General features: G+C 44.2%; 3 protein-coding genes across 4 annotated transcripts in view; all 3 read right to left on the bottom strand.

The window, feature by feature from the left end:
- The window catches only part of nfatc2a (nuclear factor of activated T cells 2a), an 18,261-nt gene extending 8,531 nt beyond the window's left edge, over nt 1–9,730 (bottom strand). For both annotated transcript variants that reach the window (XM_069141844.1, XM_069141843.1), the window contains exons 1-9: nt 9,432–9,730; nt 8,094–9,033; nt 7,820–7,988; nt 5,787–5,989; nt 4,942–5,114; nt 3,018–3,158; nt 897–952; nt 348–480; nt 1–247 (exon numbers count right to left, since the gene is read on the bottom strand). The exon at nt 1–247 is cut by the window's left edge. In XM_069141844.1, coding sequence (XP_068997945.1) covers nt 1–247; nt 348–480; nt 897–952; nt 3,018–3,158; nt 4,942–5,114; nt 5,787–5,989; nt 7,820–7,988; nt 8,094–9,033; nt 9,432–9,564 — 2,195 coding nt within the window. In that variant the 5' untranslated portion in view covers nt 9,565–9,730. The remainder of the gene's footprint in view (nt 248–347; nt 481–896; nt 953–3,017; nt 3,159–4,941; nt 5,115–5,786; nt 5,990–7,819; nt 7,989–8,093; nt 9,034–9,431) is intronic.
- Nucleotides 9,731–17,630: 7,900 nt separating this feature from the next.
- Nucleotides 17,631–49,520, bottom strand: LOC138193672 (probable phospholipid-transporting ATPase IIA). Its single transcript, XM_069141842.1, has 28 exons — nt 49,368–49,520; nt 47,353–47,497; nt 44,996–45,109; nt 44,689–44,797; nt 43,583–43,641; nt 42,667–42,718; nt 41,034–41,128; nt 40,402–40,482; nt 39,082–39,157; nt 38,590–38,666; nt 38,135–38,295; nt 37,896–38,038; nt 37,062–37,174; nt 35,876–36,085; nt 32,822–32,983; nt 32,201–32,293; nt 31,990–32,073; nt 29,926–30,096; nt 28,673–28,771; nt 26,914–27,003; nt 26,534–26,678; nt 25,504–25,568; nt 23,716–23,871; nt 22,229–22,293; nt 21,929–22,037; nt 21,786–21,843; nt 21,190–21,393; nt 17,631–19,350 (listed from the first exon to the last, which is right to left on the bottom strand). The coding sequence occupies exons 1-28, from the start codon at nt 49,433–49,435 to the stop codon at nt 19,214–19,216; spliced, it is 3,141 nt and encodes a 1,046-aa protein (XP_068997943.1). The 5' UTR covers nt 49,436–49,520; the 3' UTR covers nt 17,631–19,213.
- A 3,911-nt stretch (nt 49,521–53,431) lies between these two features.
- sall4 (spalt-like transcription factor 4) lies at nt 53,432–59,443 on the bottom strand. The gene is made up of 4 exons (XM_069141806.1): nt 59,377–59,443; nt 54,451–56,910; nt 54,051–54,355; nt 53,432–53,968 (listed from the first exon to the last, which is right to left on the bottom strand). Exons 1-4 carry the CDS (start codon nt 59,441–59,443, stop codon nt 53,528–53,530), a joined length of 3,273 nt encoding a protein of 1,090 aa, XP_068997907.1. The 3' UTR covers nt 53,432–53,527.
- Between the last annotated feature and the right edge of the window lie 11,680 nt (nt 59,444–71,123).

Raw genomic sequence — 71,123 nt, forward strand, 5'->3', positions numbered from 1 at the left:
AGGCTCTTGCCCCCGCGCGAGTACACGATGGCCGGGCTCTGCTGCTGGAAACGAGTGTCCTGGCCGGGGAGGCTGGAGCTCAGGCGCTGGCAGGAGGCCAAGCCGGGGAGCAGGCCGTTGTCTGGGTGGAGGACGCCGCGGGGGCTGTGATAGTAGGAGTGAGGGGACAAGCCCAGGATCTGGGGCACGGCGAAGCCCATGTGGTCGGCTTCGTACTCGTCCGCGGGCTCGGTCTTAATGGACGGGGCTGCGAGGAAAGAAAAAGTCAGAGATGAGTCCATCGTTCTCGTCCTTCATCTCATCGTCTTTACGAGGTGGCGCGATACGAGGCCGAGCAGCGCTCTTACATGCCAGCGGCGTGAAGGTGAAATGCTGAGGCTGGCTGCGCTTCCTCTTGCCGTTGATGACGTAGAAGTTGACTTTGACCGGTTGGCAGATGGACGCGTCCCGGTAGGACGGCACCTCCATGAACAGCATGCTCTGCGAGACGGTCGAGATGAAGAGATCGGGTTAGCGTCAACGTTTTGGCTCGCCGAGGCGGGAAAAGTTTTGCGCCTTTTAGGTTTAGGCTTTAAAAAGCACACGGTTGGTCCAGGAAGGGGTCATGTGACACGGTCGCAGTTCGGTTAGGGGCGGGGTACAGTTTTTTTTTAGTTTTTAAAAAAAAAATAAATCACGGTTTGGGTTAAAAGAAGTCATCTTGACGAAGGCTAGCGTGCATTTCGTAAGTCAAATACGTTACGCAAATAAATCCACGTTGACTTTTTCGCCCTCTTCCAAACTCTGGTCTCACAGGGGAAAGTGACCTCTGACCTCTGACCCCTTCATCACTCTTTGTAAAAGGCTTCTCATACATGCGTGACACTGACACGTTAAATCTGACGTGCAACACGTACCGGCTGGCTCTTGTCTTTGTCCACCGTTGCTTCCATCTCCCAGATTTGCTGCCCATCTGGAAATAGGTTACAAAAAAAACAAACAACAACAACAACAACAAAAAAAAGAGAAAGTTAAAAGACTTCATCTCAAATCGAACAACGTGGTGAATTAACTCCGCAAAATGAGCGGAGGCTCATTGTTTCAAGATGTACGAGAACCTGGCGGTTTTCTTTCTTTCTTTTTTTTTTTTTTTTTTACTGTTTAATTCACTGATTCAGATGCAGTTGCATGAAGTAACCAGATAAACTCTTCAAACCACTTCCTCTCACACCGCCAAGTGCACTAAAAATAGAGACGATCCATAGGCTTACCCCCCCACCACACACACACACACACACACACACACACACACACACACACACACACACATTATTCAGGAAGACGTGCGGCTGACGAGATGAGAGCTGCAGGTGTTTGTTTGTTTTTTTTCTTCAGCGCTCCACGTTCCACTTTTTGTTTTTTACGTAACATCGGGTTACATTCGAGCCATTAAGAGTGCAAAAGTTGAAAACAAACTGGATCTGACCCCCCGCCCCCCCCTCCCCCTCACTATCCATCCACCCACCCAACACATGATAGGACATGTGCTGCTCTGTTTGGATGTCAGTGTAAGTGGGAAACCCTCTGTCAAAGTTGCAAATTAAAAACACATGGCTGAAATGAGTCAGCAGGAGGAAAAGGGGGGGATTCCACTCGCGTGGCCAAATCTGTTGGGTTTTTTTTTTTTTTTTTTTTTTCTAAACTTGACTTTTATGATCGGCTCTCTCCGCTTCTTCCTGCAAAAAAACAAAGCAAAAAAAAAACTGACGACTGCTGCTTTCTTGGCGCTCGCGCTTTGTTTGCGTTTTCTTGCAACTCTACACCGAAGGATACCCACCGACTTGTTCTTCCCCCGCTGGAGATAATTGGGAGTGGAGGTGGAAAAGGTGGATGGAGGAGCTTGGCGCTCGGCCCCCCTTTGGGAAGCTTTCCTTATCCCCCCCCCCCCCCACACACACACACACACACGCCTCCTCCACCCGCCTCCCCCCCCTTCGTGCAGCTCGTCCCCGGTCCGGGGAGCGGGCGGCCAGAGGCGAAGCTGCCTCTCATTCGGAGGGATTTCACGGTCGCACGCCGGTCCAGAACTTTGTGTCATCCAGAAAAACGCTCCAAAACACACGGCAAGCCCTCGCTGGAAGATTTATTTTTTCCGTCTCATGTCCATTACTGCTCTGTGTTTGTGTCGTAACACGACAGCAGGGAACCCCGCAAAAAAAAAAATAAAAAAAAAATAAAAGCCAGGGCGTGAAGGTCCAAGTTATTTCAGCCTTCAGTTCTTGGCTTTTGCTTTTTTTTGTTGTTTTTGTGGAGTCGGTGACTCACAATATCAGACGAACGCAAGTATGTTGACAACTTATGCACAGCAGCGTTACTTCTGCAGCTTTTTGTTATCAATTCAATGCAGAAATGCAGCCAAATAATCACCGAGAGAGGTTTTCATTAGTTGTGTAGTTGCAGGAGTAAAAAAACTGTTTTTGAAATATTTTACTGAACCGTCCGTTACCGTCCGAGCCTTCCCTTCTTCAGGAAAGTGGCCTTGTGGGTAACTTTAAATTAAGTAAATTGACATCGTCAACTATTTGCTTGATCTGACGAAGACTTAACGGACGAGGAGGATCTTTTAAATCCGCGGTGACGCGTGAGAGTAAGGTGAATGACCTTTGACCTCAAACAAGAAACATAAGGACATCCAACCGCGGTTAGCATCACTTCATTTTGGAGTCTAAATAGTAGATTAGAAGATGAGAAAAAGGTGGCATCGCTTCAATTACTCACTAAATAACAGACTGCAATGAAAGGAAAACGTTTGAGCGATAAGTCATGATGGAAGTCAGAGAGGAAGAAGAAAAAAGGGCAGAAGGAAGTCGTTATCTTTCGGATCATGCAAATATGTCACGTGGCAGCGTCGATGCAAAAAAAAAAAAAAAAAAGAAGAAAAAAAAGAAATGCAACAGTTAAGGGCCTCGACGGTGAGACATCAGTTTTTACGAGCGTTGCCGTATCGTCAAGAGATCCACGTCGGTTCGGTCACTCACCCGGGGTTTTCTCCAGGAAGATGACTTTGGAGTCGGAGCTGAAGTTCTGCCCGGTCAGGATCATCTGCTGGCCGCCCAGGACGGAGCAGCCGTCCATGTCCTGCTTCTCCACCATGGGAAGCTCGTGGGCCGAACGCTGGGCTGCAGGGACGCACAGATTTCAGATATTCACGGATATAATTTGGACATTTCATAGATGAAATTAATAAGCAATTTATCAAAAACTCTTTTTTTTTCTCTCTCTCTCTCTCTCTCTCTTTTGGTTTCACTTCAGTGAGAAAACATTTCATGAAAAGCTCTCCCGTTGATTTCTCACAAGCGCTCACCTACTCATCAACCGAGAAGGTGACGGCGCTTTACAATAAACGATCACAGGCATCGCTTTCGCTTTTCAAAAGGCGGTAATTGTATTAGTCAGATCAGAACTTACTGAGGGAGGCTGCCTATGTCTACAGGAAGTGGACAAAATAACAGGAACGCCTGGCAGCCTAATGCTGCATGATAAAACCATAAATACAACCGACTATAGAAATCTACAACTATAAAATCCAAAAGTGTCACTCCGCATTTGGACATTTAAAAGGCTCCTCATCTTGAAGCTCGTTATCATTAGTTCAGCTGAAACTCCACACTATACAACCTCACTGCATCCAAGGCCTGTCAATCAAACAGACACGCCCCTTCACACAGCTCTCCTTGACGCTATCATTTCTTAATTGAACGCTTTTTCAATAGGATGTTGTTGTTTTTTGCCAGCCTCTTGTGGCCTTCGGTGGTATTGCACCTTAACATCGGCTTCACTTTTTTTTTTGACCCGAAGGTTACGTCGATTTTTTTTTTTAATACGCAGTCTAAAGTCGAGGATTGAGGGTGATTTTTTTTTTTTTTTTTAACTACTGGAAACGGTCTTTAACCAATCAGAATTGACCACAACACATCGTCAAATTCCTCTGATATTTGCTGGCGTCGCCGCAACTGTTCGTATCTTTTCATCTCCGCCATTGTTGGAACTTCAATTTAGACTCGACTTCAACTTTCGTCGCCCTCACCGGTCTCCGATTGGTCGCGGCCTTCAGGCCCGCCCGGCAAAACCTTTAATGCCGACGTAGTTTCCAGACTCCAATCGTAGCAAACAAGTCGTGGGGCGGAGCCGGGCTAACAGCTGTTCGTCCATCCGACTACACCGCAGATGGATAAAAACATAAACAAAAAAAAAAGACAACGACAGCAGCTCCTCGTCCAAGCGAGCCGGACAGACGTCACTTCACGCTCCATCGGTTTTTCACCAAGGACGATATTTTCTGAAGCTCGTCGGTGCGTCAGCGACCATCGTTAAAGCAGCCGGGAAACAACGACTATAAAACGATATAATATTCTGCGTCCTGACTTTTTTTTTATTATTATTTTGTTTTACAACGAGCATATTGCAGGCGAAACCCGCGTAACACTCGAACCGAGGCGTTGATCAAAGCGCCGGATAAAAGGCCCTCTTGTTTGAGTTTTGATTCCACCAGGTGTTTTAATAACGCTGTGCACACACACACACACACACACACACACACACACACACACACACACAAGCAGGTACACACTGCCGGCAGCGGCCACCTACTGGATGGAAGCCCCGGCCGCATAAAGAGCTCTTTGTGCGGCGGCCATCTGGACTATCAGCCCGGCTCCAAACTCATTTGAATGTGGGTTAATTTACTTTTTTTTTTTATTTTAAAAAGGTTTTGTTTACTTTGTATAAAGTTTTGTTAACTGTTGAAAAGCCAGTTTTGACCTCAACGGGAAGCATAAAGCCTCGCACTGGACTCGAAAACCTTAATTTTTTTTTTTTTCTTAAGAGGAGTTAAAATAGCATATCGTGAAGGTGTTTGTTTTTTTGTTGTTGTTGTTTTTTTTTAAACGTGCGGCCGCTTACAGCACTCGATGGGATGCGAGGCCACTTGGAGAGAGACGTGCTGTCCTCCGGGCTGCGGTATGTGGACGCGAAACACCAGGCGGACTCGGGTGTTTTTGCGACCGACGTCCGTCTCGCCCTTCCTCAGCTCGATGTCGGCGTTTCGGAGCTTCAGGATCCCGGCGCAGTCGATTCTACGAGAAAAAAAACAGTCAAACAAAAACAACAACATAAAAGTAAAACTGCCTGATTTTATATTCATCCAGTCCCTCCACGCTTGATGGTTGCGATCTTTAAAACGCTTCATTTTTGCAGCGGATTTTCTTTCATTTCTTTTTAGTTTCAAGTGAGTTTTTTGGGGGAAAATTGCTGGAAAAGAATTTTTTTTTTTTGTAAGCGCTACTTGATAAAAGAAAACATTTGAATCACTTCCTCTGATGATAATCGTGCTGCACATAAAAATAAATAAAAAAAAACTAGATAAAAACTGTGGGGATAAATAAAATGTAATACAGGAACAACGACTACATCGGCTGTCAAAATAAGAGCTTTAGATGATGTTTAATTAACATTAATTCAACACATAGGCCTTCTGTATGCACAGAAACAAAGAGCAGTCTCTTATAACTTGACATGTGTGTAAATTATTTCCGCATTCAGTGTTACGTAATCACTTCCATTGATAATAAATAAATGAGAACATTTTATTGTGAAGGCCCAAATTTTCAGGGTTTCCTGCTTGTCCGTTTTTTGTCGGAGTTTGCTCGAACTTGGCGTTAATTATCGCGATTGCAATTTCCTGGAGGGACCGCTGAGTGCGTTTCGATGTTTTCATTTGGGAACTCGATTCGGCGTCTTTCTCTCACATCGCTTTCATGTTGTTCTTCGGCTCCAGCGGCATCTCGAGGACTTTGGTGCCGTTGACGATCTTCTCGTAGCTGGTGGTCGTGACCGTCTTGCCGGTGATGCGGTGGACCTGGTAGAAGGCGTGAGGCTTCAGGATGCGCTCGTCCGCCGTGCCGATGAAAATCTGCAGGCCGAGCGGCTCCTTCCCCCTGTAGCCGTGCAGCTGCAGAGGAAAATAAACAAATAAATAAATAAATACAAAAAAATACAATAAAATGAAACGGGAGCTTATTTTGAAACGTAAAGCTTCCGCGGTAAGTCGAAGAAACGGAGACGCTCGAGTCACGTTAAGCCCGTGTTGTGCTCCTCCGCTGCTTCTCGTTCCAGCTCTGTATTTCCAGATGTTGCCCCCCTCCCCCCCTCTCCTCCCCCCCCGTCCCGGAGATGGGTAATCAGTGTCAGACCCACGTGCAAAAGCAGGACTTTTTTTTCTCCCCTCCGTTTGACCTCGAGCAGGAGCCAGCGGAGAGCTCACATCCCTTCAGCCTCGCAACCGGCAACCGTTTCTAACCGGACGAAGGATTTAGCAGAAACGAAACCGCCCGCGTACGTCCAGCCCGACGTTACGCATGGTTTGTTTTTTGTTTTTTGATGTTCTGCTGCAGAAGTGTAAAGTGGTAGAGACAGAGGTGCTACTTTAAACCTGAGAGGTGCCTACTGAGGAAACCTGCAAAAAAACAAAAAAAAAAAAAAAAAAAAAAACCCACAGAAGCATCAACTCTGCATATAAATGCTGCATAACCTTTTATCACAGAACGCCGGCGTGAATGACGAAAAGAAAAACAAAAAAAACAAACGCGGGGGAACTTTCCGAGCTGCGGAAAACGGCAAAAAGCGCGTTTCGTAGCCGAAATACGGGGTTGTACTTCAAGTTGTTTTGGCTGCACGGTTTCCTCTCAGCCCCGGTCACAAAAAAAAAAAAAAACCCCAACAACTGGTTTGTGGAAACCGGTTAAAAAAAAAACAAAAAAAAACGACCGTCCGACTTCACGGCAGCTGTCGGCCCGTGAGCGGAAACTATGGCAACGTGGAGGAGCAGCCGCTCGCCGTCCGCAACCAGGTAGGACGACGCGAGGCGGAGGAAGCCGACCGCAAAAACACTCGACGGGGGCACCGTGCGAGCGGCCGGCCCCGGTCGCCATGGCAGCGGCCGGAGCGGTGAGTCATGACGGGAGAGCAGCGTTAGGAAAAGTAGAGTGGAGGGTGTGAAGCTCGGGGAGAGAGGGAGGGAGAGAAAGGGGGAGAGAAAAAAAAAAAAAAAAAAGCTCAAGAGGGTGAAGGGAAGAGACGAGGTGAAGGAGTGCAGCCGTGGCGAGCCAGGCCCGACCGCCTGATTGGCCGGTCAGACCCGACCGTCTGATTGGCCGGTCAGGACCGACCTCGGGGGTTCAGGCCTTTCGGGGATGGGCATAAAAATGGAAAAGAAGCAGGGCGAGCTTTTATTTCCACAAAGTCTCCACTATCGGCGGCCCAAAAAAAACAAGCATTTAAATGGTTGCCGGGGTAACGCCGAGACGAGGAAGTTGCGCCTTTTTAAAAAAGGACGGCAGCCTCGCAAAGTGAGTCAAAAGCTCATTTTCGAAACCCACGTCCCGACTGAAATATTAGCAAAACTCTGCCTCCTGACCTGTATTTATCTTCACAGTTGAGCTCAGTTCATCGCTGAGTCAGCGGTCTGGTACGAGAGCCGCAGAGTCAACAAGCCCGGCGCGTAAAGAGGAAGTGACACCAAACGTGGGTCCGCGTTTGTGGTTACACGAAAAAGAAAAAAAAGAAAAAAAAAAAACTTGACCCGGGTTCAGTTGTGAGGTTTGTCCCGAGACTCGCAGGGCGGTTTCAGTCTGTCATGTGTCCGCGGTCGTCTGTCGTGGTTTTGTTTTAGAAAGTGAGAAACGGGAACGGTGCCCTCTCGCCGCCGCCGCCGTCGGGGGCCGATTCGTGACATTATTCGATTTTTTTTTTTTTGCTTTTGCTTTTTTGCTTTGGGTCGTACCTGCACGACGGGATGTCCCCCCGTGGGGGCTTTGACGGCCCCCCTGCTGCCCTCGGTCTCGTAGTGCGCTCGGTGGTGCGGTTTGGGCTGCACCTCGATGTGGAGCTCGTACTGGTCGGTGCGCCTCGGGATCGGCCACTCCAGCGGGGGGAGGGACGCCACGGGGATGCTGCGAGGACAGAAAGTTACACGGGGTCAGACGTTTTGGTTTTTTTAAACGACTGAAGACGCTCGCCGAAAGGTCCGAAGTTCGTGGACGAGGCTCTCGGCTCACCTGCGGATGCTGGAAACCAGCGGTTTGGGCCAGATCGGAGGGATGACGAAGAACGGCTCCGCGGCGGGTTTGGTTTTTACGTCCTGGTCGCAGGACACCAGGTAGTTCCCGTCCCCGTGGTTCTCCGGGTACAGGGTGTAAATCTGGTTGGACGTCTTGACTATTTTGGTGGGCACCATGCCCGGCTGACCGGCGCCGAACCCGTTCACGCCATCGGCGAGGCCGCTGTGCGCGTAGTGGACGCCGACGGCGACGCCGTGGTCCTCGTGGACGCTGAGGGGCGACGGGCTGCGGGAGCGGTGGCCGGGCATCAGCCCCGGGTTCCGGTACATGTCGTAGGTGCGTTTCCCCTGCGGGGAGGCGGAGCGGGAGCCGGGGCGGGGCGAGGGCGAGCGGGGCCCGAGGCAGCCGTCCTCGGCTAGGCCCGTGCGGGGCGAGGTGCCCGGCGAGGTGCGCGGGGAGCCAGTGTGGATGCTCTGCAGCCGCGGGCAGAGGTCGCCGTGGTTCTGGACGCTGCTGGGGGACACGCAGGGGGACGCCCAGGGGGAGTAGCTCTCCGAGTGCCAGCTGGTGGAGGAGTTGCTGCTGGCCGGGCTCAGGCACTGCGGCTCGCGGTAGGCCAGGCTGTCGTGGCCCGGCACGGTGAGGGTGGGTCGGGGGCTAATGTTCAGGTGCTGGTTCTGCAGGGAGTCCCGGCCGTGGCTGTAGTGCTCACGGGACGGGGTGATCTCGATGCGGGGGCTCAGGGCGAGGCCCGCGGGCCGGCCGCCGTCCAGGTAGATCCGGGCCTCCTGGTGGTCGTACCCCGACAGAAGCTCGGCGTTGTGCTCGGCGTAGGACGGGCTGCAGGACTTGATGGCGTACGGGGACGCCTCCTGCAGAGGGAACGCCTGCTCCGACTCCGGACCGAGGACTTTGTGAGACGCGAGGTTGGGGTCATCTGCCGGGAGGGAAAGATCCAACACTTTAATCACTATCGACCAACGTAAATACCGTTCAGACATTTTACATCACGACAAACAAACGTGTCCTTCAAAACTCCAACCGAGCACAAAACCCAACGCGTCACCAATCGAGTCCCTCCTCAACAAAGATCTCAACCTTTTCAATTCACTTTTATCCGAACACTCATCAGCAGCGTCACAAAACCTCATCAAGAAACCTGTCAAACTGACTTCCTGTTTTCTTTTTTTTGTATTATTATTCACAAGACTAAACTTTACAGGCCACGTGTTAATTATGAATCAACAAACAAACAAAGACAGAGAGAGTCGCTGGAGTCCATCAGGGCGCCGAAAAAAAAAAAAAAAAAAAAAGAACCCATCCTCGGACACAAACCTTGATCTCCCCCAGAGAAGTCGCTGCTCGGCGGCTCATATTCAAACAAGTACTCAAACTCCAAATCGTCCTCGGGGCAGCCGATACGACTGAGCTCTTCCTCCAAGTCGTTTTCGTCGTAAAAGGAGCTCATCTGTCTAAAAAAAAAAAATGTTTTTTTTTTTTTTCTCCAGAGGACAAACGAGACACGAGACGTGGCCGCGGAGTGGATTTGAAGGAGATCAACGCATCGGTGAGCGGGTTTCCTGGTTCAGGTTTGCTCTCAGACAGAAGGCGGGTCTATTTACACGCTTTGCATGGGATGCAGAAGTTTTTTTCCGTTTTTTTTTTTTTTTTTTTGGGGGGGGGGGGGTTTCAGGGCTGAAACCGTCGATGCGTCGAGCGACAACCAACAAAAAAAAAAAGAAGAAAAAAAAAAAAAAAAAGGTGCAGCTCGGATGTAGATGAATTCAAGAGCTCCGATCAAAACGGAGATGTGTGTGTGTGTGTTGTTTTTTTTTTTGTGTGTGTTTTTTTTTTTTGACAGACATGTGCAGCCTGCTGCTGCCCCCGGGTGTTTGACACGTCGCAGTGACACAGCAGGGAGCTCCGTACGTGTTCGTTATCCAGATGACTGACAAGTCATCCGGCAAAAAAAAAAAAAAAAAAAACAAGCTCGTTAACGGCGTCGTTTCACTGTTTATGTGGACGGAAACATGTGTTGGCTCTGCTGCTGCTGCTGCGTCCTCGTCTCGGATTGAATTCCTTGAGTGATGATACTGTCAGGTTCTCCTGAGGGGTATCCCCACTTTTACGCAAGACGCAGACGCGAAACACACACACACACACACACACACACACACACACACACACACACACACACACACACACAACAGGGCGTTCCTCCCAGTTGTAACTTTACACGCAGTAGTATGTGCTTTGTCAGCAAAAAAAAAAAAAAAATGAAGGGTCCGCAGTCAACTTTTAATAATCCTCATCTTTTTGGAGGCGTGGTGTGCAAATCCAAACTTTATATTAAAGCTTTATTTTTTTGTTGTCGTTTCTTAACACGCAGAGATATGACACACAAAACCAAAGATAACTTTTTTTTAAAGTTAAAAGCAAAAACAAATCCTTGGATACAGATGTAATGCTTGCTGGAGCTTATAATAACACGTGCGCCCTACAGAGACAGGAAGCTTCGCGTAACTTAAAAAAAAAATATATATATATATACGAACCGCTCTTGTTGTTCTTAATCAGGTCAAGAAACGTAGTAAATGTTAAAGCCTCATTACCTTTGATGTGTTGTCAACTTATTGAATTCATCCAATCCGTCTGACGTGTCTAACAGGTTTCCTATTGATACCAAATGCACGCGCAGCAGCACGTTTCTACCCAAACATCAACATCCCAAACGAAACGTTACGCGGACAGATGACAGATGACATTTGTTTTTAAAGTCACGAAACACTCCGGTGTTAAATCAATCAAAGATCAAATGGGTTGATTACCAGATAAATCACAACACTTCAGCAGTACCTTGATCCATCGACCTCATCGCGTGGTACTGTGCCAGCCTCCAAGTCTCTCTAAACATCTGGAGAGATTTAAAAAAAAAAAAAAAAAAAAAATGGAAATAAGAAAAAAAAAAAAAAAGGTAAAAAGTTAAAAACTCCTTCTAAAAAATCATAGCAGAAGAAACTTTTCAGTTAAAACAGGGAAAAGAGAAAAAAAAAGAAAAAGAAAAGCTGCGATGTACGGCAGCGCGCGCGCAAACTCTTCTCTCTCTCGTCTATCTTTTTTAGAAAACATGCAGCCGCGTGAAGCTCCAGCAGCGGTTCTGGTATGAAGTCCCCCTTCCTCGAGCTCTATAAGGATTACTTGAGTATCAAGGAGCGGGCTTCCTTCCCCCGCTCTGGGTGTTTATAATGGTCCAACGCTGTAAAATAACGGGATTCCCTCAGTGTTTCCTCCTGTTTGTGCGCCTTTGCCATGGAAACCTGGAGCCGGTCCATGTCGGAGACTCAGGGCTTTCCTGCAAAAGCCCCACACTCAGGAATCCATGACGTCTCTCCGGCTCCTGCGCCAAGGCATTTCTGCGGCTTCTCTCAGACAGTAGCGCACAAGAACTTCATTGTGGGGGGATGAAGAAAATTACTGTAGGGACACTGTAGGAGAGAGAGAGAGAGAGAGAGAGAGAGAAAAAAAAGCTGGGAGGTTTTGATTACATGAAATTGACCCAACATGGTTTTACTGGATTTTTTTTTTTTTTTTTCTTCTTCTGTCTGGCAAGTTGCATTTGTAAAAATAAATAAATATATATACATATATAAAAAAAGACCAGAGAGGACCAGAAAATTCTTCTTCTTTTCGAGTCAAATGGTTAATTTAGAACATGGAATATAGAGAATTCCTTTGTTTCCACTGTGGGAAGAGGTTACCGGCCGTTTCCATGCCGTAATGGGAATCTGCAGCATCTTCCGATGGAAACACACACACAAAAAAAAAAAAAAAAAAAAAAAAAAAAAAAGGCTGAACAAGACTTTCACTCCATAATGTGACCCCAGTCAGGAGGACACGTTCTTGAATTACAGCGGGAGTTATATAACTTAACGTCGGAGGGGGATATTTGGGATTTAAACTCGAGTTTTCTTGACAGATGCAAGAATCAAATAAGTCGATTGATGGAGGGAGAGTACCTGAGGTCGTAGAAGTCAACGCGGTCGGGTTTCTTTTGCTCCCAGACTTGATCTTCCTGGAATAAATCCCATAAAAATTAGTTAAAAAAAAAAAAAAGAACAACTGAATTTCTTGCGGCGCAGTTTTTTTCCCTCGCGAACCGTCTCGTAACACTTTGAACGATCCGTCAGCAGATCCTCCGTCAGCAGATCCTCCGTCAGCAGGTCCTCCGTCTTTTTATTTGCTGTTAATACGAACGGACATGTTGAAGGTGTCCAGCAGATCCTTTGAAGTCCTCGTGAACTTTGGGGCCTCCGCGGATTTGAAACCGTTTTTTTGTTTTGTTTTTCCATACCGCCTGAAACGGCGCCCTCTTGTGGTATTCACGACGTCGGGACTCCAAATGTTCCACGAGCCTCGAGGTCCACGAGCAAGCTCTTTTTTTTTGGGTGGGGTTGGAGGTGGAGGTGGAGGAGGGATGTTGAGCTAATATATTGTAAATTTTAGTCACGTAGAGTTCGTCTTTGTAACTTAGATAAGATTTTTTTCACAAGTTAACTGCTTGAACTTGCACACGACATCCAGTGAGTGGCAGTCATTTATTTTTTTATCAACCCCCCCCCCCCCCCTAAAAAAACACAACCATATAAAGATGTGAAAACAACTTAATTTGATTAAAATAAAATAAAATAAAAAGAAGCTTTTTATTTTTTTGTCTCCGTAGTTCAGGTGCTGAACCTCGGCGTAACCCCGGCGACCGATCACATGCTGTCAGCCCCGAGGCCATTCGTAGGAAAATGTGTGTACTTGAGAGAGAGGAGGGGGGGGGGGGGGAGGAGGAGGGAGGAAGAAGGGGGAGGCGGGGGGGTGGAGTGTGTGTGTGTGGGGGGGGGGGGTAATCAGAGGATCTGTTTTGGATTGAGACATGGATTAGTCTTTTTGAGGGGGTGATGGAGGTGGGATCGGGGGAGGTGGAGGGGGAGAGGGAGGCGGAGGGGGGGCATCCAGCAGCAGCCTCGTCTACCAGATGTAAATTCCTCCGCTGTTACTGAGCTGTTATGCAACTGGAATCATGAATGAGTGAACGAACACGCTTTCAGAAAGGGAAACCTTCGTCCAGACAGCCGAGTTTACACTTCCGCTCCTTTTATTTATTTATTTTTTTTTTTTTTTAAGGTCTCACTTTTTTCCTAAAACTTCACGCAGTATTTTCCATCACTGTAAAACAGCTCATCGAGGTAAGAGAGTCGTCTGGGTCCCGCTCGACTTTTTCCAAGTGTAACGTGTGTGACCGAGCTTTTAAAAATCCGCAGCAGTGGAAATTCGATGTGGAAATGGCGCATTGTTTGGTGTCTCATGGAAAACTTTCTAAAGGAAATTTCGGGGAGGGGGGGCAGGGGGGGGGAAGGAAAGGTGGGAGGGTGGGTGGGGTTGTGTGGGGGGGGCGACGAGAGCCGTGGACTCTTGACTCCATGCGGGTCTTTTGAATTCGCCCCCTTAAGATCTCTCTTTTCCTTTTGCATCACCGAGTCTGAAAGGACTTAAACCGATGTCTCGGATTATCAACGCGTTAATGGGAGGTGTTACTTTTAGCAGACGCTAGTATCCCGCGTCGTAACTCTTTTTAAAACACGGGTTAGGGTTTAAAAACCCCACCTTACGGGATTTTGGGAAATACACTTGCAGACAATATCGAATGCGACGCTACGTCCGGCGGGCGGCTAATTTAGCTTAGCACAAAGACTGGAAACGAGGGGAAACGGACCCGCTGTGTCCGAAGGGGACAAAATCTAACGACCGGCGCCTGTCGGTCTCGGGACAGCTCCGAGGGTTTCTTACTGCGTAAAAAAACAAAAGAAAGAAAAAAACAAAAGGCTTGGACAGGTGGGCGTGGCCTCTGACATGAGTTTGTGACATCACAAACTTCAGGAAGTCCAAACTGCACCGTTGTGCGCTTTCGTTAAAAAAAAAAAAAAAAAAAAAAAAATTGTAAACACCACGTGCGGACCTTTAATACTTCCACCGGTCTTCAGAGCAGGACTGCAAGCACATTAACTCAAGAATTTGCGGATCGGCCTTTATAATGATGTAAAAGCCTTTAGAAGAAGAAGAGGAAAGAAAAATGGCGGTCGTGTTTAATAATTATCAGTAGATGTGAGGCAAGCGGTGCGGTGGCCGCCGTGACCACTACTGACAACGCTGGCATGTCACATTGTGCAAACGAAGAATCTTTATTTCCCTCCTCGCCCACAACTCCAGATCCCTGGAAAAGAAAATCAAAAAACGCCCCCCCTCCCCCCCCTCCACCTCTCCCCTCGCCCCCCCCCCCCCCCCCCCCCCTGAATCGTGTAAAATGAAGTAATACGTTCCATCAACATGGAAACTACATACGTCAAAAAAAAAAAAAAACTAAAAAAAAAAAAACTGAAAACCACATCGTTATGTAATCTGATCGATACTCGAATGTTTGTAGAAAGAACTTTGAGTTGTCTTAAAATGTCCGGTGGAAAAAGCGGCAGACGAAGCTCGTGGTTTTTTTTTTGTTTTTTTTTCCCCTCCCCGTCTCTGTTCGGCACCGCATTATGAAATCCTAAAAAACAATATCACACACACACACACACACACACACACACTCACTCACTCACACACACACACACACACACACACACACACACACACACACACACACACACTCGTCGACACAACTTTTTCCTCTCTCTCTCTTATACTTCGAACTCTGCAGGATTTCATTCGGCGCGTTGGACGTCAAGAACGAAAGAGGAATCAACTTATTTCAAACAATTAATTAATCGCTCGTCTTTTCTCTCTGAAGGTGAAACAAAAGTCGGATCAAAATCCGATTAAAGTGATTCGGAGCGCTTTTTTGGGGGGGCGGGGGGGGTGGAGGATGGGGGGGTGGGTGGAGGATGGGGGGTGAGGGGTCGTTTCGACACTCTTATGTGTGCATTTCAAGGCCGTAGCTATAAATAGAGGAGTTGTGGTTTTTTTTAGCCAATCAGATGCGACCCAGAAGCCCAGCTGACCTCGTGAGGTCACGGCCCTGCTCTTCTGAATCACGTACTATTTCTATTTTTTTTTTAATTTTTAATTTATTTTTTTTACTTTTCACTACGTAGCGCAGCAACCCTTAAAAAAAAGAAAAAAGTTCGTACTGTTGCGTGTAGCGTGTGTACGATTGGGGACGTGCGACCTTGAACTTTGACCCCTGCTCGGGCCGTATCCCGTGGCGACCCCCCCCCCCCCCGTGGAAAAAAAAAAGTGGAAAGCGTCCAACGTTTCGACGCCGTTTTGAGCGCGTCTTGTCGTTCAACGCGTTTTTATTTTTGTGTTTTTTTTTGCACTCGACAGCGTGAACGCGATTTAACGCACTCAAAACAGCGACGAGTGCAAAACGAGCACACGAGCAGAACATCTGGAAAACGGCATAAATCTTCTCCTGGCGTACCGCGCGGTCGTACGGGCGGAGGTCCGTGTAGGAAACCGTTGCGGGTTTGAAGCCCGCTCGGCGGTGGATCCTGAAAAGCAGATCGGCGAGCAGATCTCTCTCGTCTCGTCTCCGCCGGGAGCCTCGCGGAGGAAGATGTTTTCCAAGCTGGAAACCAAACTCCCGTCTCCGAGTGCCAAAGATAAAACGCAGCGACCATGTGATAATCACCCTGGAAATGTTACGCAACAGCTGCAAGCTACCAGCTTTTTTTATTTTTTTTATCTTTTTATTTTTTTTGAATTTTTAAGCCTTAAAATCCAAAAGTAAATTCGCTTAATGTACTTTTGATTGCATTGCAAATTTGGCTGTGAACCAACGTGTGTGTGTGTGTGTGTGTTTGTGTGTGTGCGTGTGTGTGTGTGTGTGTTTGTGTGTGTGTGTGTGTGTGTGTGTGTGTGTGTGTGTGTTGAGGTTAGCAGGCAGCGTCTCCCTTTAACTCCCGGAGTGGAATTTCACTTTTCATGGGATTGATTAAGTTCAACGGTTTCTTTATAAACGGTTTAACTTACGCATTCAGGCAGCGGGACCAGAAAGAAAGAAAGAAAGAAAGAAAGAAAGAAAGAAAGAAAGAAAGATAGAAAGAAAGAAAGAAAGTTGGACGCAGCGTTTAGTTTTAATCTGAACATGCAGCACTGAGCTTTCAAACTGCACGTTGAAAAAAAAAAAAAAAAAAGGAAGAAGGGAAAAAGTTTTATGACTTGAGAAGTCGAGTCCAACTTCGAAACCTCCTCTGGCCTGAAATGCCATGTAAGCGTTTTATAGCTTCGTAAACCGAATGCACGATAAATAAAATCTGAGCAGATTTAAAAGAAAGATGTTCCTTTTTTAATTTATTTATTTATTTATTTATTTCTTCTTCTTCTTCTTCTTTCCCCTTTTTGATTTAAAGTTTGAGACTATATGGATATTTTGTTTGGAAACATGGAAGGAAGTGAGCGTGATCAGGGACTCCCTCCTCTGGTGAGAGAGCATGCAGCCTGTGTGTGTGTGTGTGCGTGTGTGTGTGTGCCTGTGTGTGTGTGTGTGCGTGTGTGTGTGTGTGTGCGTGTGTGTGTGTGTGTGTGTGTGTGTCCTGTGTAAACTCTCACCTCATCAGGACTCGTAGTGGAAACGCAGCCAGAAGAACTCACTGATTGATTTTACATACAAACTGCGGATCAGTTGGTTTCGGTCCAAACTGGAGTAACGAGAAAATGAAAGTTAGGAGTTTCATTCACAAATAAAGTGTTTTGTATTCGTATAGCAGCGCGAGTCCACGAAGCCGTATTAGGCAAACTTCTTATTAAAGAAAAAAAAAAAAAGATACTATTAAATAAATAATTCGTTAGTGACGAAGATGACGAATGCGGAACAGGAAGTTCACCGACACATTAAAAAAAAACGACCCCCGCCAAAATAAAACGACGGAGAACAGATTGTTTTTGTTTTGTTTTGTTACATTTGAAGAAACAAAACAAACATATTCCAAATCAAGTCTCATTTTAGGCCTGAACCTTATGATACGGAGAAAGTATCAAGAGGTCAAAGGTCATGAGCTGCAAACCCATTGAAGAGTGACGTGTTGAGACCAAACCGCAGTTTATTGTCCTTATTAAGCAAATCAATGAGGAATATTGATGATAAATGAAATGTCTGCAGTTTAGTTTTAATACTTGTAAGTCGGCAACCTTCGTTTCTAAATCTTAAAAAGACAACAACCTCAAGATAAGGTTCATTTCTTAAGAATAACTCGAAATTTGTTGCGCTCTGGAGCTTTATTGTGATTATATAATAAAACAAAACAGCAACTGCAGCTGTAAACACTTATTAGAACAAACAAAGGTGTGTTAATCCGCCGCTGAAAATAGTTCCCGACAAGCTTACTGCTTGAAATACGTTTACTCAGCGGTTTTTAGCGCATCATTGGGTCACTAAAAAAAATTACAAATTAAATATGCTCGTTAAGATTTCAGAGCTACGACGTGGGAGGAAAAGTATTGAAGAGAAGGAAAAAAATATAGAATATAAATCAGAAAACTATAAAACCAACCTTGAAAACATGATATTTATTAATCACCATCACCATCATCATCATCACAACATTGACATCAGCACAATTCTCCCTTTTTTTTGTTCTGCTCGCAATTGACATCATTTAAATAAAAACATGTTAATAAATAAAAATAAAAATAAACAGTTATTTTTACAAAAGCGAGCGGAATCATTTTTTAGTGTTTTAGCATCATTTTAATTACAACATAAAAATGTACAAAACAAACAAACACAAAAAAAACGTGTGCAAACAGCTGGCTCGGGGAGGTGGGGGGGGGGGGGGGTTAAAAGGGCAGTGTCGTAAATACTAAAGAAATGCTGAGTCGTGGCATCCTCTGTTTTGACACATCAGGTTAGAAAAGTCACCTTTTTTTTTTTTTTTTTTTTTTTAAATAACTAAAAGAAGTGACGCCGTGGTCGTGTTGTTATTTACAGTTCGTCGTTACGCCAGCGGTGACGTGAAATATGAGGCGTGTAGCTTCCACTTATGGACAATATTCACATTGTATTAGCGAGTCGTGTTTTTTATTTTTTATTTTTTTTTAAAGTCACAGCTGGAGGTTAGTAGCAGTGAGACGTTAGGGCGCCCCCGACAGGCCCGGGAGGGCAGAGCGGGTCACCGGTGTTTACTCTCAGTTATGGCTTTTAGGTCACTGTTACAGTGAGTCATCATGCAATGCTGAAAAAAGCGTGGCCGCCGCCACATCAAGGGGCTCCGAGCGTTCCCCGCCCGGCTGAAATGTCCGTCTACAAATAACCGAGCGCTCCTCCCGCGGCCGGGTTCGGCGACCGCGCTCCGGCAAACACTGACGACTCCCGTACGGAGAGAAGAAGAGAAGACGAGAGGACGGATTTAACATCGCGGGGTCATCATGCGAAAATACAAGTAACCGCCACCTCCGCCATGTCGGGGGAGGACGGTGGAGAGGGGAGGGGGGGGGGAGGGGAGGGGGGGGGAGGTTGACGCACAAACAAACACAAAACCTGCAGACGTGTGTCTTTATGCAAAGTCTAGCCAGTAAACTTTTTTTTTTCCTCTCTTTCCTAAACCGTATAATTTTCAAACTCCCATTTTTAGAAATCCCCGTTTGAGGACGATGTGAACAAAGTCCTCGGCGAGGTCGCCACGGCAACATTTCTCACGACAAAAAACAGATCTGACCCGTTTTCTGGATGTTGGCGCCGACACATCTTCGAGGTTATAAAACAAAATATATATATTTTTTTTTACCGAACTGATTCTGTTTTGTTTTTTTTCAATTCATTAACATTCAGCTTTATTTTATTTATTTTTCTTTATGCTAACAGGGCTGCTCACAAATAAATAAAACCAGGTGAGTCTGGTCAATTCCCACAATGCACTGCAGGTCCACGCACGCACACACACACACACACACACACACACACACACACTCTCTCTCGGTACAGTCTGTCTCCGTCACATCGGACCGTCACGACAACTTAAAAGGGGGGAAAGAATCCATGTTTGACTCTCTGGCGACGACCTTTACCGTTTCGTTTTTTTTTTTTTTTTTTTTTCTCCCACAAGGAAACGAGGCCGCAGGATTTTTTTTTTTTTTTTTTAGGACGTCAGCTTGGAGTAGTTGGGCGGAGAGAAGCGTCGGCGCAGGTACTTGAGGATGTAGAGCGGCAGGCAGCTCACCAGCGTGATGACGGTCACCTTCCACAGGAACGACACCGTGGCGATGAAGTAGACGTCTGGCGGAGGAAGAGGAGGAGGAGGAGGAGGAGGAAGGGTCAGAGGTCAGAGGTCAGGACACGGATATACGTTTTTTTTTTGTTTTGTTTTTTAAACGTCTTTTAACGGTTCGAAGTAGAAAAAGTTGAATCGTAACTGTTGTTCAACCAATTTTATCGTAAAAATATTTTTGGAAAAGCACTCGGAGAGTTAAAGCTGCAGTTCGGACGGTTTGTCTCCCCCTACTGTCAGCGAGAGGAAATTACAAAAACCTTGTTCTCCAACCTTTTTTTTTCCCCCTCTGAGAGCTACGTTGACAAAATAAATGTGTTCGGTAAACTTATATATATATATCTATATATATCTATATATAGATATATATAGATATATATAGATTTATATAGCTGGAACTTCAACCTGCTCCGAATTTAGGAAAAAAAAAAAGAAACGTTTCAAAAAATGTCCATTTTTAGTGTGAACTACTCGTACGACACAAGAATAGCCTTTAAAATCTATTCCAGTGACTCGAAGAGGGAAGAAAAGTGTCCAAAAAAAATAAAAATAAAATAAAAGGCTCACTTGACCGCATCCCAGTCATGATCCTCAGCGGTCCAGATCGTAGGCTGGAAATGAAACTCCACACCCCACATAAAGCTGAAAATAAAAACTTGAAGGGCTCTCGGTCGGAGGATTGTATACGTCACGAGTCTGAATACGGCTCGGCTAAAAGTGGCTCGGGTAAACAAATGCCCGACGCGTAACGGATTGAGATTAACGCCGACAAAATACGCTTTTCTCCTGCCGTCAGGGCTGTTTTCCTTTCTTCCGATGGCTAGCCTGGTTTTTTTTGTGTGTGTTTTTTTTTACCGCCGGTCTGACTAATTGATGACGTGTTTCGGAGCCACCAAAAAGGCTAATTTACCGACCCGTGTTATTTTTGTCAGGTTGGATTTGTTATTGAAGACGATCACGCGTGTCAGATAAAACTCCACGTTGAGGAACGTTAACCGGGCGTATGTACGGCATCATATTTATGACTACTATAATAAATTACTACTGTACTTTTATCATAGCGTAAGAAAAGCTATCTTGTAGCCTCGATTTAGTATTTCATGGCCTCGATTTATTTTGTATTTTGTGGCCTCGATTTAGTATTTCTTGCCCACGATCCCATTTTTTCCTCTCTCTCTATGGGCTCTCCCGGACTCTGTTGTTTTCTGTAATGTTCCCCACCAAACTCCCCCCCCCCCCCCCATCCCCTCCCTCCTCCTCCCCCCGATAAACACGTGAACCTCGGTTGTTAACAGGAAAGTAAGCCGACCGTTGGCATTTCCTCTCTGACACCGCGGCGTGCCGGAGCCTCGTCCACCCCAGAACAACTTGTCAATACACTCACCTCTGAACTTCCTAATATCCAGCATACCGCCGGCTTATTGTACACCGGAGACCGCTGAACGCTGACGCACTATTTCAAGGTCAGCCTGAGCACAACAACATCAGTGCGCGGTGAAACGAAAAGCCGAGGCTGCATTTGATTTCTCGTCTCTGTGACGCCGCGACAGGCGGCGTTTGCGTTTCAGGGCCCCGGGGCGATACGGACCGAAAATCACATCTACTATCTGTCTAATCGCGCCTCGGCTGAGCAGAGCTACGCGTGCACTTTAATTAACACAAGAGTGTGATCGAAATAAAAAAAAAATACAAAAAAAAAAAATACAAAAGGCGTTAAAAGAAGCGGGTCGGTTGTTTTCAACATCTAAACAGCCGGACGCGTTCGGGCAGGAAGCGTGTCGTGCGTCTCCCATTTCCGGCTCACGGCACCGGTTGTGTTATTTCTGCCGGCCGCCGGGTCGACTCACCGATGAACTCGTGCAGGAAGACGAGCGAGGCGACGTAGCACGCCAGGCTCAGCAGCTCGCCGACGATCATGAGCCAGTGCCACGTCTGGATGGTCAGCGCCACCATCAGCAGCTCGGTCAGGATCAGCGACGTGAACGAGATGGCGACGATGTGCACGAACTCCGACTCGAAGAGCAGCAGCGCGCCGTACATGATGATGCTCCCTGTGGAGGGGAGGAGAAATAAATAGATAAATAAATAAATAATAATAAAAATGTAAAAAAAAAAAAAAAAAAAACAGGCCACAGACACAAACGACGACTCAGCAGAGCTTCTATTGAAAACATTTAGTGCAAAAATCCACGGGAATTTTTTTTTTGCAAAATTTAATCAAACAGGTTGATTGAATTTCGATCAAATATCGCAGTTATTTTTTTTTTAGCTTGCGATTCAAGCGTCTGATTTGATATCTTCTATACCGACAAAACAACCCGTACGAGTCTGAAATCCATTTCCCGGCGCAGCTGTGTCTTTTGCACTGGACATCAATGATTCACTGCGTTCCCATTTATCATCCCCCGAATCATCAGCGGGGTTCGTATGAACTCCCTCTTACCTTGATAGATGCTGATCAGGACCCATATTAGAAACGTCTTGAAAGACAGCGGCCGTCCCTGCGGACAGAAAATATGACTCATGAGTCTCCGTGGCTGCACGGCAACGAGTGCGGCGTGCGAGTGCGCGCCGTCCGTCGGATACCTTCAGCAGATCTTTATACAACTCCGGGTACAGCATGGCCACCTCGGACTTCACGTCTTTGTCCAGCACCAGAGAGAAGACGGGGAACATGGTGTACATGGTGGAGTAGCTGAAACGCACAACAAAACCCAGTGTGATCAATTTGTCCCAGATTAAAATGGCACGGGATGTTTTGGTGCATATTTTCATCCCCCCCCCTCCCGCCCGCCCCCCACCACACTTCGACGGGCGCTTTAACACAAGAGGGAATTCCAGCGAGACGAGGGGCGGCCAAGATGCTCTGCCGATAAGTCGTCTCACCCGATGATCAGGAATCCTTGGTAGAGCGGCACCGAGGCGAAGTAGAAGACCGAGGAGAAAACGGCCTGAAGGGTGAGACGAACAAAACAAAACAAAAAAAAACAAATAAAGAACAGACACGATACGTTATTTATTCTTCTTTTTCCACGTCGACGCTCTCAAAAGGCCCGACCTCTCCGAGCGCTGCAGATGGAAACGGCTTCAAAAGGAGAATATCGCTACCACGTGCAAAATTGAAAGGATGACCTCGCTGACTCATCACTTCGTTAAATCCCACACACATACACCAAAAAAAAAAAAAAAGAAAGAAAGAAAGAAAGAAAAGAAGCTATAACCCCCCCCCTCCCTCCCCCTCTCGCCCCCCTCCGTTGTACCGCATGCCAAGTATTGAGCTGTCAACTAGTCAGGCCCCCCCCTCCTCCCCCCGCCCACCTCCACCCCCCCAACAAAAAGGAAGAAACAAACAGCTGCAGCTGCGGTCGGTGATAATGTTTGACATGTGGAGGAGGGCCTCCCTGAAAACCCCAAAAGGTCCACGACGCAGTGAGTCATGGGCCCGTCCCTCTGCAAGCGAGCGCCGAGGTTGGACCGGGACATGGGAATTGGACGGGGAAGGTGGTGGGGGGGCGGGGACGCTGGATGAGCGGTGGTGGTGTGTGTGTGGGGGGGGGGGTTGATGAGGCTCAGAAGGGCACCACGGGCTGCCTCCTCTTGAGTCATGGTTTGCACCCCACCCGTCCATGACCGCCCCTGAAAAACATCTGCCCGCCTGCCTACAACTCCCTCCCTCCCTCCCCCCCGGTGGTCATTAGCCGTTCGCGTCCTCACTCCTTAAAGTAGGCCTACATACAAGTAGGGTGCGTTTAAATAGTGTTGAAAAAAAAAAAGATATCGGTTGACTTTGATTATTTTGCCCAAGAAGTGAAAGTAGTTTTTCTGTTTAACGCTCACAATAAACACGCCGAGCAGCTTCTGTCCGGCGGCGCTCGGTGAAAAATAAACACTTCTGTGTGGACGTGTACAACTCAACAGCTGCAGCGTCTGATGTGAGCTGAGTGCAACGTCATGTCGGTAAAATAAAATGCCCTCCCCCCTCCCACACACACACACACACACACACACACACACACACACACTATAATCACAACCAAACCAGAAGCCGTATGCAACACTTTGACAGAGCCAGAATACTTAATGTGTCCATAATCATTTCACCATATTTTTATGGCAGTTGTGGCATGTTCAAACAATAAATAAATAAATAAATATTGACTTTCTTTGACGCTCCGGTACCACAGCAGCTTAACCGCGTTTTGGACGATTAAAACATTTGAAGGTTTTGACGTTGTAAACTTTTTTTTTTGTCGTGACAGCTTTGCAAAACTGGAGAATTGAGCCATAGCAACAACAACAACAACAACAACAACACCAACAACAAAAAGGAAAATACTGGTAACTCGTGAGAGTGTTCGGGAGTCGGCGTCTACCTGCATGGTGCTGATGCAGAGGCTCCGGTGGATGACGAACTGGCTGAGGGCCGCGGACCTCTTGTAGCTGTTGCGCCCGTGGACCATGAGGAGACGGCCCAAATGTTTGAACTGAGTCACGGAGAAGTCGGCGGCCAAAGACGCCTGCTTCCCTTCCTGTCAAACATACAGAGGACAGAGAGGACAGTGAGGACAGTGAGGACGGGCTACCAGGCGTCTCACCTCAAAAAAAAAAAAAAAAACAGTGTATCAATTTGTTATTGTTTCGATTTTTTTTTTATTTTGAAAACGTCTTCCGCTGGTTTGGGTGGAGCTCAGCTATGTGAATGAATTTGATTTTGTCGAAGTAGCGGTCAGAGGAAGAAGGAAAAAAAAAAAGGTTGGAGACCCCGTGCCGTAGATTTTGGGTATCGTAATATCTCGATATGACATAAGTGTCGTCTTTCTTTTAATGGCGGTATTTTTGTCAATAAACGAATTTCTTAATCGACCGACAACAATCATTCAAACTTTTTTCATCCCACAAACTAAAATAGGTACCTAATAGTACTTTCTACGCTAAATTCAAATCAAGATTTATTTATTTTTTACTGGGCGTTATTTTTAAAGCGACAGTGGATATTAAATCTTCAGAAATGAGGCTGTTGTTACTTTAAATATGAACAAACTTACTTCTACAACGCACAAGTGTATAATTTTCTGCCGCTGTTTGGCCTCTAACATCTCTGATAGTAGTTTGCGAATAAAGAGTGGCTCCACTTTCCACGTCCATATAATGATACGGAAAAAAACTATAGTTGATAGAATTCTTTTTTTAAAGATTCAATATTGAAAAAACTTTTTTTTTTGGTTCATTGGACAAAAGCGTTTCTCCACTGAGCATGTTCAAACCCTGTGAGAGTCTTCTCTGCATGTTTTCCTCCGTATATCCATTTTATTTTCAGTCATAAAATTTGATTTGAAAGGTGTAGTAAAAATCCAGGAAACATGAAACGTCTACAGATAAAAGCAGGGTATCCCGTGGGTCCCTCGTTTTCCTCCCAAACACTTCCAACTTTTTTTAAGGTGAATTTGGGAAATAGAAAAAAAAAAAAAGTGAATATTTGTGTGGAAAAGTTTTGTCTGTACTTTATGCATTATAATTGAATCGCAATAGACTCGCGGCCCCAGAATGATACGTAAATACGTATGTATATAGCTGAAAAAAACATAATAATACAGTACAACCCAGACAGGTTGATGGGTGGGATTATAGCATCCACATAAGTTTAGGTTTCTCTTCAACAAAACCATAAAATGTCATTGCTGACTTGTTTTCAAGCCGTTTTAAACCATTGTGATCAGTATTAACTAAAAGGCCCCTTTTACAGGCAAAGTAATAACACTTCAAGGAATATTTGAGCTTTTAATGGGGAATATTCTTATTCGCTTTTTTTTTGTCCAAAGTTAGATTATTTGGAGACAAAGAAACAGGCTTTTACCAAATGTTAAATAAAAAGCAAAATATGTCAAACTTGTCACGCTTGAAGGCCCGTGTCCGAGTAAACTACCATCTCGACAGCGACCTCACAGACTACGACTTTTACTCGAGCTTAACGGCATCCTGTCATCTTTTTGCTTCCTCTGCTCGGACAATAGATCCTCACAGAGAGGAATCATCTGTGCGCACACGTCCATCTACAGCTCTCCGAACGGGGAGAGAGATCTTGACAGGAAACGCAGAGCAAAAAAAAAAAATCTGTGAGAGTGGCACGTCAGCTCGATGCGATGAGACGGACAGAGTCTTACTTTTCCCTCCACTCCCACGCCACAGTCGGCTTCCTGGATCATGCTGACATCGTTTCCTCCGTCCCCTAAGAGAAGACAAAAGCCACGGAGGTGTCAGGATTCACATCAGTGACAGAGAGAGCGAGTCCAGCCGGCATTTCACAGGACACTCCTTTAAATTGGCCTCGTTAGGAGATCCGAACGACAGCCACCGAGAGGAGAAAGTGAAATTCTGATGACGATACGCCAGAAAATAAAGATATTAATACAAATATCGTCACAACACCATTAAATTCCATATTAAATGTTCTCGTACTTATGGACGGACCGATTCGGTAAGGCATTAAACAACGCTTTACATCTAGGAAATAAGAGGAATTAATCCTTGAACTAGTCGGGTCAGTTATTTACACAGAACGTGTGAACACAACATATGATGAACATGCTGAGTGCACATTAAGGCAATCCAAACAAAGTTAAGCAATAAAAAGCAAAATAAAAACCCCTTTTTAAAAGACAAAGATTATAGCAAATTACCCCATCAAAAGAAAATAAAAAAAACAACTATTAAAGCCTTAAATTAGAGCATTTAAAAAGCCAACTCACATTTATCTAATAGCCCTTAATCAATCCGAATTTAACAGTCAAATATACTCGATCATCAGGAGAGAATAACAAGCCCCCTCCAAAAAAAACATAGGTCATTAATACTGTAAAAAATAAAATAAAAATAAGAATTAGGCCTAATCACATAAAAAATAAATGCTTTCGAAATCGAGATTTGAACACCGAATGTGAAGTGAACGGCAATAAAACGTCACGAAATGTCCCCGAGGCCCTCGATGTCATCTTCATCCTCATTAACCGACAACTTAATAAATCACCACCAGCACATTTTAAATAGTCCTGTTTTAATTGTGGCACTTAAATGAGCACTTCTGGTGGGGAGGCAGTTTGTGGCTGACAAAAAAAAAACAACAGAAAAAAAAACAGTACAAATGAAATAACTGACTGAATCCACCCGTTGGGACCGTTTGTGTTTCCCACTCACCGACAGCGCAGGTGAGTTTGCCGGTGCGCTCCTGCAGCAGCCGGACGATCTGAGCCTTCTGCGTCGGGGTGCATCGGCAGCAAACCACAGCGGGACACTGACACGCCAGCTCCATGAACTCGTACTCGTAATACTTCAGACAGACCTGCGACAGAAAAAAAAACACAAACATGTAACCGACGTCGGCCTCGACTCGAAGCCTTTTACAGTTGGAGCTCCTGCTGTGTTTTTTTTTTTGCAGAGTGACTCTCGACCACAGACGCCACTTCCTTTAGGTGGAAGAGGTGTTATCGGGGCTCGCACACGAGGGAACATGTCAGAGCTTCATAAAGTGAGATAAATTGGTGAAGGGGGGAGGGAGGTTAAGAGGGCGCCTTTACCTCCAGCGAGTCCCCCGATATCACCAGAGCGCAGTCATGCTTTCTCCTGAAAGCGTTGAGCTCCAGGTGGGCTTCCCCTCGTGTCGTCACCTGGGGCAACGAAAAACCACATTTCTATAAGAGGCACGCGTACGAAAAACAAAGACGACAATCTGTCAGGCTCGGCGTGTTTTCTTACTCTTGATTGTTATCAGACTGAAGAATGGCACGTTCGAGCAACTGAATAAACCAGCTACGCATGCAACTATCTAAATGAAAATAATAATAAAAAAAAAAAAAATTATAGGGCTGCATAACAGAAATATTCAATAAATGTAATGTTTGAACTTAATAGTTTTCTCTCATCAAATATGCATGTGTTTCATTTCTGCTACAGAATAAGAGAATAAAACCCTGTTTCTGTTTCATTTGGATAAATTGTATTATCGTGTCGTAACCACGGTGACGCACACGCGTCACCCTTCTTTGAGTCCGTTTTCATTATATTGATCTGGCGTCGGTATAACGGATCATTAAACTGTCACCACAGGAGGAAAGAAAGCTGTTGCACATCGTTACGCATCACATCTGAATACATCTCACGTTTAAAAACTACAACGAATCATCCTCCACGACGTAAAGTAACATAAAAAAATAAATAAATCACAATGGAATTATATCAAAATTGCACTTAAAGTCAACAAAATATAAAAATACTCTATTGTAAAAATGTATAGTTGTAATTATGTATCAACAAAGACTTAAAATTGCACTTAGATTTGCATGTAACTCAATTATACTGCGATATAAACGATTCATCAAATGTTTGTCTCGGTGCTTATAGATGCTTATTAAGGTGTGTTTGAGAGGTTACCAAAAATCTTAAATTGGAGAGGGAAACCTGGAGGAAGCAGGAAAATATAGTGAAATAGAAAAAAAAAAAAAAAAATCGACGGCGCTTCCGAACAATCGCGTCCGCTTCAAATATAGACTTCAAAAAAATGCACCGAAAATGCAGCTCTGACGAGGTGCGACGTTAATCTGTCGACGGTATGAATATCCTTCAACCGCTGACTATTCACACGTCAATCCAAAGACCGGGCCACCAGGAAACTAATCCAGATGTATGTGTAGCGGGCCCAGTCAGCGCCCCCCCACCCCCCTCCCCCACCACCCCCCCCCCTCCGCTGGGACTGAGGTTTTCAAGCCGTGCCAGACCATTGTTATTCTCTTCCAGTGACCGCAGTTGTACGCAAGTTGTAACCTTCCTACATGGCAGGAGCTCCTGCTGCTCTGGCGCGGCTCCAGAAAGGGGGGGGGGGGGGTGTCGTGTCGTTGGGTGGGGGGAGGGGGGGTGTCGTGGGGCGGTGGTGGTGGTGGGGGGCTTTCAAAAAGCAGCTAGAGAGCCCTGGAAACCTGCAAAACAAATTAGGAAGTGAAGCCCTGTGCGTGTTCCCTCTGGGAGTGGTTCGGCTGGTTTCTCCTCTCTCTCTCTCTCTCTCTCTCTCTCTCTCTCTCTCTGTGTGTTTGAGCGAGCGGCCCGTTTGTTCTGTCCGACGGTGGCTTGGATGCTTTTCGGGGCTCGTGGGAGGTGATTTATTCAGCTGTGGACGCTGGCACCGGGGCTGCCTGCGTAGTTGCGTGGGGGGCCGCCGTGCGGCCGCGAGCTGACGGGGCCGTCGGTCGGGAAACTTGAGATGAGCCCCGTTGTAACGTTAAAAAAAAAATAAAAAAAGAGGAGTAGGAGGAGGAAGAGTCATTGTCGTCCCGCTGCACTCACCGGTCTGAAGATGTGGATGTCCTGGTTGCGGGTGATCAGATGGGCGTTCTTGGCGGTGCACGTGGCGGTTTCCAGCTTGTCTCCCGTCAGCATCCAAACCTGCTCGAAGAAAAAAAAACAAAACGAAACGCGTAGCTGAGAGATCAAAATATACTCATGCTGATCTTATTCGGAGTCTTTTGCATGTTGTAAGTTGTCGATTTGAAGCGTGAAAGTTCACCGCCTGTTGCAAAGAAGACACGATTTTCATCCCGTGAATATCTGGTTCTGGTCGCCCTCCTTCCTTCCTACTTGACGTCGACCTCGGGGTCATTTCAACCGATCGGCTCGCGACGAAAACCGGTCGACACTCTGCGACCGCTGCAGCTACTTAAGTCTCCACCAAACTTAGTTTTTTTTCCTGAGCGCAGTATATTTATAAAATTGTTTTGATAAACGTTCTGCGTCGAATGCTAAACATTTGCGCTCGTCACCGTCACCAGCCGTCCAATCACAGCGAAGGAGAGGCGGGACAAACGCCGGTTGGTCCGCCCTTTCAAAGCAGCTGTGCCAGGCGCTTAATATGCTGAATACGAGCCTAGTTACCGGACTGTAATCACGCCGGAGAAAACTGAAGCTTTGAGCAACAGCTTGTGCAGCGATGCCAGAAAAATAATCTGAATAACCACCAAAAAAAAAAAATAAGTCTGAACTTCATTGGTTTGGAGTTTTATTTGCTCAGGGTTTTTTTTTTTTTTTAGATATGCTCACTGCTTCCCTTTCATTTCTGACTCCGCTCTGCACACAGCATTGAAATATGGCTTTTGAAATATTCAGTAGTAGCATAACTTTCCAGAAACAATGTTCTTTTTCCGATCGATGTTCCACAGAACACGTGCAGAAAAAAACAACAACTAGTTCCCAGGAAAAATGTTGGCGGCGTAACGCTGGAGTTTGGTTTTAATTATATTTTTGTTCAATGCCATGAGCAGAAAAAAATAAATAAAATTAAATCCCTTTCACCTCCGCTGTACTGAAGTGGAGAAAGAAATTTCTGCACAAACATTATATAATATTATGTAGTATTATGTAATATTATGTAATATTATATACGGATAATACAACTACGGCTTTATTCACTGGAGTGAAGCTTGTTCACACAGATAAATATGCAAAACATGTTTCTGTGGTTTGTTTTGTTAGATTGTTGCTACTGCAAGTTATGTGTACCCCCCCCCCCCCCATCCCACACACACACACACACACACACTGACCTTGATGCCAGCGTTGCGGAGGATCTCCAGGGTGGGCCGGACGTCGGTCTGGAGCTGATCCTCCACCCCGGTCAGACATAACAACTCCATCTCCATCTCCAGGCTCTCAATCACCGTGGCAACCTTCAGAGAGCGGTCGTGGACGCTGAGCTTGGCCTGGATGTAGCGCGCCTGGGGAGCAGCAGGGGAAGACCGTGAGTGGGGGAGGCTGTGAAATTAGCCGTGAACGCGGTGGGAATCGTTGCGAGACTACGAAGCGGCCCGAGAACAGAAAAAGAGATTATATCAACGTGGAAGTCGGGACGAGGTGAAAAAAAAAAATCAGGAATGCCTCAAACAATGAGCATAAATCTGCTATGTGCATGTTTGTACCCACAAAATGCACTGAAACTTTTACATCAGATATCAAAGTTTTGGTTATTGCTATAAATTCTCAGTTTGTTGTCAAGCAGTCCTGGAAACTTGTCATGTTTTACAACGCGGACACAATCGATCGGTTGACGCCCATCTTCGGGCGCTCCGGCTCAGAGGAGATCTGCGACGGAGATAAAAAGCCAAAACAATCCTGAGTGTGACTCACGCTGGAACGCAAACTCTGTGTGTGTGTGTGTGTGTGTGTGTGTGTGTGTGTGTGTGTGTGTGTGTGTGTGTGTGTGTGTTTGTGTGTGTGTGTGTGTGTGTTTGTGTGTGTGTGTGTGACTCAGCGGGTGACTCACTGCTGCCCACCAGATCTGCTCGCTCAATTATCCATTTCAGTAATGGGCCCGGGGGGCGAACGATTGCAGGGGGAGAGACGGCCCTGCCCTGCTCAAACAATGTGTCGGGGCTAGTGTGTGTGTGTGTGTGTGTGTGTGTGTGTGGGAGGGTGAGGTGGAGGGAGGAGGGGGTCAGGGGTTAGTCTAATTACCCAAGAACACACTTTGACATTTAGAAAATACTGAACATGCCTGCTCAAAATATCAATCTGCATCTGTGCTGCTTGTCAGCGAGCAAATGTTCGATGTCATTTGACCGTCTCGAGATATTCATCACGCCGTTTTTCCTCACTGGTTCACAAGTTGAAGAGGTTTTACGAGACTCTGAGCACCGAGTGGCTGAGTAGGCTTTCTTCTTATACTTCGGGATGGATCTGAGACCCAGCCTCTGGTGTAGCCTTATAGGCCGCGGAGATATACTTGGACGTAGCTTCCAGGTCTGAAAAATGGTTCCGATGCCGAAGCGCCTTAAAGCTGCAATACCACCGAGTGCCACTAGAGGTCGGCTTCAAAAAAAAGCCTCCGTCTCCATAGACTCCCATTCAACTAGTCTCATAAAATTCTCAGTTATCTCGGTGTTGTTAGCTAAAGTCGGTCCTTCTTGTTAGTTTTCTGGAGGTTCATCTGAAAATAATCCCTCATTATTTAAAAAAACAAGCTTCAAAAAGCTGTGGGGTTTTTTTTTTGGGGGGGGGCGTGTCTGTTTGATTGACAGGCCTGTGGTGCAGTCAGGTTACAGTTATCGGTGGGCGGGACGTAGTACTGTTAGGTTTCCAATTAGATCAGTCAGATCCACCGCTGGCTCCTCCCCCTCCAGCTCGTCCAAATATGGTCACTTCCGTCTCCAAACTGCTCCGCACTAACAAAATGGCTCCGGCCAAAATCCGAACTCGAGGCTTCATACCGGCTGTTCACAAACCAACGGGTGACGTCACCGCTTCGTTTCCGCTTTTTGCGATATATACGCGTGAGCGGTGGAGGACCTGCAAAACTAAATGGCAATAAGTCCGACACCATTTTGTCCGTGGACGGAGGGAAATGCTGAAAATATATGACGCCGTGTTTTGTCCTGCGGTGATCTAGGAATCATCCAAAGTAGTGACCCCCTCGACTGTCGCCACACATCAGGGCAAATCAGGATGTTCTAATGGTTTCACTGTTCCTCTGGTGCGCCCTCTGGTGGAGCCCTCCAGTAACGCGTGGAGCACAGAGGCAAGTATGCGAGCGACAACGTTCACAAACGGTTCAAAAAGCCAGTATATCTCCGGCCTCGGATCGCTGTGGATTAAACTAATGAGCGGAAGCTGACCTCAAAGTCTTGATACTGTTCCTCCGTCAGCGACTTCTTGGAGACCACAAGGACCCTCAGACCTTCTCTCGCCATGTTTCCACACTAAAAAAAACAAACAGAAGACACAATGACATCTGGATTCAGCAGGTTACAAAGTCTATCAGTCTGGCGGGAATTTAATCCACTATTATTATGTTTGCATTACAAAAAAAAAATGAAGGAAATGTACCTCCTCCTCCAGCCAGTCATTATACTGGACAATGCCGGCCATCACCACATCGGCACCCTTCATGTAGAAAGTTATCTCTCCTGTCGATTCATCCTGGAACACAATTTAATAAGCCTATAAAAACCTCACACATCCTATAATGAATCACCAGTTTATAGGATTTGAATACCCACGAGGTCCGAGGTGCACATGGACTAGTCTGTGATTTTTACGTTGCCTAGAAACGTATTTTGGTGTTCACAGGAAGGTTTCAGAAAAGTGTTTGAAAATATTATTGCCAGGAAGGCAAAGTTAAAAAATCTCAGGCTTCCTGAGTTTATATCCCAGCCAACAAAAATAAAGTTAGTCATCAAGACTTAGTCAGAGGTTAGAAGGGGAGGTTGTTCTCAGACAATAAGCTTTAATATGAATCTGTTAGTCTTTTGTTTTTCTAGTTAAAACCGCTGCCAAGTCGGAAACACCTTCATCAACCACTGGCCTCCTTTCACTGAAACTCAAATGTTTGAAGCAAAAGCCCAAAATTAAGGAAAGTCAATACACTTTGTTTAAAATGTATAATAAAGCAAAATGGGCAACGGAGAGACGACTAAACACAATTAACTAAATCGCACTGGCACTCACTCGCACTATGATGCCCATCCTCTTGCTCTCATAGGTAAAAGGAAATATCTGCAGGATGGTGAAGTTCAGGATCTGGCCAGTAGGGGTCCGCAGCTGCATGGAGGACTGGTCTCTCCCCACCAGAGTCAGGCCGACACTCTCAGTCCACTGCACCAGCGACACCTAGCAACGCCACAGAGCAAAGGCTTTAAAACACTGACACTGAGTATACAGCACAGAAAGGTTGAAACACTTAGCTGACTGCTTCAATTTGATGTTTTTTTTTTCTCTCCCCTCAATAAAAAAAAAAAAAATCAGAATTCAGGGACACATAGGAGGAAAAAAATTAAATAAAAAAGTGACCAGTTCTTGGGTTTATTATTATTCTCATGGTAAAACCCGTGATGTCAATATGATGTTCCATTACTTGAATTACCTCAGACAAACAGTGAGGGGCCACTTTGTCGAGAGAGAGAGAGAGAGAGCACAGTGACCGCTTCGGCTTTAATCAATAGCTTCGAGCATTTTCAGCACTTAAGAGTATCGATTGATAAACTGGGAAGATGTCCATTTCTGGAACTGAAAATATTGTCTCTGCTCGATACTTTCTGAAGGACACGACAGATGACATCCATTAATACAATAGGAACTTGTGTGTGTGTGTGTGTGTGTGTGTGTGTGTGTGTGTGTGTGTGTGTGTGTGTGTGTGTGTGTGTGTGTGTGTGTGTGTTGGAGATGTGGGGGGTTTGGAGGGGGAGGGAGGAGTGACATTGCCCAATAACTTCCAGACCAGAAGCCAGATCACGTAGCCAATTCATCATCCATCTTCTGACAGGACAAATAGCAGAGGAGCCAAATGGACACAGATGAGAGGGAACAAAAGGAGATCTCGCTGTGTACTAATTTAAAAAACAAAACACAGATTGTGTGGTTTCAACATTGACTTATTTTGGAAATATGTGCGGCGTGGAGTCTGGCACTTTATGAACGTCATGAAAAGCTACCACGATATTTGTCATCCAGGTTGGGAGGAATGAGGAATATGCTGCTTAGTCACGGTCTATACAAATTATACTTGGATCTGGCATCCGCCACAATAGAAACCACTTTATAATAGCAGCGGACGGGTACCGAATGATTCGGTGTCCAGCCGTCTAGACACAGAACCAGCACACACGGCCGACAGGATTTTTATCAGGAGAGAATCAAAGTGGTTCAAGTATCAACACTTCTCGGTAGATTGAATCATACAAAATAATGTCACATCAGCTTTGAACGTATTATTTTAATATTCCCCGCTTTCCCGCTCCAAGTCAAATTTCAGAGTGCCCGAGTTTCACTGACTCAAAAAAGCGGAAATTTCATGACCTGTAATGAACAGACAAGCAGGCAGCCAATGTGCTGAGCAGACAAGAAACAGACACATTATTTTAGTCCCATCAATTTTCAGTACAAAACCCTTCACCGCTTTAACCTACTGCACAATTACGATCGCACACAAATAGACCTGCGAAGCCTCATGAACACACTGAGCCTCGTGCAAAAGACTTCATACGACGTCATAAGAAGCCAGCATGCTTCTCCTGTGTCTGATAGATCTATAGCACTTTTGGAAAACTTTACATTTTGCTTTTCTTGTTTTTAAATCACCCGGTCTTTGAATTCATCATTCAACATCAGGATAAAACTACTTTAATGAAAAAAAAAAAAAAAAAGACCACAGGAAAACATTATATTGTGACAACTAAAATTTAAACACGCAAACTAAATTCCCCTGCTATTCCCTGACCCGTGGCAACCCCTGATATTAACATATGATGAGCAAGAAATCCTGCTTTCATTAGCATATGGATGGTGGTAAAATGTCAGTTTTGATGACAGTAGTCAAAAAAAGAAAAACCATGCACTCAACAGTCACTGACATTGCGGCCGTTGCACTCGCAGTCAAAAACCAGATCTATATAAAGACTTCCTGAAAGCTGCAGCAGACCGAATCTATCTAGATTTTATCAAACGGATAAATGCACCTCTCAGGTCAAAGACTACAGTTGTTGTTTTTTGTTTTTTTTACCCACTGTGACCTATAACAATAAAACCAGCTCCATTTCCTTGCCAACGATACCAACCGATAACACGAGTAATCACAGCAGGTTGTACCACATTAAAATGTGCTATCATCGAGGAGGCAGATCCAGAAAGGGGTTGAGTGCAATGGGCCGGGGAGCACATTAAGGAAATCCGTATTTACACCGCAGGAAATAGATCCGAGTCGAATTCCGCAGCCCTCTTCCTGATGTTCAAAGAATTCATACGGATCAAGGACACGAGTGGGTAAGGCAATTTTTGTGCGACTGTCCTCCTTCATGAAATAAAAGACGCTCGGGGATAACTGACGAAAGACCTTTCACTCTTCAGAACTGCTTTGCTGTTCTTACGTTTAAGTAGGTGAATATTTACCGACCGCTCAAGCTGAAATACATCAACTTAGGTAGGTAGGTAGGTATTTACTTTATTAATTCCTGAGGGGAAATTAAAAAAAAAAATTAAATTTTTTTTTACAGGTGTGTGTGTGTGTGTGTGTGTGTGTGTGTGTGTGTGTGTGTGTGTGTGTGTGTGTGTGTGTCGAGCTGGCTATCATTCAGAAATGTTCAATACAAACACCTTGACTTTAAAACAGGTTCCGAAATGACACCTTTCTTTATAACAATTTTATAAAATCCCATATTGTGTAAAAGACACTCGCGTCTTTGCGTTGACTTTGTATGTACTCGCTCCGTGGAAATAATTCGCTTTGCGTTTGGTCTGAAGACGGCTTGAGACTGTGATTTACTTCCGTGTAAACGCAGGAAAAGCTATGAATTTTAAAATAAAAACATATTGTTGTGTCAAAATTTGTTACCCAATGAAAAGCCTTTTTTTTTTGAATACTTGATAGCATTGCAGCAAATGGGTTGGTGGCATATAATAATATTTTTTGAATTTTTAGGTTTCCACATCAGACATTTAAGCTGAAACAACTAGATCTGATGTGAAGTAACAATAAGTGAAACCTGTGTTCGCGGTTCTGTGCCGTACCTCGTCCGGGCTGGACGCCTGATAGACTCTGCACGTGTCCTCGTAGTGCTGCTCGGCCTCGGCCTGGTCGGTCACGCCGTTGGCTTCGTACACGGGGGTCACGTTGTGCACGAGGGCGATGGCCTTCACCGCCTCGTGAACTCGACTGCTGATGGTCTTTCGCACCTTGGTGGCCGCCAGCGCTCGGGAGGCCGACAGGTCGTGGGTGGGCTGCAGACATTGTACAGAAGGTACTGTGGTCAGAAGAAAGAGCGACCTGAGAAAGGAATCATAAACGTCTCTTCTGATGGGAGTCTTTCACTGTTGTCAAGGTTTTTTCCAAGAAAGGGCAGCCCACGGTAGGTCAACAGAAAAAAAAAAAAGGAAAAATAAACAAGCTGTATGAACATCTTAAACAACCTCTTCCTGTGTCATGGCGAAACGTCAAACTTTGTGGCATCGCCAACGGCGACGCCCTTTGACCCAAACACATAAGCCTCTCAAGACGTCATCATCAACGTCTTAAAGCTCTTCTGACCTAATTTGATATCGATGCGCTCAACCAGCTCGAAGAAACACGCGAAAGTATGAAAAACGTCATTTCCTTTACAGCAAACTCGGCAGTGTCATGGCGAGTACGCTCAAAATGGCCGCCACGCCACGGGCACACCGTACAAAAAGTACGTATAAAAAAACAAACAAAACAGGGATTACTAAATGGACACATCTACGTTTTAGTCTGAGGAGAAACTAGCCGCTTCCCTTCACCAGTCTCACCCTTCGCCGTGATAGCGGGCCAGTAAACATAACCAGATGTGCGGAGTGAATATGAACAATCTGCATTGTGGCTTTGCTATTTTTAGACGGCGGTGGGTTTTGCGGGGGGTTAATGGTACGTCATTAAAGGAGTCCGGTCAGTGCTTCGCTTGTCGGCTAATCCTGCTTCCTGCTTCACTGACCTCTGGTGTCAAGGGGGGACAAAGAGTGTCATCTGAGGCCAGGAAGCATTCGACCAAACAATAATCACAAACTGATATGTTTCTTAAAACAATGCTGGCGTCTGTTTGTTTTTACCCCCTTTTCCCAAGCTTTTGGAATTTCAATCTTTTTTTTTTTTTCTTCCTTGTTTTGTTTTCTGAATGTTTCGTTCATTTTTCCAGTCACTACTTCGACACCAAGCAGAAGACTAATTGCTCCGTCGTCTTACCTGCGTGTAGGCGCTGAACACGTGGCTCTGCACTTCGTCCATCGAGTCCATCCCGTACGCCACGGTTCCCAGGTGGAGCCGCCTGAACACCATTTCGTTCTGGGTAAGAGTTCCTGATAAAGGTGACGTTACATAACAGGCATTTCAATTGTGATATATATTTTCTAAGATGAATTCAGCACAGAAATTCTTAAATAATAGTTTTTGTTTTTTTTAATAATTTCTACACTTTTAGTGGTTTTGAAATTTACAAACAATAATCCAAAAAACAAGAGTTTGCATGTCACACATGGTGACTGCAAAAAAAAATAAAAAATAGCCAGAAAGCCTTTGACACTACACACGACTTCTGTATCCTCCCACTTAACTTTAAGAGCCAGTTCTGCCAGTGTATCAAAAATACTTTTTGGGGGGCGGGGAAGGGGCTCGTACATTAGCCCGACCTGCAGACCCCGCCGGTCTTATCGCTGCTCTGGATGAGGGAAACGGGCCGATCGCTTTATTGGGCATGAGGGCTGTAAATCTGACGGGTAACACCTCGCGCCTGAGGAAGTGCACTGGCAGAGGTGTTACGCTCTAAAAGGTGTGTATGGATAAGAGATTTAAGGGACCAATAAGTAGCAGAACTCCCCCTCCCCCCCCCACCACCACCACCACCACCTCGCCCCACCGCAGAGCGACACCCCCCGCCCCTCGACGCCGGGGAGGGAAACAACTAAACTCTGTCTTACAGGAAACTTCCTTTTTGCAAATCCTCAGCACTATAACGTCTCGTTTCAGTGCCTCTGTAGTTTTTTTTTTTTTTTCTTTTGAAGGGTAAGCATGCAGAGGAACCTGTTTTGTCGGTCAGGAGGTAGGAGATGCGCCCGAGCTGTTCGGGTATGGTGCTCGCCCTCACCACCGTCCCGGGGATCTTGGAGTCCTTCTTAATCATCCAACTGAAAACCATCTTCCCCATGTCCAGATTGACACGCAAACTAGAGCGAAAGAAAGAACAGTGCTTCTTTTTTTTTTAACTCCGTATACATGTAAATATGCTGCAGATGAGAGTAAAAGAGAGCCTGACGTCGCACCTGATGGGCACGATGTGGGAAAAGAGCAGCAGGAAGCGAAAGATCTGCAGGTACCAGCGGCCGGCGAAGTGCTGGAGGGCCACCATGACCAGCGACACGCCGACCAGCGCCCCGAACAGGATCTTAGTCAAACAGTTCACCTCCAGGTCGAACAAACCCACCTATCAACGACAGGCTGACGTTAGCGATCAAATGCAAATACAAAAAAAGGCCCGTGTAGGTAAAGTACAGCATCCGGTAAAATATCGAATCACTTCCTTTGATAATAAGCATTTCATTAGAATTTTTTTTTTTTTTCTTAAACGAAGATCACATTTTCCGCAAAACTCATCAAGAACATTTTTGCCGCTTGTTCCAGATTCCATAAAAAAAATAAATAAATAAATACAAAAATCCTCCTTTGTGCCACAAAACGTTTCAGATGTTGCTTTAGGCCGCGGCCCACACTACTGTACCTTGTGCCTCGGGTTGGAGGTGTTCATGACACTGCGCAGCTCCTTGCCAGTATAAATCACGACCCCCACCACGGTGCCTGGAGGGAGGGGAGAGGAAAAAGGAACAAAAAAATAAAATAAACGGCCTGGGGTCAATATAATAAAGGTGCAACATAAAACACAGTACGTCAAGAAGATGTTTCCCAGACTTATAATCTTGACGTGAGTCGACTTTTTCTAATGAAGAATGTCATTTGGAATACAGGACGCAGATTTCCAATTGCTTAACGGGAACCACATGTTGAAGTGGACTCCTGCAGAAGACGTTTATGGCGAGCTGCCCTCCTTTTTTTTTTTTTTTTTTTTAAATGTTTTTGCTGCCCCTCGTTATTTTTTATTTTTTTTTTCAGTGTTTTTGGTGAAACGAGTCATCAGTTACGAAGGAAAGCCGGTCCGGGCTACTTCCTGGTTATTAGCAGCTTTTATAGGCGCGCCGACAGTCCAGATATTTACCAGAGGCGACGACGGTGCTCGCCCACAGCGTGTTCTCGATGCTGAGGCTTTCGTTCACCGGCGGGTCTCCGTCTTCCTGCAACAAGGTCAGACGAGGAGGTTTTTGTACGCAGAAAGCAAGAGTTCAAAAGGCAACATTTCTGTCTACAATTATCTATTAAAGTCACTATATTGCACAATATTGGACACCTGGTGCATGAAAGGCAACAAAGGGAGATTAAAAAGGAGAGAAAGTTCAAAAAAATTCTAATATGGAGGCAGAATATTCTTTTTTTTTTTTTATTAGGATGCATTTTTAATACGTGTCGCCGTTGATATTAGGGGCTACTTAATACTTAAAAGCTTAAGGATGAAACTTCGGATACTAGATAGCATCGCAGCGGATCGTAAAAAGCCTCGTATTTACATACAAAACGCGTATTTGTATAACGGATGCAGGAAATACTTTTGCAACGAAATAAATGTTGTAGCATATGTCAATAAAGCAAGTGGAGGACGGACGTTTTCATTGTCAAATTTTAATACATCCAGTTCATTGCAAGGGATTTTACAGATGGTGGAAAAATATTTGCGGGAGTGTAAAAGTGCAAATTCAGTCCACGCTGAACTTTTCTTCAGTGTGAAATAAAGTGTGATGTTTTATTTTTCACGAGCGTTGTCATTTAAAAATCCTATTGAAAACAACACGTATGTTATAATGAGCGATACGACCCGTATTTGATGCCTTAATTATTGACCATCAATTACACGAAGGCAACGTGTCCCTTTTTTTTTTCTGCCAGTTGACCCACAAATCTAAATCTGTTTTCTGAGTCACATTAAAGATCAAATTCTGCTCCAACTTTAACAAAACCTGACAGATCAAGCATTGAATGACGGGATGTTAAATTGGGACCCTTGTTTTATTCCTTTTAGCTCACATGCTGAATGTAAACGTTTTTGACAGACGTTCATGTATTTACAGATGCAGCTGGACTGAAAATTGTAGAATATTGAGAGAACGTTTGTTCGATTACTATTGTGATGATTTTTTTTTTTCAGCCTCGTCTCGCCCCAGTTGGACGGTGTAAAAAATGTTTATAATTGACATAAAACCGATGCCGTTGACATAAGATGTTTCATAGCTTATCAAATTAACACATTTTATCGTATTTGTCCATGAAAGACAAAAGATTGCGATAACGAATGAATTACAGCGGCGGCAAAAGACTAAAAGCTGACTTTGTCGATTTTACGATTCGGGCGTTTATTCAGACGTGAAACCGACCAGATTCCCGTCACGTCAACGTAAAGGGGCCGTAATAATAAGTCAGCGCTTACCCGGGTGAAGGTTCCGATGAAGTTATGGATGTCGATGTTTGGTTCTTCTACGTACACGTATGATCTGACCTGGAGAAGGTCCTGCGAGACATTGACGACAAATCGATTCTCATTCACAGTATATTTAGTAGTTTAATCTGGTTTAATCCAAAACTTTTGTGACACGTTCAGAAAGAAAACCTCACAAATTTGTTTGACAAATATGGCGGTTGAATATCGTTTATTCTGCAGAAACATCCTGTCGACAGGAAGCACAGCTGCAGTTCAAAGTTCCAATTAGACCCAAGACTGAAACTGGCAGGTATTTTTATGACATGTAATATGATAGAAACTAGCGTCAATCGTAATCTTGTGTTAATCGTAAAAAAAATGTTATGTGTATAATATGAAATTTACTACATCATCCTGAAAATTTAATTTATTGACTGTCAATTCTCTAAATCTAAAAATATCCGTATGAATATTTGTCTTTGAAAAGGCCTTATTGGTTAAACACTCATCTAAAAGTCCAGGCCTGAGGTGAATCTGTTCACACAACGCCATCCTTCTCCACCCTTCTCCACTCTTCTCCACCCTTCTCCACTCTTCTCCACCCTTCTCCATCCTTCTCCATCCCTCACTGAATGACTCACCGAGGCGGTGGGCAGTCTCTGCGTGCAGGCCACTGGGAGGCGTAGTTTCCAGTCCGTCTCTCCGTCCAGCTGGTCGGTCCGCAGGAAACAGGAGCCTGGGACGGAGAGAGGACGAGAGCTGCTACCGACGGCGCATGATAGCACACTCACCCCTAGGGGGCGACGATAGCCACGCTTTCAGTTGAGAGGAGGGACCACACAGACTGTTACTGTGGACTACGGCACCGACTGTGCAAATCTATGCTTCAAAAACATGCTGACGGTGCTCATTTTATTCGAGTTATGAATATTATTAAGGGGCTGTGAAATAATTTGATCCTTCGGGAGGGGGGGGGGGGTCACATGAACAGCGGGTTCTGTGAATGGGCGGCATTTTACTGAAGTTGGAGGCATCCACTGCAGCCCCCCCCCCCCCCCCCCCCCCTGCTCGCCCTTTCCCCAAGCCTGCATGCGTCATCCTGCCCACAATTCCCCGTCCCGGCCTATAGGCTCTCCATAATTGACCTAATGGCCTCCACATGGAAGAGAGATAACCCCGGCTCTATTTCCAGTAAAACAAAGTTGTTGTTTTTCTTCCCCCGACAGGAAGACGCAACAACAACAAGCATCTAGTTTTCCTCACAGAGCCGCATTTGGCTTTTTCTCCGGGCTGGAAAATAAAAACAACTGGCAGTGATTTTTTTTTTTTTTTCTTTGCTTGAGATGCACGGTGCCTTCAGGGGGGTTTGTTTATCTTAAATGCGACAAAGCAATGAGAGTTCACCAAGTTTGTGTTATCACGGACAAATGTTCTCCTAATCCATATTTGATTATTCAGATGAGGCATCCTCCTCGTGTCTCCTGTCCTCCCCTTGAATTTGATTTTTGTGTCCCTTGATTTTCATTTTCATAATCTTCTCATTTGAAAGACAAAATTGGTCCCGGACGTGGATGAGGAGAGGGAGCGATGTTTGGTTCGCGAGTTGGAATATCCGGGCGTTAAATGCAACAGAGTGAAAGTTTATTTTCTAAATTACTCTTTGGGTGAAGTAATAATTCAGTGTTCGTTCGCTGTGTTAAAAAAACACGATTCAGCGCTTCTACTGGTGTTTACTGTGCAGCTTTATTGCCGTGTGAGCAATTTCCCAGCATGCCTTCGTTACTTACTTTGTAACTTAAGTATTCATGTCGCATTTTTTTTTGTTGCACACATTTTAATATATATTTTTGCCAAATATGTTTTGTTTTTTTGTAGTCATTTCTATCTAAAACCTTTACGGTGTGATGAATATTTAACTGTACTTGAATTACTTGCGCTGCTACGGCTGGTCAAGTTAAATATTTTCCACATGCGCGGACGCGATTTTTTTTTTTTTTTTTTTGAGTTCAGGTTTAACTCTGTAATTCCACGGTCTCACGTTTACACTTGAATAGATTTGATTTGAAAATGTGCAGCAGTTTGAGAGCGATTAATGTACTAGCGGACGCGGTTACAATTTATCCGTCGTCGGGCTTCCTGTCCGGAGCTCAGGGGGCTAATCCCTTCCCCCTTAGCGCCTTTTTTTTTTTGTTAAACGAGTCATTTCCCCAGCCGGCCAGGAGCCAGCCGGTGCCTGTTGTGGATACGTTGGATGAATGACCAGCAGATGTTTACCATTTCTTTCAGAGGTCCTTAAAAAGATCATGTCAGCAGGAACACGCTGGTTCTAAAAAAGAAAAACGAGCAGAAAAGACAAAACATCAATATCACTTCCTGGTCCTGCACTTTTCCTCCTCCCCCTCCGCAGGAAAACAAAGTACGACTTTTTTTTTTTTTTTTAGCTCTGGACAGACTCAAAAAAATGTAACCGTGCATTGATTATTGAGAAGTGGTGGATAGTAGGTTAATCTAAAAAAAAAAAAACACAATCCAACTACCAGTTTCACCTCCACTGACAAGTTCATGCTTCCACATAACTCTGAAACCACTCAGTCATTATTAGCAAAATGTGTTGGACAACACGTGTGACCTTTTTCCCTCAGCTGCTCTCAAATGAGCGACTCAGAAAAGACACTCTCGGTAGGAAAACCGAAGACAGAAGTCACGTCTCGTATTTCATGTACAAAGACCTCGAGAGACGTCAGTGCACGAGCGGAGCGACACAACCAGACAGCCCCTCAAGAAAAACTGAAACTCAGAGATATCAATGTACACACTGTAAAAAAAATAAAATAAAATAAAAATCTTTCCATAAATAGTACTTCATTGAATTTGTGTTTAGGATCTAATTAAAAGCATTTTAAGTTCCCATCTGCAGCGTGTGCGTCGACTGTGACAGGCCGCAGCTCAGCATTGATCACAAGATTACAAAATCTTTACTAACTCCTTTCACCTTAGTCAACCAGAGGAGCACAGAAGATTAACAGCCCCCCCCCCCCGCACCCCACCACCACCCACCCCCCTCGTTATTTGCCGTCATATAAACGGTAACTCGACAGTCCTAAGAGGCAAAACTATTCACAGATGTGGACGAACCCCTCCCTCACCACCACCCCCATCACCCCCCCAAACAAAAACCCTTCCAACAAACCTTTTCCACGATTATCAGGTCGCCGACTTGGATACTGCTGCTTTTAACCTTCACGGTGCCTGGATGTACAGACACAAATAAAAAAAAAAAATTAAAAAAAATGAATGAAGGAGCTAAATGTGGAACTTTTATGAATCTAAACCAACCGTTTAACCATAATCTTTAGATGTGTCTTTCTCACATTTTTTGCGAATAAATACGTCCTTGAAAATCAAACTTAAATGTGTTTTTTTGGGGGGTTTTTTTTGCGTGAACTGCTGTCCTAAATCCCTCACGAGTCACCTCGGTTGAATTTTAGGGGAGCAATTCTCCGTGCACATTTTGAAAGAATGCCGGGGGAGTTGAGCCTTTTTCTCTCATTCCACTCCGAATGAACGGGCAAAATTGTTTGGAAGAGATCACTGACCCTTGAACTCCTGCCGTGACCTCTGGGCTTTGCATATGTAAGACATTAAAGCACGTATAATATTGCTATGCATTAGGGGCTCGCGGGGCTTCACACGAGAGCCCAAAAAAAACAACAACAAAAAAAAAAAAAACATTTTACCATCACGGACATACAGATAAATAGCTAATTCTGTTGCGGCTACACGTCACAGTTTTCAGAATAAAATGTGACAGAAATATCTTTTTTATTTCATCTAAAATACTCTACGCTGATATCTCATGTAAGGAGCTAAGACACACACACACACAAAAAAAAAGGAAAAGTTTCTTCCGATGCTAGAAAACATTACACCGAGTTCTGACACCATAAAGTTTTCTATAAACCACCAAAAATATGCGCAGGGGTCGCTATCATGGAGGCAAGCAGTCATTGTGTTTATGGGTAAAACAAGCTGCCACATCAAAGGGCCAAAGTGATGGAAACCACAAGAGGTCCCCTGCTTTTTATTGCTGGTAGCACTTTATACCGAGGCCTCTTATGTACACTTTTACATTTCTGCTTTGAATTACCCACCATTTCCCCCAGCCCCTATAAGCTTTAATAGGACCGACCCCTCCTACAGTTAATAAGACGCCGAGATGCCGAGAAATGAGCAGCACGCGGATATCGACACAAATATCACCCCCGGTGTTGTTCTCGAGCTTTTCCTTTTTCTTACCTCGCATGGAAAGCTTGCTGTAAATCTGAGAGTTTACTTCTTTGTCTCGAAGGTAGCATCTTATTTCTTCCACCGCCTCTCGCATGATGGTAATGAGCAAAACGAGACCCTGGAGAGTAGATTATCATAATTAATATGAAACTCTAAAACACAGTAGAGAACAACAAACAAACAAACTTTTGAGTGTGAGAAAATAAAAACTGAACCAGAATTGACTTAAAAAAAAAAAAAAAAAAAGGAACCGAAGAGGCATGAAACGCAAATGAATGTGACCGTAATGATTAACAGTGAGTGAAACACCACATACCAAAGGGACCCAGTAGGTGTAGAGGGCACCTAAGCGTAACTCCTTGACAAATTGAGAGCAGGCCAGAAGCAAAAAGTACAAGTTGAAGAAATACTTGAACTGATTGAACAGCACCTGAGAACACAAAGCAAATAAGAGCACAGTTGAAATAGAGTTAAATGTGCACGTGACACTTTTTCATAACCTGAAGGTGATAAAGGCATCAATTGCTGAACCACAATTTCAAATATTTAACAATGTGTCCTTTGAAATTAGACTTTTCTTTCAGGAAGTAGTTTGATTGACAGAAGCGGTGACCTAGGAAACAATTGAAAAAGTAGTGGAGGGGCGCCATGAATGCTATCCTCTATCTACTACTATATGGGCATTAAAACATATACACATCATTTTCAGCGTTTGAAACATCTGGTCAATGCAATATAATAAATGGCAACTATTTTGTTTTTCCTTTATTTGTTTTTAAGCACACAAAAAAAAGAAAAAGGCTTTGGGGATTTTTCAGTTTTTTGACTCTTCATTCACCAAACATGAGAAAATAATAAGCGAAAGCCTCGAAAATAAAAACTACCTGACTAGTTGCATTGCTAATCATAACTTAGTACGTTTTCTCGAATTTTCTCAGTGAATTAAAAACTTTTTACGATTTCTGAAATTAATGGAAAGGAAATCTAATAACAATCTACAATGATTTGAAAACATTGTCCACTAGGTGGCGTGCCGCATCGTGTCGCTCACGATGAAGCCATTATATCGCGATAATGTCAGTAGAATTTTTGGTATGATAAAAAAATATTTTGTATAAAGTGCATATTGTTTAAATTACAAAACAACAACGACGATCATATCTGAAAGTGGTGAAGTTACTTTAAAAAAAAAAAAGGGGGGGGGCGTGGCTTCAGTCGTGTGGAAACAGAACCACAGTAATATGTTGGTTATTACTGGATATCTGAAGGCAAAATGTTCTGTTTATGCCGACGTCTAAAACTATAACGATCATTTTGTTGCTGTTGTATGTCCTTGAAATTAATAATAAGATATTTTTCTGTATTTTGTCATCGAAAATATCGTTATCGCAGAAATACCCTGACGTATGGTGACATTTGTTTTAGGGCCGTTACCGTCCGTCCTTATCGTCCACACTGGCTTCATACACCCAGGAAATATCAGCGGTAATAACTCCTACGATAGAAATGATCTCGCAGCAAGTTTGTCCTGCACTCAAATGTGTATAATTTCACAGTATGGATCAAAATATCACAAGACCTTCACACAAAAAAAAAAAAAAAAAAAAAAAAAAAAAAGTAAATAGATTCACAATATGTTTCAGAGAGAAGAACTTCTCGGCATGAACCTGATGTCAACATGAAGCTTCGCAATTTGCAATGCAAAGAAGTCTTTGCTCTTGTCTATTGCTTTCCAAACAAATTGGACCTACTTTCAATGTCTGAGTTGATAAACAAAAATAAGATCTTAAGACGGGCGAATGCCCAGAAAAAGCAAATGCATATGTAAATCAGGTAATGCAGCGATCAAAAGCGCTCCAGCTTTAGTAACTGCTGGCCGTGCAAGAAATCTCCAAGCAAAGTCACACCTGTCGCTTTTTTTCTAATAACACGGACGTGGTCACGAAGATCTGCTGCTATCGGATTACGCAGCCGTTTGTCCAAATGTGGTTGAAACTATCTATCGAGGATCTTCAATTTTATCAGGAGAGATTGCACTATTTAAAAACAAAAAAAAAAGGCAAATTATCTTCTCAGACCGAAGACAGTAATTAATATTCAATCTATAAACCGAGCCTGTGCATCTTTATGAGCCGTGCAAACTGAGCATCTGTCAACAAAAATGCCCTTTGGAATAAGTTATAGTAATAAAAAAATGTAACCAGCATCTGTGTCTAATCATCCAGAGCCAAAATCTAAATTTGCCCTAAATAAATGAGCGTGCATACTAACGACTAAAGCCGGCTCACTTCCTGTTTACGCCTACGATAGGTTGAATGGGGGATAAAACTATTTCTACCATGTGGATCTTCTAGATTTTCCAAATATCATTAGACTAAACAAGTTCAACACAATTCATCCAACGTTTTCTTTTTGCTTTATATTATTGTGAACTAAATATCTTCGGCTTTTTGGACTGATTGTTCAAGGATGCGAGCGACGTGGAGACGCCGCTGTAGTTCTAACAGGCGCTCGTCAGTACAACCCGAACATTTAAAGGCTAAGATGCGAATTGAGAAATTTACTCAACACTTAAAAATTACGATTAGTTGCAGGAGGGTGGTGGTGGTGGTGGTGGATTTTGAGGGGTTAAACGGAGGGAAGGTGACATGGTGACCTCTGACTGATACTAACCCCGGGCAGGAAGGTGAAGAAGTTGTACTTCTGGTTGTTAATGACATTCCTGGGGTACCTCTGCTCCCTCTTTTCTGGGTGGCCGAGCCACACCGTGCGGGGACGGAAGTCCCCCATGCCACAGCATGTCGACCACGGGCAGCACCTGACGGGGAAGAGGGGGTAAAACAGAGTTCACATTTAAACTCACTGTTTTGTTCAGTGGAAGACACGCTGGGAAATAGACCGTTACATGGCAACAAAAAAAAAAAACATTTTAGAAATGAGTTGTTGTTTTTGAGGATATTTCACTTGTTGTGTTTGGTGAAGCTGCTCTGTATTTCTTTTTTTTTTTAATTCTTTTTTTTAATGTAATTCCAGTCACATCTCTTTGTTAATGTGTTGCTTATTGCAGCTGCCACGACGGGACAGGGCTGAGCTCAACCTCCGTGACCGGAGAATGCAAAGAGATCGTGGGCTGTAAAATAAATATTAACTTTATCTGGAGATGGGGCGGTGACTCCCTTCAACTCAGAGCTCAGTAGCCCCCGGGGTTAATAATTAAACTACTTGTAATGATATAAAGCACCGACTGTAAACGAAATATGAGACTTTTATGACTCACTACATGGACAGCAAACACAAGTTTACCTCTCCCCCTTTATTTAATGGAGTTGGAGTTCCTGCATAGAGCTGTTTATCTGGCAAGAATCTAATCATACAGTACGTATCATAATAACAGGGGTTACAGTACAATATATTGCACTATATTGCAATACACATTTTTTTTTTATATATATATAATTTTAGGAAAACTGTCAATAGCATCAAAGTTAGCAACGTGCCTTTACGCTACTTCCTGTCTCAGTTGATGTTGGAGTGAAAGAGCCAAACAGCTGAAGATAACGTAGATTACAACGCTGCTATCTCTCAAAAAAATGAACACATCTTTGCAATGTGAACTTTTAATTAGAAAATAAATAAATATTTACACTGTAAACACCCCGCCCAGCTACAGCAGAAACTGTGACTCCAGCTAACGACACAAAACGACCAGCGGGGAAAAAAAAAAAAAAAAAAATTCATCGACTTCGTATTTCACGGGTCAAGTTGAATGGGAGTCTACGGAGGTGGAGGTTTTTGGAGCCCACCTTCATCTTTCAGATGCTACGTCAACTTTTTTTTTTTTTATATATATACGCTACGAGCCCAATCACTAGACAGATATATTTTAGATTTGAGGCTATTTGTTTTCTCTATATCACACATTGCATTATAATTTCTATTCTCCTTCTTTTACCCCTTATTTCTAATTGCAGATTTCATTTTATTCCCAATTGCATTCTATTGTTACAAATCCTACTTGTGCATTTGGTGGTCACCAATAATAAAGTTAGATCATTTATATCATACTGTGTGTATATATATATATATATATATGCATGATCAGGGCTTCAGCTGCAGCTCTTTGCAGTCTTTATTACAGGAGGTGACGTCACCATCAGTCCTTTGGCTGCATTTCAGCACCGTGTCCTCCCTGTTTTCCTCCATCATCGTTTTGCAAGGCCTCCTCATCCTCCTTTTATTTATTTTTATTTTTTAATGCTGGGCTCAAACTAACACACGTTATACGCTAAAAAAAAAAAAAAGAAGAGAGTTTTATGGGTTTATTTTTTATTTTTTTTAAGCTCCAACCGAGCAAATATTGACATGGGCGTCAGTCAAATGCACTTGCTCCACAACTGCACCCCGGAACAAGGATGTCTCATGGTTTAGCTCACGTTAGCTGTTTTTTTTTTTTTTAAAAGCTTCCACGAATGGTTAAACATCCTATTTATTATCTCGTGTTTCCTTCCCGAGTTGCTATTTTTACCCTCTAAGCCCGCCACCGTTAAGCTGAGCGGTCCGGGACGATGTCCGCTCCTTGTAAACAATGTTAACGGCTGCAGCCGACGAGCTAAAAAAAAAAAAAAAAAAAAAAAAAAATTATAATAATAATACGTAAACAAAAGGCTTCACGTTAAAACGCCCCTTACCCATTCCTGTGTTTACTGTCGTGTCTTTTCTGCCGCCTCACGGGTTGTAAGGGGATATTGTCGGTCATTCCTGCGGCCCCCCTTTTTGGTTTCAGCGGGTGGAAGGCAGCCGCCGGTCGGTCCGTGCTCGGCTGGCGTGTCGCGGTTCTGGGCGGAGGCTTCCTCCGGCTGTCAATCACAGAGGACGGTCGAACAGTCCCGCTGGTCCGCAGGCGCCTATAACCAACAACAACAACAACAATAACAAACAAACAAAAACATTTCATTATATGATGTTTTAATTTGAGATTCATGTCAGTTAGTTCTGTTTCTTTTTTTTTTTTTTTTTTTTTTTTTTTTAAATTGCTTTGTAGGCGTGTTAGATTTCTTATTCTCCGTTTTCCCTTCGTCAATTCTTGAAATTGACATCAAATTAGGAATATAGGAATTGTTATTATGTCTGGTGGTTTCATCAGAAGCAATAAAAGAGGAATTGTTTTGTCAAAATACTTGTTAAACTACCCTTTATAACCAGGGGCGGTGCTGCAAGGGGGGGCATAGGGGTTCCCGCAGCCCTCCTCTGGCAAAAAGAAAGAAATTCATCACCATTATGTCCATAATCTGTTCTAATCATCAATAGTGGATATTTAGCCTAAATAAAAACAATTTAGTTTAGGGAATTTGCAGCTTAGGCCTATAGATTTGGTCTCTTCTATCTAGATCAACACTATTTAAGATGAATAAATGGAGGACCTATGTTTTGACAGGTGCCATTAAATTCTCAAACTGCTGCCCTCAAAAATAAACAATTAAACTGAATGCATGGTGTCCCTGCCAAATGTAAGTATGGATTTAACCAGATCTTGGGGTGGAAAGTAACTAAAAATCATTTACAGTACTCCAATTAAGTTCCATTTTGAGGTATTTGTACTTTAAATAAGAAATTATATTTAAACTGTATTCTGTACTCGGCTATATAGCCTAATAACACCATTTCTGGAAGAAATTGTAGATACAACTTTTACTCCACTAACATCTTTACATTTTAAGGCATTTGGATTTTACTTTAAAAACATACAATAAACTTGACCAGCTTGACTTTGATGCATTACTATAGATGACTATTGGGGATGTTGAGACCTGCTTAGGTTAGGCTTGAGCTAATATGATAGAAATATTATGTCAGTCAAGCCCAGTCTGTGCATTCCTATGAGAAACACATGCAGTTGTGATTTGTGTGGAGAGTTTTTTTAGGCTGCAGTTTATGGTGTATTGTTTTGCATTGTATTCTAGGCTGTTCCTAATATTTTGAGTTCTTTATGTACGGTAGGTGGGGTAGAATAATAGAAATACTTTTCATTGTAATCGAGTCCAATGGATCGGAATACAGGTTATTTACAGGTGTTTGAGGATACGAGAAACCAGCAAAGGTACTAGTGGAGATTAGCAAAGATAAAAACAGGTGCAAACATTTATTAAAAATAATGCAGCGAGGTCAGATGGGTGAAGGTACACCACTGTAGCAAAAGGGGACTATTTGTATAATGAGTTATACCTACAATAATTAAATTTGAATGCCACAACTTTGACCTCAGTTTGTCATACTGACAGAAGCACTGCAGTCTTTGTTATTATGATTTAGGGTGCGCCACCACTATAAAAATAAATAACTTTCATGTTTATATTATGAAAATTGTTTTAGTTTTTTGCATAAACATTGTAGTTTTTTTTTTTAGTTTTTGGTCTTTCGTGTATGCCAGAATCTAAGCAAACAACGATTTCAGTGCTACATGGTTTTTTTTCTTCTGTTTTTCTGCATCCTCTACGACTACCCTTGTGTCATAAAAGCACAATCATGCAAAGTATGGCGTCCTGTCACAAATGAAAAAGGAAAAGGCCATTATACAGTTGGGCTAAGATGGACTGTGGATACATGATTTCACAGCATGCTTCAGTTGTGAATGCAAATGGTGTTTCATTGACAATGCAAAATGGCAAGGGATTAATGACTCCGGAGGGGTAATGAGAATAGAAAAACAAGATTTCACTAGTCATCTGAAGGTGAATTTATGTAAATGAGGGATTTTCAGTATGTTCAGACCAGCCCGCACCGGCACACGAGTTAGCATTCAAAAGGAGTGATTGTGCTTCATCTGTTCAAACAAGTTAGTGAAGTAATGACGGGCAGAATATTGAAAAAAGTCACCCTGATTTTATTTTTTTCTAAATCAGACAAACATTTTAGGTGAAGGAAAACATTTGGGGCAAAAAAAAGAAAAAAAACAAACAAGAGAACTTTTTTTTTTTTTTTTTTTTACATTGTAAACAGATCAAATTGGCTCAACATTGCTTGAACTGTAGAGACAATTTGAAAGCAGTTTTGACATGGTTTGCTAAAGAAAGGCACAACTTGGCAAATGCATATCGATAAGGAATGTACAGCAGGGGGCCTAACAAAGTACTCGGACCAGTCTGAGTTGTGTAAAGTGTCCAGTGATACATTCATTACTGTCCAACTCAGCAGGTTGAGAATGAAAACTCTTATCGCATTAATCAAGAAAGAAAAAGAATGTATCCGAAAAAAGAAAATGTACAGAGCATTGCATTGAGAGTAAGGGGGCGTGGGGGAACAACTAAAATCTAAACGAGGTAGAACTTACCCCCTAAACTCAAGCATTTTGTGTATTATAAATAAATTAATGATGCTACAAGTTGATAACATAACCTAGAAAGAAAAAAAACAACAACAACAACAAAAAAAACAGCCTGACAATGACCACAAATTGTTGAGTCAGGAAGGAAAAGTTGCCAAAATTGTTGATTTGCCTTTTCCCCTTTTTGCCGCGACAATAAAAGCAGTGAAATGTAAATGCAACTTTAAAAATGTAAATGCAACTACAACCTGAAATAAAGTGCAGGCATGACGACATGAAGCATACGGTAGCCTTCAGAACTCAAGCCGATTAAATTTGACTCTGCAGATCTGCGAGTTAAATATACGAGAGGCAGGTTGGGGGTCGAAACATCGACTTCAGTAAACCTGACGGGGAAATATGAAATACACGCGACACTACATAGAACAGCACGCCAATTTATCAACCTCAAGGAGCCTTCGTAACAAAGTTAATGGTGCCCCCAAACGCAACGAGCGAGTTTGGTTCAGATCAGGCACTTGGCAAAAAGTTATGAGTTATCAACTGTTGTGTCTTGGCACCAATGAAACAAAAGATGTTGTAATCGTCATCATCTAAAACCGATGACTCAGCTGTTGCACTTTGCTTTAATAACAGGCAAAAGACGGTGGAATAATCTGTCAGTCTGATCAACAGTCCCTTTAAGAAGAGACAAGCTGATGCCATTTACCACTAAAAGAAATGTACAAATGTCAAAAAAAGAACAAAAGAAAAACCTCGGTAACACAACAGGAGGGGGAAGTAGTCATTATAGACACAAATGGTTAATTACACCATTATCTTCTGAACACTGAAAGCGTGTCCTTACTGGTCAGACTAGTGTCCTTAGAGTCGTGCCCTGAAACTTGTTTTTCCTATTTTCCTAAAGTAAAAAATTAAAATAAAAAAATCCTTCAAAAAAGTCAACAAGGAGACAGTCTGAATTAAAGCAGTTTCAAGTAAGTTATACATTCAAACTTCTGGATAGACAGCAAAACAAAACAAAAAATACCCGCATATATATATACCATATATATGTATGTGTATATATGTATATATATATACACACCATATATATGTATATATACCATATATATGCATGTATATATACCATATGTACATATATATACCATATATATGTATGTATATATATACCATATATATATACCATATATATGCATATATATATATACACACACATGTATGTATATACACACACACACACATATATATATACACATATATATATATATTCATGTAAAGTAAAAATACAACTACAGTAGTGATACCAAGTTCAACTAAAAATAACACTTGAGAATTGAAGAGAAGAGAGCTGCGATGAAGTTCCTGGGAGGAGAAAAAAAAATTCAACCCATCTGGGAAAAAAAAGTTTTTCTCTGAACATTGATTGTACCTCATTCAAAAAACAACAACAAAAAAAAGACACTCATAAACTGAATGGAGATGAGAACCTGATGACTACGAGAGGAAAAAAAAAAAAAAAAAAAACTAATTAACTGCAATTTTGCCCTCCTCCATGAAATGTGGGAACTGAGATTTTGGCACACTGTCTGAGCTCGTCTTCTCGATTTCGGCCATGGTGGCGGGCAAGCTGGAGTGAGATACGTCCATCTTCATGAGGCCTCCGGTGGATCCGATCAGAGGCCCGCCGGCGGGGCTCCCGGAGAGCGGGATGCCGCCTCCCTGGATGACGGAGATCTCATTGGTCTTCATTGTCAGGCCGCCGCTGAAGGCGGCGGCGGCGTACTGGTTCCACATGGAGGGGTCAAAGTTCATTGGCGGCGGGGCGCCCAGCTCTTTGGGGGGCTGCATGATTTCTGGCAGCATCTTGGCCTCGGAGCTCATCGCCATTAGCGCCATGGGATTATCCAGGGAGAGACGCTGGCCGCGCCGTGACGAGTTGTTCCACATGTGAGTGCCAATGTGCACCTTAGAAACGAGACATCACACAATTAAAATGAAAAAAAAAAACCGCTTACTCGACAATTTCTGAGTCAAGCGGACGACTCACCTTCAGATTTCCCTTGGTGGTGAAAGCCCTGCCGCAGATGTTGCAGCCGAAGGGCTTCTCCCCTGTGTGAGTGCGCTCGTGGATCTGCAAGGCGCTGGCGGACGAGAAGTTCTTGCCGCAGGCGTTGCACACGTGCTGCCTGGCGGATCGGCGCTGCGCGCTGGGCATGGGGGAGGCCATGGCGGTTCCCTGAGGCATGTGGGAACTGAACAGACCGTGGGAGCCCAGAGGATTCTCTGGAGGAATCTTCATCTCCAGACTGGTCAGGCTTGAAGGTATCCTCATGAAAGACATGTTACTGGGAACTGTGGAATACGAGAGGAGAATAATATTTAGAGACCGACGCATTCGGTACGACAGCTGTTGAACGTACTTTTTCCCCCTCGAGTATTAAACTCACTGTATTCTCCGTTTGTGAACAACACGCCGGGTTCTTCTTTGATCGCTTTGGGGGTGAGGCTGCTGGAAGCCGTGAGGTCGAGGGCTCCGCCCGACTCGTCGGCGTCTTGAGCGCCGTCGAACTCCGGTTTGGACCCGTTGCGGGCGAAGTCGTCCGCGGCGGACTCGGGAGACTTAATGCTCACGTTGTTCACCGGGGAGGACGAGGGAAAGGACGCGGCCGAGTCGGAAATGGCGGGACTGCGGCCGCTCTGAGAGTCCTGCTCTCTCGGCGCCGGCGGGGATTCCTTGGACGCTCCCTCGCTCTCCGAAGCGGTGCTGCTCTGCTGCTTCAGCGCCAGAGCCGAGGTGAGATTCTGCAAAACGTCGAGGCTGGAAAACGTGGTGGTGGCGGCGGCGGGCGGAGCGAGCTGCTGCGGTTCTTCCTCGGCGGCGGACGGCAGCGGGTTCGAGGCGTCGTTCGGCTGCTGGGAGTTCAGCTGTGGCTCCGGATCTTCCGCGCTCGTTTCGAGGAAACCGCCGGTTTCCTGAGACTTCTCGGGCGGCGAAGGCTCCGTCGCTTCCGCCGCTTCCAACTGGTGCTCCGGGATCGGGGTGTTGGGGATCTGCCCGCCCATGTGCATGCGAATGTGCTGCTGCAGCACCACGGCGTTGGTGAACTTCTTCTGGCAGATGGGACACGAGTGCTGCATCTTCAGAGGCGTGTTGGCCCGGTGCACTCCGTAGTGAGCCTTCAGGTTCCCCTTGGTGGAGAACGCGCGGCCGCAGATCTTGCACTTGTACGGCCGTTCTCCGGTGTGCGTGCGGTAATGCATTTTGAGCGAGCTCTGACAACTGAGCACCCTGTGGCAGATCACGCACTCGTTGGGGTCGCCGCTCCTCTTTTCCAGGCCGTCCACCATCTGCTGGAGTTTCGCCGTCCCGGAGCTTTGCTCTCCCAGCAGGACGTTGCCGTTCACGTGATGCAGCGCGTCGAGCAGATCCTTCGCGTCCTTCGGATTCGGGTCCGGTCCCGTCTCCGGGCCGAACACGGAGGAAACGGACGGGCAGCCGTCGCTCGTCGACGGGGAGGGCCTCTGGGAGAACTGGTCGCCTCCGAAGCCGTCGAACGTCGACTTGAATCCTGTTATGCATGGCGGGTTGTACCCGGTGGCTGGATGCGCCAGCATAGGCTTAATTTCAGTCAGATTTGCCTCGTCCATGGGCACAGACATTCCAAAGGGAATCCCGCTGCTGGTGGGAATACTGTCAAGGTGCTCCGGCACAGGATGAGGATTCATGCCGATGTTGGGATATTTGTCTTTATGCCTCTGGAAATGCACTTTGAGGTTGCCTTTGGTCGTGAAGCGGTTGCCGCAGATGTTGCACTTGAAGGGCCTCTCGCCGGTGTGAGAACGCAGGTGGATCTGGAGGGCGCTGTCGTTGCCGAAGGTCTTCCCGCAGTATTTGCACTTGTGCTTGTATAACGAGTCCACGGTCTTTGGTTCCGGCGGGAGGCTGGGCATCTTCGTCTTGACTTTTTTGGAGGACTCGACCCCTGCTGCTTGGATAGCAGTGAAGCTGCTGGAGAAACCCAGGACACCCGGTGACTGCGGCAGTAGTGCCGGTAGGCGGCCAGCCGGATCCGGAACACCCTTCATGATGTCCGTCTTCGAGGCCGTCTTCGAGGTCATGGAGTCCACTGAGGCGGAGATGCCGGCGGGCGGCGGCAGTTTACCTTGCTTCATTGCCTCCATGGACAGGCTCTGAGTGCCGGTCCTCTTTCCTATCAGAGCCGCCGCTGCAGACAGCTGCTGGGAAAGATGGGCGCCGAGAGCCTTCAGAGGGTCCATCGCTGCCCCGACCGACGACTGCAGACCCAGAGGCGTCATCGTGGCGACTTGAATCCTGATCTGTTCCGTGAGCTGGATCTGCTGCAGCTGCTGTTGCTGCAGGCACACGAGCTGCTCCAGGATCACCGGGATGGCCCGGGTGGCCTCCTGCGACGTCAGAGACGCTTTTGATGAGTGCTGGGAGACGGCCACTTTAGTGTCCGCGATGGTTTCGAGGGTGACGTTGGAATCGTGCACTTTGGGCGAAGGGTGGAAGGCCGTCTCGGGACTGGCCGACATCTCTCTGTGATCCCGGTGTCCTGAGTCCTCTGCGTTCAGGCTGGACTCTTCCTCCGTGCGTTCCAGCTGCTCCGCGTTGGCATGCGATAGGGAATGACCGCTGGACCGGCTGTCGTCGTGGTCGCTGGTTGCTCCTTCGGGAGAACCGTGGGAATATTCCTCAGGCACTTCGTGGCCATCGCCGTCTTTCATGATGACCACTTGCTGACTTTTAGTGCAATTTTTCTCGTGCTCAAGAAATTCTGCCTTGTCAAAGAATTCGGCACAACACTTGTTGCAGACTTGGGTTTCGTCCATTCTGAACTTCTTCACTTTTCCAGTCCCCTCCGCTTCATCATCTCGAACAATCCCTAAAACAAGACAAGATTGAAATTAATAACTCTTCATACAGTTATGGCATGGTTTAAAAAAAAAAAGAAAAAGAAAAGAAAGAAAAACCTCATAAATTACTCATTTTTAAAGATAAACTGATGAACTAAGCTGACTAATACACAGATGTAAGGGCCTATATGTTTGTCGGAGTATCTTAAAATACAGTACAATAGCCCTATAAAATATTCTTTTTTAAAAGGCATGTTACATTTTTGCTGACATGATTTCAAGGTGTTAGTTTGATTACATAATATTTTAGGATGTTCCTCGTATTTTGTCCACTTCCTGTAGATCACTGCAGTGGGCTGTTCAAAACTCTGAATTTAACTGTTGTCCACAGTACCAGCAGAGGGCAATCAACTTACCTTTGACATTACCCAGAACAAAGTCCAGACAAAAGAGCCATAGATTTGGGCTTTAAATCACCATGTTACTGACATAAACAAACAAAAGGGGGGAAAAAAAAAAAAAAAAAAAAAAAAAAGATTTGCCTCTGGTGACACATTCAAAAACAATATTTGTGTCCAATGACATACCAAAAATCCAGTAAGAGTTCAACCTTGATTCCATGATTGAATTAAAAACGTCCCACTTGGCATAAAACAAAGAGCGGCCCAGAAACACAAAGCCAGACACTTACAATGCAAATGTATTGAAAAAGACAAAAAAAAAACTAAGTGAAGGGAAAGTTAAATGCTGATTAGTTTCACAGCCTGTGAAAACCTGATAAGTGCTCCAAGTGTGCATTTTAATTTGCCTGCTAACCAAGAGGCCATTTCACAACTGGGTGTATTGTTAAATGCTAATGCCTCTGAGAAAAGGTGGGTAGGACCCCCCCACCCCCGTTTGCATTTGCCCAAGGAAACTATTCGACTTGGTAATTGCTCACCAGGAGGCACCGAAACGGCTGAAAAAAAATTAAATAAAACAGTAAGCATGGCGCTGCCACACAAACACACGTTTGCTCGCAACACAGCCGAGTTGCGCTTAACTTCAATGGGAGCAACAACAACAACAACACACACGATGTCGATATTAATAATTAGAATATGTAATCTAATACAATTTATGAAACAAATACACTAGTTTGCCACTTGACGGCGCATGACCTGCAGCTGATCACCTTTAGTGTGTACGCGCGTGTGTGTGTGTGTGTGTGTGTGTGTGTGTGAGGGGGGGGGGGGAACACATGACACGAGGTCAGACTCTACCTTCACTTTATGCGCGTTAGATCAGTACACAAACGCGGTCACACAATGTTCATACAACACAGAAAACACAGCAGCTCGCGAAAAACCTTAGTCCACCCCCTCCCCCCCACCCACCCCATTGTAAAAAGGTGGAGGTCTCACACGGCAGAGTTGCTGCAGCTTGCATATATATGGCAACGCCAAAAACGCCGCACCCCCACCCAGTCTCCACAAAAAGGCCACTGCTCCATCCCCCACCCCTCTACATATGTACCAAAGGAAACAGTCATGCATTAAACTGGGGGATTTATTGCCTTCAGGTCAGCTTACTCCAGAGTCACATTTCATACAGGTTTTTTTTTTTTTTGAGATACCTTTTGTTTCAAACTTCTGTTGTTGTTTTTTTGCGCACACTAGTAAACGTATATCACCGAAATAGTAACATCACAATGAACAAATGTTTTATTGGAATTGGGGAAGAAAAAAAAAAAAAAAGGGAGCTATTTAGATGGTTAAATTTACGACACAAATGAGCAAATGTAACAACGGCCGTCGAAATCAAGCCGAAACTGATGCATCGCCGCCGGTTGCACGTGATATTTGTTTTTCATACTCAATAAAAAACCGGTTAGTAACATCCGAACGACTTTCAAAACTCGCACGCGACATTTTTTGACCAGCCTGGGTAAGTCATCCAACTTCCTGAGTGCGTCTACAAAAGAGCCCAATCAGAAAGAAAAGACAAATATCAACAGGTAGGAACACACGCCACAATGTATCCACACACACACACACAAAAAAGGACTTCAAAGGGTTTCACCGTCTTCAACTCTGCCCCCGAAACAACGACTCCAACAAACCTACACGTTACAGTTTCAATGAAATTAGATTTAAAAAAAAAAAAAAAAAAAAAGTTACCAAAAACGGGCAGTAATTCGGCTCCGTGTGAAAAGTGTCGCGTTTTTAAGCCTCGCGTAGCACCTGTGTTTAAAAAAAAAAAAAAAAAAAAAAAAAAAAAAGCATTTCTCAAAATTGTGTCGCTTCCAGGACTGCGGAGTTTCAGCCGGTTCAAAAAATAATAATAATAATAATACGGGAGACAGCAACAGGTCAAAGTAAAAAAAAAAAAAAAAAGTCAAGCCCTCCTTCCAAACAAACGTCGTGGATAAAACAAAAGAAATGCCGATAAATAGCAGCGCAGCGTGGCGACGTTAAACGTGTAAAAAGTTTCTGTTTTGCGTGTGTAAAACTTACTATTTTCCGCGGAGCCGGGCTCGTCGGAGTTGATGTGTTGCGGTTTGGCTTGCTTGCGCCTCGACATGGTGCGACCATCAGGAGCGGAAAAAAAAAAGTCACAGACAATTTTCCTCAACCTTCTTCAACAAATTCTTCGCCTGGGAAGAAAAAAAAAAAAAAAAAAAAAAGAAAAAAAAAATTTGCCCCTCAAGTGGAAATGCGCATGTCAACGTAATTATTATTATCAATAATGCATTGCGATTTATCGCGGTGCTCTGACAGCTGATTGGCTCCAGTCCAAGTACTAACACATTATTCAAATGCGCTCCGTATTGATGAGCGGGGCGCAGCGCCGGGAGGGAGGGCGGGCGGAGCTACGCTAGTGGCCGGACTGCAGGATGGAGGCAGGGTTAATAACCCCCCCCCCCCCCCCCCCCCCAACTTATCGCTCTTCTCCTCCTCCATGACAAAAAAAAAAAAAAGAAAGAAAAGTCAACTGCCACGGATAGACACAAGCGAACTAAACATCAGTCAGACGTTTGTGTTGATTGGTTGACCACTTCAGAGCCATTTAAAACTCGATTTATTTATTTTTATGACCCTATCCCCGAATACAGTTAATCTCTGTGGCGTTTATCTGATTAATAGAGGCTTTTTGTTCCGTGACTGCTGCCCATCACTTACCAGGAAACATTTTACAGCTTCGTCTTCCTGAATCTCTGTCTCTGTATTCATAATGTTCCTGTAAGCAAATGTGGGGCAATAGAGGGGGGAGAAGAAAAAAAAAAGTCAGTTTATGGTCGTCAGAGCATACTGTAACAGCATCACAACAGTGCTCTTAATGTTATGCTTCTTTTTTTAATATTATTATTATTATTATTATTAGATGCTATGGTGCAAAATGTTCATTACAATTCTTTCAAATACAAAAAAGTAAGAGCAAGTTAGTGTCCAAAATGTACAATAATGGACGATACAACTACATAAGCATCCTTTTCCAGGCTTATTTATGATTCTATCGTAAAAAAAAAGTAGTCCCAAATATGAATAAAACCACTTACATCTGATATATTTTCACACATAAGTAAACAAAACATTAATTTATTTTTCTTTTTTTCTTTTTAGGTGTGTGTGTGGGGGGGGGGGGGGAGGAGGAGGGGAGCTCTGACTGGAAATTAGTTGTTTCCTCACCTTTCAAATTGACACGCTACATTACTCAGATCGCTAAGCCACCCTGTATCATTGTGGGAACGGCTAAAACATTCCAGGAAGTTCACTGCGAGTCACCAGGGAGAATTTACAAAGGGGGAAAAGCTTTAATAATGCAGTGCACAGTCAACCTCCTGCATGTTTATGGAGCACCACACAGCAACAACACCACCACCGCACGCAGATTTCATTTGGAAGGTAAAAGAGGGGCCCGAACTGTACAGTCACTGTGGTGTACGGCGTACCGATGATATGTTGTGCAGGACAAACGGTGTGGTCCCCCCCCCCCCCCCCAACACCCTCATTCACAGATTACTTTACGCGCACAGGAATTTATTTTTGGAACGTGACATACCAAAGGACATACCAAGCTGTGTGAAAAGGTTTTCCGCACAGTATACCCCAGAGGGGTCACTTCGGATCTTTGAAGTGAGGGAATTGTCTATTTTGGCCACGATTTCAAATGCAAAAGGCGTAAAAAAAGAGAAAGAAGAAAAAAAAAAATGCTGTAATGAAAGAATGAAGAATGCTTTGTAAGACTCCTCCTGGTGTTCAGAGGACTAGGAAAGAAAGGCATTCAAGAAGTCAGTGTGAAGAGTATAAAGGGATTAAACGGTTGAGGGAAGCAGAATGGACACACACAAGGGTTTCCTCCCAGAATAATGCCGAAAAATTAGTCTATTAAGCAGAGTCGGGGCAAATTTATTTACAGTCCGTGGCACAGGTTCAAACATCAAAAGTGCTCGATGGATGTTTTCAACTGAAAGCAAACAGAGAATAAAATAATTTACGCAGAAAACCCAAATAAAAACAGTAAAAAAGTGCCCGGTGGAGAGAAAATCTTAGTGATCACGTTTGATACTCAGTAATTCTGTAATGTGGCAGCCGTCTTGTTTTGTCTTTTGTTTGGTGCCATTTTTAACTGAAAATATTCTAGTTTTGGTTGTTGGGAGAAAATTTGGCATTTTGACCTTTTTTCAACCTTTGGTTCTGGGAATTTAACGCCGCCATTGTCCCTTAAAACTCGTGTTTTTTTAACCAACCATTTGGCTACATACACAAACAAGCGATTCGTACGTTGGCTAACGATGACAGTTGCCAATGAAGAGAATAAAATCCGCCATTTAAACATTCGATAAACGAGAGTATGACCTGAAATGAACTGTCGTACTGCAAAGTTGAAGTAACTCTACCCTCATATGTGAAATTAGCCTCCCTGCTATTCTGTTTAAGGCTAAAATGCCTCAGCGTGTGTTATATAATACCCCGTCTGATAAGTGTGAGACAAAGACAAGCTAATACATTCAGATAAACAAATGCCCTTTAAAGGGACTGGCTGAAGGTGAAAAAGAAGGGAGTGCTGTCTAGACAGTTTATTGCCCCAATAAGTAAGAATACTTGAACACGCACCGTTCAATCTAAACAACTCAAACTGTGCGAGGTCGTAAAACTCCCCTTGTGGGAAAACCAGAAGGACATCAGCGACTTCTTTTGTTTAAAAAAATTGAAATAATAAGGCTGACAAGCACAACCCCGTTTCCCCCAAAAAAGTTGGGACCCCGTGTAAAGTGTAAATAAAAACAAAATGCGGTGGTTTTCAAATGACATGAACCCGTATTTGATTAAAAATAGACAAAAGAAAACATATCGAATGTTGAAACGGAGACATTTTTATTGTTTAATGAAAAGTACATGATTCATTTCGAATTTGATGCCAGCGACCCATCTCAAAAAAGTTTGGACACGGGAAACAAAAGGCTGAAGAAGTTGTGTGAAGCTAAAAAAAAAAAAAAACACCCGATTGACCATATCACAACTAATTAGGTTATTTGGCAACCGATCAGGAACATAAGTCTGTATCAAAAGTGCATTCTCTCCAGAAATCTCTGAACACAAAGGACCAGGCTGAAAAAAACAATATTGGAGGGCTGTAATGTTCAATTCTGTAGTGGAAATCACTGCATGGGCTCAGGAACACTTCTGAAAACACGCATTCCAACAGCACGGCTCTGTGGTAGAAGAGTCCGGTGATAAACTGGCCGGCCTGCAGTCCAGACCTGTCACCCAGTTAAAAAAATGCGGCTCATCATGTAATGAAAAATATCACACGGGAGAGCCTGAACTGTTGAGCAGCTGAAAATCCTATTAGGCAAGAATGGGACCGCATTTCACTTTGAAAACTCCAGCGACTGGTCTCCTCCGTTGCTAAACTTGTACAGAGTGTTGTTGAAAGAAGAGGCGATGCAACACAGTGGTAAACATGCTGGTATCAAATTAAAACCAAGCGTACATTTCACATGAAACAATAAAATTCCTCCGTTTTAACAGCTGCTACGTTGTCTTTGGTCTATTTGCAATTCAATTTGGGTTTAAGTGATTTGCAAATCGTTGCATTTTGTTTTTATTTACATTTTACACAGCGTCCCGACTTTCTCGGAACCCGGGGTTGCAAATACGACGAAAACATACCCGTGAAACACGAAATGAAAAACATAATGAAAGCAGCACGCCACAGCGACGCGTGGATCCTCGGCCCTTTTGCCCGCCTTTTTGTCCAAAAGTTGCATCGGTTTGTTGGCCGCTGAGCTCCATCCTGATCACCTTGTGCTAATCAATGTCAGTTACGTCACTTCGGAGAAAAAGAGAACACAACTGTTAAAGTGGCAGCGAACGCAGAGAGCAAACACAATTTTGCCCTTGACCGGGTCACGTATGCGACCAACAGCGAATCCACATCGGTGACGGAAAGTCTCAACAGACGGTTCGATAACAACCCAAAACAAAACACGTGAAATAGACACGCTTCGGCCCGGCCGGGCGTGACAGTTACACGTTTTACTGGTTGCCTAATATTAAAGTTTAGACAGAAAGAGACGTTAAGTTTCTCAGACGTGTCGCTCGCCGAGCTTTACGACGACCTCGCCGTGGACAAACAATAACAGCAGCTCTAACACTTGCTGAGGAATTGTGAATTGAACATGTGTTTTTTTTGTGTTTTTTTTATGACTCAGTAAAAGATGAAAGGCACGGGCCCAAACTTGGGGAAGGATGAGCTTTTTCACGTCACAGTGACAACCGGCGCTGCCGTCAAAACAAGGCCGATTTTTGTGGTGAAATGAGTCTGCTTCGCTCGTCCTCGTCGTTTTTATGAGGACACTGAAATAAAATGATAAATCCTGATCGCAACCCAAAAAAAATGGAAGCCTCCTTACGCTTTTTTTGGGGGGGGGATTTTCCGTGACCTTCATTGTGCATTGCGTCAAACAGTTTTTAAATGCATCTGCTGAAGGAAAAAAAACACAAAAAAAAAACAACCTCAGTCTGCGTTTAAGACGTATTCATTATTTTGCGACATTGACATATGCTTTCGTGCAGTTTCTGACATGCAGCACGCGGACGCTGAAAAATGACCTTTCACATTTTGTCCACTGGTAAATTCCTTATTCCTACTTTTCAATTCAAGTCGAGCATGTGAATTTTTGAGGGGGGAAAAAAAAAAACAGACCAGACGCTAATCTTTTAACAACAACGTTGTATTTTTACTCTTCGTCAGACACTTCTGGAGCAAAATCTCTTAATTGCGAATCTTTTCCCGAAAAACATGAAAACTTGGATCCGGACGGTTCAACTATTTCTAAAACACTTTTTTAGTGTATGTCTGCAGCTCCTCGCTTTGAATCAAACACTCAACCAAGTGTCAGACTGCAAATAATATACTGTTGACTCGTGAAACAAAAGGATGGGGGGGTGGAAATAAAAGAAATCACTCTTTCTAATGTAAAGACCTGAAAAACAAAAGCCAGGTCGTCTCCTGTCTCTCCGTCTCGGACATGTTTTCTCAAACAAGTCTTTCAAACGGTTGAGCAGTTTTCTCTCGTTCGGTGTAATTCTCAGATCCTGTTTTATTATTTTATCCTCTTCTGGCTTTCTTCAGGCCCCCCCCCCACCCTACCCCACCCCACCTTAAAAACATTTCCTCCCTTGTAGTCATAAATACCATCATTAAACTCACACAAAGCACAAAGGGGTAAAAAAAAAAAAAAAAAGAAGAAGACATGATTCCCATGGAAAGGGCAGAAATGAAAACAGTTCGGTTGACCTTTTTTTTTTTTTTTTTTTTATGTCGACTACCTTCGTCCTGCGGTTTTTTTTTCCTCGTTCATATTCGTCATATCGCAATATAAGCTTTACTCGTAGGCGATCAATGCCTTTTTTTTTTTTTCTTCTTCTTCTATGAGCTGCACTCTTTAAGACTATACAGTAATTTTCCCCCTCTCGCTGCCAACCGCCGCCGCTTTTCAATCATCCAAGCGTGGCATTATCCGGAAAATACAAGTATAGTGGCTCTCACTGCAATTTACTACAGTGTCAGACTGTGTTCTGTTATTGATCAGCGAACACCTCCCCCCCACCCCCCTTTTCCAATGTCCTCCTTTTCATGAACATGTGTATTTAGTTCTTTTGTTCGGTGGCACCGGCCTAGAACAGATGCTGAGGGCATCGAGGTGAAAGGTATTTGGATGTTTATCTGCTGGTGCCAATATTGTATTTTTTCCCCGCTGAGTGTTTGTTTTTTGAAGAAGCAGTTCTCATGTAGAGCAGGATATGTGCCAAACCGAGAGTTTAGAGCTACTTGCGCTTTGGGTATTTTCTATTTCACGCTGCTTTGATGCTACCGTCTTCATCTGACGGCTTTTAGTTACTTTTCAGATGCAGATTTGACACAATGGACTATAAAACAGGCTTTTTGAAATACAATACAGAGTTAAATATTAAACCAGTGATTTTCTCTGATGTCTTTACAAACATCGGCATGTAGTCGAGGTCACATTTCACATGTCGAAGGAGTTAAATAGCAGCTGCACTAAACAGTGATTTTTATTTTCCCCATCTAAACTCGGCTAAAATTTAGAGATTAGGCGAAAGCTGAAAACAGTTTGCATGCTGGGATTTTAACCCCGGAAAGGCTTTGCGACACCTGGGTGAAACAGGAAGTGTGACGAAGGGCTTCTTTTTTTATGTGTGTGTGTGTGTGTGTGTCTTCGAGGTAGATGTGTGTCTTCAGAGATAGCAAGATGAGTGCTTATTTGTCTCACGCCGGTGACTGAGGAGGGTTTTCGGGGGTTGTGGAGGAAATTATATGCCACCGCATTCCACAAACAACTTCTGCTCTGCTGCAGGGATCCTTCAGCTATGTGTGTGTGTGTGTGTGTGTGTGTGTGTGTGTGTGTGTGTTGCTGCCACAAAAAAAACCCTGATTTTTAGAATATATTTTGGAACAATCTCTAACATGACAACTGAAATATATATCTACTTTTCTTTTTAAAGATTTGTAAGTTTTCGGTTTATGCCGTTTGATATGAGTGTGTGAGGTGTGTGTGTGTGTGTGTGTGTGTGTGTCTCTCTCTCTCTGTGCTGCAGGGAGGGGCGGGTGAGGGGAGCCCGAGATCAGTGGCCCCACACATGGCTGTAATTTAATGGAGAATTGCCCCAGCGGTTCCTGTGCAGAGGTAAACACCAGCAATAGTCAGGCTTTTGTTGTCGCATGACTATGACAACTACCTCCATCAATAAACAATAGAGTTGTTGGAGGTGTGTGTGTGTGTGTGGGTGGGTGGGAGGGAAAGGGGGAGGGAGGGAGGGAGGGAGGGAGGGACAGGCGCTCACTGTATAAAGAGGACCCCACTGTGTCCACTCTCACTTCTAATCAGCTTCAAAAAAGCAAAGGAGCGTTATGATGAGTCAGCGGAAGTTGCACAACACACATATCACTTTTTTTTTTTTTTTTTTTTTTTTTTTTTAAGATTAAAAACACGACAAATCTTCTACTTAACTGCCTTTCGATTTCCACGTCTTCGTACGATCGTCCCCACGGAGTCTTCTTCGGTGCGGGACGAGGAGGGGTCAAAACTTTGGAGAATTTGAGACACAATAAACAAAGAGATAGGCAGAGCTATGGGCAGTCACCATCAAGCTGTGAGTCAACAGGGGGGCCAATCCTTCAAATCTCAGATGCAATCTGGGTCAGGGCCATAAACATTTACAGGGTGGGAAGTGCTGAGCAGAGGGGGCTTGCAGGATATCGGTGCTCCCTCACTTCTAATTAGCTTATGAGAATGTCACAGTTACACAACGGCACCGACTTCTGTTTTGGGTGTTTTCGGGGGTGAAAAATCAACTTAAAGCAACAGGTTAAAGACTGAAAAAACATCAAAATGAAAACGCAGAGTTCTATTATTTCTCTCATTTGGAGACCTTTCAGAGTTTAAAAGCCCGATTTATGGATTCTACGGCCTTCAAACAACGTTAAAATATCCAGTTCATGGAATATTTTGTGAATCAAAAAACCACCCAAAAAACTTCAGTGACATCTGAAAACTGAAATAAGTACATTTTGGAGATTTTTTTTTTTTCCCCGCGCAGCTGAGTTTATGTTGCTCTCATTCACATATTCAAGTTTTGTTGGACGGAGTAAAGTGTGATGCTGACGAAACGTTGATGACTGGAACGCTCTCGTGTTCATATGATCTCATGCTGACACGCACACACACACACACGCACACACACACACACACGCACACACACACACACACACACACACACACACACACACACACACACACACACACGCACACACACACACACACACACACACACACACACACACACACGCACACACAAGCACAAGCAGAAAGGCTGATCGATCACATTCAGGTCACGTTTATTTAAACTCACACAAAAAGCAGAGACCATCGAGTGTCGCCATGCTTATGATACTTTGAAATGAACTTTGTCACGGACAAAGGGGAAGTTACAGACAACTTACAAACCGAGTAGTAATTTTAATGCAATTTCAAAATGCTTAATTCAGCATCAGCTTAAAGCTCTGCTATATAATATATAAGTACCCTTGGGTGTTACGGGGGGGGGGGGGGACGTCCCAGAATACAAAAGCAACACACGGCATAAAGCACTTGACAGTGAATGTTGTTTCGTTCTTGTGGGTGGATGGGGTTGAGGGGGGCGGGGGGAGGGGGCGGGGGAGGGGGGGGGCGCTCGGAGACTATAAGACACCTGGTGGTTTTTTTTTCAAGGCCTCTTCAATGCAGGTTTACAGCAGGCCATTGACAAAGACAGCCGCGGACACTCAGAGGTTATTGACCGCCTTCTGTGACCGCTGAAAAAGAAACTCCTAATCCCCCCCCCCATACCCTCCTCCCCAACCCCCCCATCAGCCTCTGCCTGTACTGTATTTTTCTTCTTCTTCTTCTTCTTCTTCTTCTTCTTCTTCTTCTTCTTCTTTCTCCTTCCTCTTGATACAGTTCAAAGAAATCACAGCTCATGCGCATGGGACGTGGATAAAAGAATGTATTTCGGTTGTCATAGCAACCGCAGAAATGGCTTCTCGGGCTCGACAATAGTCAGATGGGCCTTTTGGGGCGGGGGAGGTGGAGTGGGGGGGGGGGAGGGTGAGGGGAGGAGGAGTGGGGGGGGGGCCCTCCCCACCCACATCTGCTGCCCTCACATTCAGACTTATGGGATGTTCTGCCGATTATTTTCCGTCCTGCTTCCCCTCCTTTTCAGAGCGGAGAGAATGAATGAGAGCGAAATTAGGAATTCTGCCAACATCTGTCCGTATAGGAAGCCGGGAGGGATGCGGCGGCATAAAGCTGCGGTAGCATCATTTAGATAGGAAGAGAGAGAGAGAGAGAGAGAGAGAGAGAGATGTGTGAGGGCGTGCTGAAGTTATTCAAGTCGATGGAGAGTTGAAAAGGTTTTTTTTTTTTAAGTGCTCTTGCGGGGTTTTATAATGACGAACGAGTGCAGAGGGAAGAGACAGAAACATCCAGCTGAAAGGGGCTAAATAATAACCATGCATAGCAACCAGGGAGGTATGCAGGACAGGGCGTCAGGATATATGTTTTTATGGGATGAATGGGGAGGAGGGGGGGGGGGTTGATGGGCATTATGGGTAAAATTTGTCACATATGAGTCTATTTAGTTGTCAGAAATGCCACAATAACTGTTTATAGTTCGGTTTTTTTCTATATGAGACGGACTAAGAAACATTTAAATCTCACTTTCTGCTGTAAGTTTTGCGAATGTGTGTGTGTGTGTGTGTGTGTGTGTGTGCGTGTGCGTGTGCGTGCGTGTGTGTGTGTGTTGCAGAGAGGGCGGTTTACTCTACTAAACTGTAAATCACAAGCTGAACCAAAATGGAGAAAAGCCCTTTATTGTCTTTTGGATTTCTCTCAATGAGAGGAAGACAACAGAGGAAGGTTAGGAGCTTTTCTTTTCTTTTTTTTTTTTTTTTTACAGATTTTTACTCTTTTTTTCCCCCCAACTACGCAAACAACATAAGTATACATGTAATTATCACTCCTTATCTAAAAAAAAAAAAAAAAAAAAAAAAAAAAAAAAATACTTCAAAGGAGGTAAATTTAGGAGGAAAAAAAAAAAAAAAAAAAAAAAAAAAAAAGAGGTAGAGACGTGCAATAAATGTCCTAAAAGCAGGTCTTTGAAGTGTCCCAAACTTCAATGGCTTGTTTGACTCCCTGCACTTCTCCAGATCAATAAGTTCTTCCTTTCAGGTATGCTTCTGCTTGTACTCCTCACACAGACACACATAGATGGACAGAGATTAACCCTGACTTGTCCTGAAATGTTGTGACCACTGATGCATCAACAGGCAAGAAAAAAAGAAAAGAGGGGAGGTGGAAAAGAAAGACTTCAGGGAATCCTTAAACACCCCCCCCCCCACCCCCACCCCGTCATCCTGCATCCATATTGATTAAACAAATTTGCCACAAATCATTTTACAAATGCCCGGCGGGGGGCTATAGAGGTGGGTGGAAATAACCCCCATTCATGCTGTGTTCTCCCCCCCCCCCCCCCCCGCGGGGGCTGAAGGCTTCGACTCTTGGCTCGTTTAAGCGTGCTGACAGCCTCTGATCCTCCGGCCATCTGCAGGGGTGGGCCGGCCAGCGCTCGGGGGTCTTTGTTGCTCTGAAAAACTTTAGGGAGATTTAACAGTGAAACTGGACCAAAAAAAAAAAAAAAATCTGAAGGTGAAGAACCCCAATCTCTTCCTCCTCCTCCTCCTCATGATTTTGGTTCTAGCTCATTTGCAAGACACACAAATCAAACTGTGAAGTTAAAATGGCATGAAGGGATCCCAAAAAAGCCTGGTGATGTTTGAGTGAATTTTCAAAATAAGAGTTCCCTGCAGCCACAGGGCAGAATCGTGCTCTTTCAGTGACTCATACAACTTTTTGGGTAAACATTAGCTCCGCCTCCTTCACTCTGCTGCTCCATCTTTGTGAATGAAAAGGGGCGGAGACAGCTGCGCGGGTGCCTGTGTTTTTTTTGGAGTGCAGGTGCTGTGTGTGCATGTGTGTGTACATGTACAGAGCCGTTGCCCTGCAGGGGAAAGTAAACACATACAACCAAATATTATTATAATTGTTTTTTTTTTTATGGTTTCTCTTTGCATAGATTTCAGTTGAGATAATTTTTCAGTTTGGAGGTATTTACTGTATAGTTGTAGTTTACTTGATTTGATTCTGTTTTTGCTCTGCAGCTGCATCTGTTTGAATTTCTATTCAAATTACAATATGTGGGTTATTCATCCCCGCATTCAAACTCAAACAGGTTTCTTCCTGTTAAAGGGAGTTTTTCCTTCCGTCTATTGGAGGTTTGACCTCCTGGCTTATGTGGGAATCGTTAAATTGTTGGGTTTCTCTTTTTCAATGCTGTAAAGTTTTGTTGTAAGGACTTTTACTGCGTTACGTGCCGTGAAATAACCTGCGTTGCGATCTGGGCGCTATAGAAATGAAATTGAATTGAATAAGTCAAAAAAAAAACACAACAACCCGGCATCATCCTGATTTAATGTTTCATCATCATATCTCCTCCACGTTCCCATAATGCATCAGTCCCCGTGGACTGCGGCTGCTCCTCTGCCCCTCCCCGTCCTTCTAACCTCAAACACATGGTCAGCTCCTATTATTTTAACTGCTTCCAGTTACTTCAGATCTCACTCGACCTCTGAGTGCAATCAAGAAGGAGGAATGGCCACATTAAAAAAGCGACAGCTTCGGTTACCCACCGTTATGATGGATTCGATTATCCTTTACAAGCTGCAAATGCTCATTAAATGATTGATCGGTGTCTCTTTTGCTGCGTCCGGGAGCAATTCTGCACGGTTTATAAACGCACAAATAACAAAAACGGCAAAAATATTTTGATTTCTTTTGATTAATTTGATGCCACTTTTTTTTAAACTGCTGCGGTTGTTCGCTGATCAGGAGAAACACATGTCTGGGAATTGTTTTTGCTTCTGTGCATTTAGATGTCGTTCAAAAAAAAAAAAAAAAAAGTTATGATGTGTGGGCTCAGAGGGAGCAGCTGAGGAGAACAACAAACAGGTAATGCTTACAGCAGCTGTGTGAACTGAGTTTTCACCGGTAAGCCTTGTTTGCCACGAGCTTATGGGACGTTTTATTTTCCAAGTCAAAACTCGTGCACGTAGAAGAAAAGCTGGTATAACATGCGCA

The sequence above is a fragment of the Embiotoca jacksoni genome, unplaced genomic scaffold (assembly GCF_022577435.1).
Source record: "Embiotoca jacksoni isolate LCO1_2020_lvr unplaced genomic scaffold, fEmbJac1.0.p SCAF_91, whole genome shotgun sequence".
NCBI classification, from domain to species: domain Eukaryota; kingdom Metazoa; phylum Chordata; class Actinopteri; family Embiotocidae; genus Embiotoca; species Embiotoca jacksoni.

Coding starts and splice junctions, on each gene's coding strand:
- LOC138193672 (XM_069141842.1), bottom strand. CDS start 49,435: ATGACCGACAATATCCCCTTACAACCCGTGAGGCGGCAGAAAAGACAC. Junction 25,569..26,533: donor CAAACTCACCTGCGCTGTCG/GTGAGTGGGAAA, acceptor GTCTTCTCTTAG/GGGACGGAGGAAACGATGTC. Junction 22,294..23,715: donor TCTGCATCAGCACCATGCAG/GTAGACGCCGAC, acceptor CTCACCCTTCAG/GCCGTTTTCTCCTCGGTCTT.
- sall4 (XM_069141806.1), bottom strand. CDS start 59,443: ATGTCGAGGCGCAAGCAAGCCAAACCGCAACACATCAACTCCGACGAG. Junction 54,356..54,450: donor GTTCACAAACGGAGAATACA/GTGAGTTTAATA, acceptor CGTATTCCACAG/TTCCCAGTAACATGTCTTTC. Junction 53,969..54,050: donor CCACCAAGGGAAATCTGAAG/GTGAGTCGTCCG, acceptor CTCGTTTCTAAG/GTGCACATTGGCACTCACAT.